At 39.7% G+C, this 72,089-nt stretch overlaps 2 protein-coding genes across 3 annotated transcripts; both read left to right on the forward strand.

The window, feature by feature from the left end:
- Positions 1-4,672: 4,672 nt before the first annotated feature.
- On the forward strand, positions 4,673-34,143 carry LOC111239832 (hippocampus abundant transcript 1 protein-like). 2 transcript variants are annotated; one of them, XM_022769748.1, is made up of 12 exons: positions 4,673-4,971; positions 13,610-13,708; positions 16,032-16,094; positions 16,851-16,978; positions 17,348-17,462; positions 25,312-25,554; positions 25,944-26,057; positions 27,022-27,093; positions 28,171-28,283; positions 28,867-28,964; positions 29,095-29,258; positions 31,655-34,143. In XM_022769748.1, exons 1-12 carry the CDS (start codon positions 4,897-4,899, stop codon positions 31,925-31,927), a joined length of 1,557 nt encoding a protein of 518 aa, XP_022625469.1. In that variant the 5' UTR covers positions 4,673-4,896; the 3' UTR covers positions 31,928-34,143. The 2 variants fall into 2 exon arrangements, with proteins under 2 accessions (XP_022625469.1, XP_022625471.1); XM_022769750.1 differs by having other exon boundaries at positions 25,312-25,530.
- A 1,664-nt stretch (positions 34,144-35,807) lies between these two features.
- LOC111239830 lies at positions 35,808-43,077 on the forward strand. The gene is made up of 7 exons (XM_022769746.1): positions 35,808-35,891; positions 36,823-36,942; positions 37,022-37,393; positions 37,566-37,679; positions 38,844-39,422; positions 40,229-40,345; positions 40,622-43,077. Exons 1-7 carry the CDS (start codon positions 35,810-35,812, stop codon positions 41,233-41,235), a joined length of 1,998 nt encoding a protein of 665 aa, XP_022625467.1. The 5' UTR covers positions 35,808-35,809; the 3' UTR covers positions 41,236-43,077.
- Positions 43,078-72,089: the final 29,012 nt, after the last annotated feature.

A 72,089-nucleotide genomic window follows, 5' to 3' on the forward strand; every position in this document is an offset into this window, starting at 1 on the left:
GCTATTTAATATCCTCACCTATATCAAAGCTGTAGACTCCTGGGAGACACTCAGTGGCGTTGGGGCTGGACACTCCACCAAACAGATACAACTTTCCTTTCACAACACTGAGAAGGAAAAATGACAAAATTAGAACAGTAAAAATGTATTTGAATATTTGTTATAGAGTGTTGTCATTGCTAGTGCTGCTGATGCCATCGAGGATCAACATTTCTGCGCAGCATGCAGCTCACTGATCTGGTTCTAGGCAAAAAATGATGAAAAACAATGATGTGCTGCAATTATCAACCAAAACTGTGGCGTGCCTATCGAACATGCAAAATCCTTTTAGAAACATCTTTAACATTTTCACCATTTCAGTCTTTTATATTTAAAATTTGTTTAAATTATTAAATTTCTAAAAAATATTAAGCTTCATCTGTTTGCAAGGTGCTTTTTAAACTGTTAAATAAAGCTAGCCCAAACAGAACTGACTTTGTTAACTTTGTGTTAGCCCGGGAGCTAAATACTGATGTGGACAATAATGCAAAGCTTACTTGAACTACTGTTAAGACACAAGTGATAAATCATGTAAAACATAATACAATAAAAAAACGTATGTTGTCTCTATTGTCTTGATTCACCATTTTATGCTTATTACTTCCATTGTGTGTATAAATATTGAGTAATAACTGAAGTTAGTCAGTCCTGTAGTTTACCAGAGAGTGTGTCCCTCTCTGGCTGAGGGTACTTCTCCGCTCTGAGGAATCTCCTCCCATGTCACAGCATCAGGAGAAACTACAAACAAAAGCATGCCCAGCAGAAACAATCCGACATTAACTTTAACTGTTTTATTTGCATCTCATGTTCATAACAGATGTTCATCATCAGACAAAAGAGCGAAAAAACTCAAACGTAATGATAATTCATGCACTTATTTACAATATATCTTAAGTCTGACTTTAAATGTGATTATATTTAAACATTGAAATAATATTTTTATTCCAGTTATGTGATCATATTGTTTACATCTCACTTTGTTGAATATCACTTTTGGACGTTGCTATAACCGAACTTACCACTAAGCATCAGCGTTTCTTCTCATATCATATTAAGTAGGCTACTTCATTCATGGTTCTGACGATGTTGCTTATCAACTCCGCCTCTTTCACATGAACGCGCTTGTAACCAGATAGGTAAACCCAGGGTTAACTGAGCCCCTTGATAACCTGCTTTGTAGTGCAGGTTATAAGGACGATCAATGTTAGGTTCAGTCAAGCCAGATAACTAAAAGTTATCCTGGGTATGTTGAACTTGCTTCGTAGTACAGGCCTCTGGTTAACAGCTTTCCTGGGTTTACAGACCGAGACTCTATCAGAGTTTGTCTCATCAGGGAATCTGCGGATGTTACTGTCTGTGTTGCTCCATGTGGAGGACCAAATTGGACTTACTGGGAAATTAATAATGAATGGAAATAAATACATTAAAAAAAAATCAATTTTGAAATATATTAATAAAAATTAATCATAATGGACCTGCTAGCAAAAACACTGCACAATAGTGGTCCACAGGGCACCTTAAATATCTTTTGCACACACAACAAAAAATATCTTTCAGGACTTTGGCAGCTCCATAGCATATGTAGTCATCTTTCATTTTTACCTGTTAACATGTAGAAGTCGCTGAAGTAAACAGGTTTGTCCTCCTAAATAAATGAGAAGAAGTTACCAAAAAATAATGTACCCTCCAGATGTTTTGAGTGTAAACGGGAAGCAGGCAGCTGTTCATCAAATCTACCTGAATAAAAAGGGCTTGAAAAAGGAGAAAAAATTCAAATCACCTCTTGGTTGATGCTGGAGGCTCCTCCAAACAGGAAGGCAACATTTCCTGCCACAGCTAACGTGTGTCCATACCTGTGAAAGAAGACAGGAACACTAAGAGGGGTCAAACACACAAACAATAAGAAAGCAGATGAACCTACTGGTTACACCAGCCCAGTTGATGCTATAGTGTACGATGTATCTCACGGCCTCAGCTTTCAAATGTGTAGAGCTTTTCATCTGTAAGAGTAAGAATGTGACTCACCTTGGTCTTGGGGCCTCTCCCCTCATCTCTATCTCCAGCCAGTGACCACTGGCTAATGCCATCTTCACATCTACTGTCTCTCTCACACACACACACACACACACACACACACACACACACACACACACAGGAATCACATGACATTCCTGAACTGTGACTCAAAGAAACAAAAGTCTGGTGAAAATTTTTATCACACCTGTTTCACATAATCTACCATTACTCTTAAACACTTTGTGCTGGTTCAAGTTAAAGACAGATATCAACTCCTGAGTGTGAGTGAACCTGCAACATTTGATGCCATTTCACCACTAGTTAGTGCTACAGCAACATTATGAACTTAAATTGATATATTTTGATGCAAATGAATAAATTCTCTACATTTTATGTAATAAACATAACGCACTGAGAGAATTGTGTGGCCTTGATGGATATATTTTGATGTTTTCCAGTTATCTTCATAAAACCTACCTGTTGAGGTTTGTGTCTGTCAGAATGTCGCCTTCTTGGTTTTCTGGTTAGATCGTGGTTTTGTTGAAGCTGCTCTGAGCCACAGATGAGTCATCACAGCTCACAGTTCAACTGCTGTCCTCTGCGTCTCAGCTTACAGGTAAGATCCACTTTCCTCTACAGGTACACTGTTACCTAGCAACACCTCCAAACATATTGGTGATCTGCTCTGGTCAGCTGTATGTTATATATCTAACAGGACAGAGTGAGACACTGGGAAAAAAGAAAACTCTGTTGCCATGGTAGCTTTGACATAAGAATTAAAATAATTATTGTAGTATGATTGCTTAACAAAAACAAAAAACTTATCAGCAACAGAAACTCAATATCATCTATCAATCTATCTATCTATCTATCTATCTATCTATCTATCTATCTATCTATCTATCTATCTATCTAAAAGAGTTATTTACCACACAGATATTGAATGACAAATATTGTCCCCTTGTTTTCATTTTCAGAAATTTTTCAAAGGGATTAAGAGGAGGACAATTACATATCCTAACCTTCATAATTCTTAAACAGGATTCATTCAATAATAAAACGGTGTAAACGTGGCGACGAGCTTTAAATCGTCTCCTCTACTGATTGATGATATAAGGCGTCACGTTTCCCACCGTCACTACTCTTTTTTAATCATGTTTTATTCACACACACACACACACACACACACACACACACACACACACAGAGAGAGAGAGAGAGAGAGAGAGAGAGAGAGAGAGAGAGAGCTACTGACACGTGACAAACAGGAATACTGCTTCATTTTCAAAATAAAGAGCACATGTTGACAATTTAAATACTGATGGAAAACTCCCTGATAAGAGATAATAAATCATGTGTTTAAAGTAAAGATAAAAATGAAAACAAAATTAATTCAATTCAATCAAATGCATTGGTATACTGTTCTCTTCAGGCGCTTTGATTGTAAAAGCTAGATCTAATTTCCGGTCTGGTTGTGATTGTTTCTGTCTTGATGTAACAGTCTTTCCCTCGGGCTCCGAGCCGAGAGATGCATTAACAGACTGCGTCGTGTTGTCTGTCCGTTGTGTTACCATTCCTTTTTTAATCACATTTTTAAGGTTTTCAAAAAAAAATGTACCTTGTTTTTTGTTTTCTTTGCCGTTTTGACCAACAGCTGATCAGCGAGGCAAAGACCCGGGCCAGGTCCTTAAGAACCCACAATGAACCACACCGTTCTGCATTGACTATGTCAAGTTTCGCCAGTGACACAAGATGTAGAGTAAGAGAGTAACTCGACTTTCAAAATAAATGTTAAATTAAATGAAAGAGAAAAAACATGTAAAAGTTTATTTAAATGTATCAAATTGCAGTACTGATCCAGGAAGAGTTGTCCGGTCTGTGGGAAACTGAGACACTTTTCCTTTGGTACTTCAAATACTTGGTCAAATGTGAAAAATATTTGGCTCCAGCCAGAAAATATAGCAAAAACCCATTGTTTTTTTAAATCCATTGAAAACATTATACCCAATAACTATTTGATTAAGGTATTGTTCATGGGATTTTAAGAGAATCTTTATTCGAGAACTTGCATAGATTTTAAATGTTAATGTATATTTAACGTCTTACCTAAAAAAAATGTTATTATTTAAGTGATTATGAAATCAAGGTGTTTTTAAGGGGTTAAGTTTTTGCTTTTCAAATTAAGTGATACATTAAGGGACCTCTCAGTGCCAGACACCTGGATTTAGATTATGGTTTGTTTTTGTATTTTAAGCAATCGTTTTTTCGTAGTAGTCTATAGAAGATCGGTCTAGGACCCAAAACCTACTTTGAATTATGAAATGGAATTTACAGTCTAATTAATAATTTTACACAGATTGTAAAAAAAAACTCAAAATCATATTCAGTGAATACATTTTTCCAAAGAAGGCAATGAAGATTGTGGTAAACCAAGCAAATGCACAAGGGTTTCTCTCAGTTTCACAAAGTTCATACTAATACTGTAAATAATGTTTGGTTGGGAAAACCTGCGACCAAAGTCTGAGGCCAGTAAGCGTGGCGTATTAGAAACTATGATTTTGTTCTGAAAAGAAGCTCAGCCCAAACAGGAAGTCCACTAGCTTCCGTCTAGCTTGACAGTGTCAGTGCGGTTACTGTGAGAGCTGCGAACCGTCGACGATCTAACGGAGAATTTGCCGGAAGAAGTTGTGGATAATATCTGTCACGGTTCATATTTTGCTATATCCTTTAAGTCAGTTTAGCCTATTTGGGGCTCAATAAGGAGACATCCTGGAAGCACCTGGAGAACCGCGGATATCTACGCGGCATGGTTGCTTCGTGACCCGCGGCAGGTGTGAAGAGATGGCGGGGGAGCCACCGGCGGGCACCGGCCGAGTGGTGCTGGTCAAGAAGATCATCATGAAGGACGGAGGCGCGGTGAGTGGATGACCCGCCATTTTACTCATATTTTGTTATTACTTGAACAACATGTACGATTGTTTATCCTGCTTTTATCCAGGCGATTTTATATTCATTTCAAAATTCTGTAGGTTGTATATTAAATTCACTTAAATCACCGTACACCTCAGAATTCCTAATCAAGTTAGTATAATATGTTTGTTTTTTTTGTTAAAAAAATATATATATATATATTATTTTATAATAATATGATATATATGTTTCATGTCACAGCAAAATACCCAGAAACATGATCATTGGAAACGTTAAGCTGCTCAGAGCAACTTTGATTTTCTCTACTGATGATTCCTACCGGAGTTTGATGTTTTCGTTAACATCGCTGTGATAAAATAGAATTGATAAAATGTCACAGATGATAAAATGAGTGAATGACTGGAGCGAAAATGCCGATCTGGTCCAAAATGGCTGTTTTTGCTGGCTGGAAATGACTGTGTATTGTAATGGAGACATGGCTGAGCATGTATAATGTGGCCCACAGACAGCTCGGCTTAGTGCGATGATGCTGATGTGTTCAGGATGGATCCATTATCTGTTACGTAATAGCTCTCTGCCTGAGGGCAGGCGCAGACTGCAGCTTCAACCCTCCACAGCCTCCATGGCTCCGTCAGCGTCCATTTTAACATCCTTCATGGAAAATAGTCCGACATTACATTGTTTTAACAACATGTAGAATAACAGTGTAATTTATAATCGACTTTCTAGTACAAATAAAATGTCATAGACAGATACGTGCCACTAAAATGACTTTTGTCTCAAATATGAGAAATTTTGGTGTTACAACATCAGGCAAATGGACAATGGACAATTAATAAAAAAAACTAGAAAATTCCTGGAGAAATTTTTAATGTGCCTGCTGCTTTGTGTGTGTACTTCACTCCTCATGTTTCAATCTGTACAAAGGACATTTGATTTCAGTTTCATTCATGTTATATGACTTATCCTGACACTGACCTGGCCAAAATGACAGTACAGTAATGGTTTTTAGCTAAAATTATCCTCGCAATTATAGAAAGACATGTACACACACGCAACTAACCACACATCAACATGCACACACAAGTACAGGCAAATACACTGTGTTGATTTACCTTGTTCTCATACCTGAGTTAAAAGGCTAAGAATTAATGAGTTCAATTAGCCAATCAGAATCAGCTTTGCCCATTTCTGCCCAGTAACACCTGCTCCTGAATTTGTGTTGCAGTCAGTGGGAGAGGTGGAGGGTACTCCCATAACTTCCTCAAAAACTGTGAAAGATATCAGAATGAGACCAAAACTGGGTGATACAGGACAAAAAAACCTCTACATTTTCTATATAAAAATAGGTTGGAAATTGAGGGATTTAAAAAGAGTTTGACTTTTTTGAGGGAAATTTTCAGGGATGGCAGTTAGAATTGACAGATAGCTCCGGTTAGTGAGTGGAGCTGTACCTAAAGTAAGACAGCAGACATTGCTAAAGATGTAATAAAGATCACAATCCTCTACACTGAAGTTACAACATCACTGCACCGAGCAAGCTAGAGAGAGGGAGAGAAAGAGAAGCTAGTGGTAACTGCTAAGCTAAAGTAACTAGCAGATCTGAACAGCATGTAAACAACTTCTGAGTTAGTGTAAGTTGCTAAAAGTAGCAGAGAGCTCTAAGTGCTGGAGCAGAAATAGTGTAAGTTTAAATGTACAGCAGGTAGTTAGACACTGTGATGAAAAAACAGCAACATTAACTGTGGTCAGAAAGAGCAGTGATAAACTCTACCAGTAACAGAAACTGACTGGAGATGGGACATCACACTGATGTCAGCACATCAACACGTGAACAGTGTCACTACTGTTAGTGAAAAGACATCAGTAGAAGTAAATCACTGTGTATAAATGTTCTCAGATAAAATTACAAAGTCAGTTAAAATTTTACTTTTGAAAATGGGGAGGGAGGGTTAAACATGTTATAGGGTGATAATAATAATATATGATAAATCTAAAAAAAAAAAGAACCTCTTTAGGTTACCAGATATATCAGTTCCCTGGTTAGAACAGCAACAAAATCAACCAATTAATTGTAGTTAGGCACTTTGGAGCCTGAGCATACACCTGATAATTACTAATATACTCAGTTGGCAATTTATTATTAAAATTGTTTTAGACAGTTGTGACTTCAATTTATCACTGTGGAGGATGTAGTGTATTTTAAATTATACAGAGGTGTTTCTGTTATTTAGCCTACCTTCAGTGATAACAATGGGGTGGTGGGGTTTTTGTGTGTGTGTGTGTGTGTGTGTATTGCTATGGCAGAGCTACTACGATGGTTGAACAGTTCCTGTAGCTCAAAGCTCAAAGAAAATTCAATATGCTTGCTGCTGTGTTTAGTGTTGCACTCTCCAGTCTGAACTGTAATCTCTCTCTATGAGCACTAATTTGTAAACAGCTTTCTGTGTGTGCGTGAGTACGTGCGTGCGTGTTTCTGTGTTTGTAAACATCCCAAAGATCAAAGACTCTCTTAACGAGCTGGTTCGAACACCTGTGTCTAGCTGGAAGACAGAGCTGACACAGATCTGGGTGTGATTTGAGCTCGGCGAGCCTCTCAAATGACTTTTTGTGAAAAAACGGTAACTCCTATCAGATCGATCAACAGACCATGATGGGCACAAGACCTTTGTGCACTGTATATCTGGCGTTGGTGTTTCTAGAGCCAAAAATGTGGACAAAGGAGCGAGCTACATAAAAGTCACTTCTGCATTTCTTGGGGAAATCAGCTCCTGAATTTGTATTCATTGAATGTCGATGGGAGAGGTGGTGGGTACTCCCATCTCATTGAGGCTCATGTTCAAATTCTGTAAATCTCTGTGCTAAGATGGACACATTGTAAGAAACAGGACAAATTTCTCTTCTATTGAGGAAGCCGTGATGTGTGTAGATTGAGTAATATGACGCAGCAGTAGAGCTCCAAAGTTGGTCGTTTTGAAGACGTCTCCCCATTCATTCTCTATGGAAATTTTTTCGCCTTTCATTGCCATTTACGTTGCCATGGTTACTCGAATTGCTTTGAAAAGTCATAGCACACCATTCCCGATTGAGCATTGTTATATATATTGTCACGGTTTTCTCAAAGCTGTGGGACTAATTATGCGCCGAAATTTCAATAGGGAAGAGGAATAAGCCAATAAATATGCAGAATAATAATATCATTCAATACTATTGCATTGCAGTCACATAACTAGTATCAGAAATTCCTCCGATATTGCCTAAAATACTGGATTGCGTATCAGCAAGTACACGGTCTATGCACCCATCCGATACCATGTAATTACGTGTTTCTGTTTATTTCATCACAGTGTCTAACTACCTACTGTACAAACTTACACTAGTTCTGCTCCAGAACTTAGAGCTCTCTGCTCCCTTTAGCGACTTCCACTTACTCAGAAGTTTGTGTTTACATGCTGTTCAGATCTGCTAGTTACTTTAGCTTAGTAGTTAGCACTAGCTTCTCTTTCTCTCCCTCTCTCTCGCTCGCTCAGTGCGGTGTTGTTGTAAGCATTGTGATGTTTATTACATCTTCAGCGATGTCTGCTGTCTTACTTTAGGCACAGCTCCACTGGCTAACCGGAGCTAAATGCGAACTCTAACTGCCATCCCTGTTAATTTCTCTCAAAAAAAGTCAGACAAACTCTGTTTAAATCCCACAATTTCCAACCTTCATTGACTATTTTTATGTTGAAAATGTAGAGATTTTTTTGTCCTGTATCACCCAATTTTGGTCTCATTATGATATATTTTACAGTGATGTTGCTAGGTACGCGTCCTGCGTCCCTGATGCATTAAAATCTGAAAGGACGCAGTAAACTCACTATCCATGCATCCCAGGGACGCAACTAATTTTTCCCATGAAAAACGAAACATTGTGAACAACAACTCGTGTTTAAAATCACAGTAACTAGCAAAAGTAACTTCGCTGTCAGCAGACCAGGCAAGCGCTGTTTCAACCCTCTGCGCATCTACTCCGCGCAGACGTGATCCCCCGTGTACAGTATCGCGACATGCTAGTTTAGCCACTACCACAACAATTAGCCAGTCACCGCGGATTTCATTTCAACAATTAAAGATACGAACTTCATAGTAGTAAATAAACTCATGTTTCCACTGCTCGATGCTGTGTTCACTCATGTCGACAATGTTTTAACGTCTTGGGGACGTGCTGTAATGAAATAAATAAAACATACTCCGGAGTTTAATAAGCTGCTTACAATACACCACAAACATATCTGCATCACTTTATTTTTCTCAACAGACTTTCGTTAGTTAAGTTTCATTTGTGTACTAAAAGTTTCACAGTGATTGATTCAGTTCATTTGATTTAGTTGATGTTCAGACAAGAAGATTTTGGTCTTATTTTGGTGAAAATTTATTTGTTGACTCTGTCATGGTGATGAGAATGTTTTGTTTATGTGTTAAAATCAGCACTTTTATTCATAATTTATTTTGGTACTACAGACACCATTTTGTTTTCATTTGAATTTTAGTAATTTATTTTAGTGCTATTTATGTTGCTACAAAAATGCTATTTTATTTGAATTTTGTATGTCATGCCGCTGTGACAGTTGTTTTGCAATAAACTTTTCAGATTTGGATCTTATTTGTTTAATTTCAGATACATTTTGAACATACATGAATATATCCGTTAATTATAACCATATCATACCACCATCAAAGGAGTTTAACACTACAATTTAAGAAATAGAAAAAAGTTATATGGGACCCATTGAATTTCCCAGGGACCCACTCAAATCACCACCTGTGGGTCCCGGGGACTCACTACATTGAAAACCTATCAACATCACTGATTTTATAGTTGTAGCGTACATACCGGGTCTGGCACCAGTCAGGATCCATTAAAGAAGTTCATTGTAAGGACATGCAGAATTATAGACCCAAAATTGACACTTTGTTACTCTTCCCACCATCAAACTATCAAATTGATAGGAAACATAGACAAAGGACCCTTCTCTCACAAACAGACCATGCTTTTAGCATGCCAGAGGAACACAGAATCAGACCAAGGGTCAAAGGGTCAGCTCCAGAGGATCAGCGAATGGACACCATGTAACTGGAGAACATAGGCAAAATCTCCAGTTTGTATCAATAAGACTCCTTCTAATGATATTTGATTGTTTCTTATACAGGACAAGTAACACCAAAAGGACTGATTATCACTAAGGTGTGAATCCTGGCCTCTCTGTGTCATGCATGAACACACGCACACACACACCAGCCTCCCTTCCTCTGTCCCTCTCTAGATAAGAGTCATTAACTACAACCCAGATTCCAATCCTGAGCAGTGGCCAGCAGAACACTCTTCACAGGCACAGATCTGAGGAAGAATAAATAATTAAATATCTAACTGTTCTGTAACTCATGAGATGTTTCTATGTAATAGGTCAATCCCAAACTTCTTATCTTATAGAATGTTTGAAATGTAACATGTAGACTTTAAGACAATGTCCTTCATGTGACCATACTGTCAGCATCCTTCACACAAGGTAACATACACTACATGACATCCAGAATGTCCATATTATTATTATTACAGTCAAAGAACTGCTGTGTAATCCACATTTATAGACTATAAGCTTCAGGAAGTGTTTATTATGTTGTTTGATCAGTCAACCACTTGTAGTATGATTAATTCCAGGTTTGAAGGATGTAATATGAAATCAACACTTGTATTATTCCTGTCTGTCATTATTAGTGCCATTAGGTTTATATGTTATTTAATTCAATGTTTTATGGTCATGGTGGAAGACGGATGTGTGAGTTTATAGGTAAACTCTAGAAACTACTTAAAAGTTCAGTGGAAAATTACTCTCTTCTCCAAGTTGAAACACAGGAGAAGACAGGTAACGCCCCTTAAACGTGTGCCAGCCCCCAGTGGATAAAACAGTTGTGATCAATTCACACTTTGCTAAAAGCTCAAAGTCCAGGCTCAAATCCCAGCTCAATGGCTTTTTGTAGCTCTGTAGCTATGTAGTTCCAAACTCTTGGCCAAGGCGCTTAGCCATTTTTGCACTTTTCGCTTGTCCTCGTCCTTTATTCTTTCTTTGCCATGTGCTCCAAGTAACATTGTTTTTGTCTACACACACGATCTTTTATTTTTATAAGCCAAGTCAAGACCTACTGAACCAAAACAACAGAAGTGCCTCAGAGTAATTTTTGTAAAGTTTTCCTTTTTGAAGATTTTTGACAGTTTAGAGTCATCTGGTCAACCAGTCTCTTCTAAAGTTATCTGGCCAAAGTTAAGTGCATTAGAGTTTATTTCGCATCAACCCGCAAGAGATGCCGGCAGATAACACATCTGCCCACGACAGCCTGCAGAGAAGCCTACCAGAAATCAAGAGTGCCCAAGACAGAAAGTCTCCTGGCAAACTCCACCAGAGCTGAACTGCTGAGACACCGGCAGAATCTGTCTCCGTGAGAATCCACTTAAATCCCGGGTCTACAGGGTTACCACGACAACCACAGCCACCTGGGTTCCAGCCAAGGGTCTCCAGCTATAGCGCAACTCACAGTAGGCCGGTCTTAACAATCTGCTCATGACTGGGTTGATCTCGAAATATAGTAATATTTATTACCAAATCTCATTTGTAGACGTAGTATCATTAGCTGTATAGCCATAGTGTATAGCCATAACATATTCTCTCCCACCATTGCCAACTCATCACACAGCTCATTTCATTATTATTTTCATCTTCTGATTATTACACCTTGCATTTACTCTGTAGATAGTAGTTTAGTTAATAAACTTCTTAACTTACACCCTGTTGTTGTCCTGTTGTGTTCTTTTGAAGTAGAGACTGGAGATCCGTTGAATCCATTGAATTAATTACTTCTTTGTTGTCCTCCCAGAGGACTAGTGCCTCCTTTCAATGAGAGCAAATTTTAAATTATGGCGATAACGCTACACAGTTTTTAAGGAAGTGATGGGAGTACCCTCCACCTCTTCTACTGACTGCAATACGAATTAATGATTAATTCTTAGCCTTTTAATTCAGGTATGAGAACAACTAAATCAACACTGTGTATTTGCGTGTACTTGTGTGTGAGTGTGGGGTTCTTTGTGTGTGTGTACATGTCTCTCTATAATTGTGAGGATAGTTTTAGCTAAAAACCATTATTGTAAGGTCATTTTGGCCCGGTCAGTGACAGGATAAGTCTCTAAGACATGATTGAAACTGAAAGTAATGTCCTTTTTACAGATTGAAACATAAGGAGTGAAGTACATGCACCAAGCAGCAGGCACATTCAAAATTTCTCCAGGAATTTTCTAGTTTACTAATAATTTTCTTAAATTATGTTGAAGGAAAATTCCAGATTATGAATATCTATGTTTGTTTTTTGTAATCTTGGTTAGATTTACTGACAGCATTGAATGTTGATCTCTTGCATGCTTGGTACAAACCTTAATACCTTATTTCTCAGCTGGTCTGCAGTGATGCAGGCTCAGCAGGGATGCTGGTGTTTTGTCTTTCATGCTTCTTGACAAAAGAAAAGTAAGGTTTTGAGTTCACTCAGTCTTGGAGAGGCAAGCAAAGGTTAGGGTGTTTCAGCGATTGGCAGTGTGTTTGAGGAAGGATCACAATGTTTTTATGTTTGCAGGGACAAAAGCTGCAATGTTTTAAGAGTTTCTGTTTCAGTTCCTGTAGTTCACTGTAATCTGGCAGCTTTGTTGTAACTGTGGACTCAACCTGTGGTGATGGCTCAAATAATTTCTTAAATTCAGTGTGTACCAGGTATGTTGACAAGTGATGACAAACTCAAGCTCTCTCGTGTGGTCTCATGACATCATTAAACAGACAAAGATTTCATTGGTAGCTAAATTGTTGACAGGGAAAATTTTGCAAGAAACAACACAACTCACACAACAATTTTTTTTCAATCACATGATACTACAACTCTGAAGTGCAAGAAGCAACAGGAGCACAACAACTGTGCTTGGTTTTGTGCAAATATCTTGGTGTGGAAATACCACAGTGACTTGCAAATCTCAGATGTCAGAGCCCCCAAATGGGGACAATTTTGAAAATAGTTCCTGCTCTTAATGCTGATAATGAAATATTGAAAACAAGTAAGCAGTTTAATGTCTCTGCCAGTAGATTTTTATAGAAATGAACTGAAACCAGTGGCTGCCTGGAAGGAAGGAAATCAATCCAAAACCTGATCGATGATTTAGAAAATGATCAGCTGGGATGAAACGGCCCAGACTTTGAAGTTAAAGGGTACTCCAGCAAAATTCGTATTGCACAAGTAAGAACCTGCAGGAGTCCCTAGAAGCACACAACCTCCAAGAATACAGAATCCTACAATTCTCAGAATTTGATGCCATCTTTAATTTGTTGCATGGAAACACCGATATATAACTGAACATAAGTTATGATGTCATAATGATGTCACCAGAGTTATTTTTGCAAACTTTAAAAACTTCCCACAAGAGTCACAGACGGCATTATACAACTGATTTCACAGACTTGAGTAAATTAGTACCCTTTTAATATAGAGTCATGTTACACTTATAAAATGTGTGTGTGTGTATGTGTGTGTGTGTGTTTGTTTGTTTCAGCTGCAGCAGGGTATCGGCAGGCCCAGTGTGTATCATGCAGTGGTAGTGATCTTCTTGGAGTTCTTCGCCTGGGGTTTACTCACCACACCCATGCTCACTGTGAGTAACACTGCATGGTGGGGGGAAGATAGTGTTAAACATCCAGCCTGCTCACTGGGTTCATACAGAGCAATGCTGGCTAGGCCTCAGCTCCCATGTGGAGAAGGCCTGGTACTAAATATGACAGTCCTATTATAGTCTCAAATTTGACTTTTCAATTCCTTTTGTTTGATGCATTAAGGTTGGCAAAATAAGCAATTCTAGCATCCCTTATCATTTCATTCAGATTATGACAGATCATTCAGAGCTCTTTAAGATAAAGCCGGTGGACTTCAATTTTGGTGATTTTCCATACGACAAATTCATGATTCATTCACTGATTTGTCACATCATCTCAGCAGTGTCATACAGACTCATCAACACCTCACTGTGATGTCCCATTTTATTTAAATCCTGTTCTCTAGATCAGTGTCGAGAAAATTCCATCTACATTTCGCTTAAAAGTAAGTCTGAATATGAACATCAGTAACCTACTTTGTGAATTCTAGGTGAACTACTCCCGTTTTTTAACAAGCAGTGCTCCTCTGTGTTAGACATAAAGAATCCTTTTTAATCTAGAAAAATCTACTCAGTCAAATCCTCACCCTGGATAAATGAGTCAATTTGCATTTTTAGGTGACAATGTAGGAGGACACAGTGTTTATGGGAAGCCACCAAACTTGAAGTCCATTGGCTTTTTCTTAAAGCACTCTAACGCAGTCTCAATGAATGATGACAGATGCTAGGACTGTTTATTTTGCCAACATAATTGCATCAAAAAAAAGGTATTCAAAACTCCTATTTGAGACTATAAACTCCGTTGCTGTTATCAGAGCAAATACCCCCCCCTATTCCAACCGTCATGCCACTGGTGTTCCTTGCTCCACTACTTTAAACTTCTTTTCTCCTTTTTCCTTGAAGGACATAACAGAATTGTTACACAAAATTAAGCCTTCATCTGGTACCCTTGACATTCTTCCCTCATCCCTTTTTTTAAATATTTTTAATTCAATATGCTCCACTATTTTATCTATTGTAAATCTGTCCCTTTCAACTGGCTGTGTTCCGAGCCAGTTTTAACACGCTATAGTTCAGCCTTTGCTGAAAAAAACATATCTTGACCCACCCTTTCCTATGAATTATAGGCCTATATCCAAGCTGCCTCTTGTGTCCAAAAATGTTGGAAATGATTGTTGCCAAGCATCTTACAGCAGTCTTGCAAACACACAGCCTGTATGACTCCTTTCAGTGAGGTTTCCACAAATTACATTCAACAGAAATGGCTTAAAGTCACTTTCGATATAATGATGGCTGCAGACAGGAAATGCTACTGAAAATTAGTGGTTTTACTTGACCTCAGCTTTGCTTTTGATACTGTCGACCACAGCATTTCATTAAATAGGCTAAACCAGCTGGTGGGCATCTCTGGGTCTGCCATGGAGTGATGCCGATGATCTCCAGCTGTACAGCTCTTTTAAACCTGATGAGAGAAACCAATTGTCCATGTTAAAAGAATGTGTAGATGCCATAAAGACTTGGATGACTGTCATCCTGAATTTATATAGCTGTAGTTATGAAGGTAACCTCAGTCTGTGGTTGAAATTAAATAGATCAAGAGTGTGACAGACAATAGCAGGGCTGTAGTTATGTGATAGTCAATTATGAGCTGTTATGGTACCACTGTAGCCAGCTGTACTGATTAAAAGTGAGACAGGGGGTGCTTCAGTGGCTCACCAGGTAGATCGTGTACCATTAAGGCTTAGTTCTAACTGCAGCAGCCCCGGTTCGAAACCGACCCGTGGCCCCTCTCACGCCCCAACTTTCCTGTCTATGTCTGACTGTCACTCTAATAAAGGCATTACAAAAATTGCTTAAAAAAAAAGAGACAGATGACTGAATCACATCCAGTATAGACAATACTGACGCAGTGCGCTATTCACAGAGTAACCAAGGGTTTACCTGCATGTTTGAATAACCGCAGGTGGTGCACTAACATGTAGAAGTTTAGTTTGCTCTGCTAAACATAGAAAAAGTACCGCATTCCAGCTTTAAGAAAAGTATTGGCTTTATTGAAACCAAAATTCAGGTATGTTATTGGTACATGGAAAGAATTCAAATTATGTAGCTTATTTATAGTTAGTAGCGAAATATGCAAATGCCTTTTTTAAGCTTTTTGAATATGAATGCTCCCCCCTGAAAAGAGACTTGAAAGATACGTAATTTGTATCTTGTGGAGCAAGATATATAGTTTGAACATAGTGAAGTGTAGGATAGATAGTTTGTATCTTGCTCCACAAATTACAGTTTTTTGTGTAGGTTTTATAAATGTTTTCTGTTTTTGTAGGTTTTACATGAAACATTTCCACAGCACACATTCCTGATGAATGGACTCATTCAGGGTGTGAAGGTAAGAACTCACACTGTACATAACAACACATTTAGAAAGAGTAATGCAGAGATTTCTGCATTAATTAATGATGTACTAACCATGAGCAGTAAACTGATATTAGGGGGTGTGTCCATATGGTGTTTTTTTTCTGAGTGCCAGTGTTTTTTGTTCCTTATTGGTAAAGAAGGCGCTGCACCCTCTGTTTTTGTGCAGCCGCTCTGAGCGCTTTTAGTTGAAAATCTCTGAACTTTACAGAAAGGTGCTTGTATCGTCACTGCAGCTACTTATCACCCTGGTAACCAAGAAAATGGAGGAGAAGCTTGTTTGGGCTGTTTCTGTCTATGCTGAGATTTTTCTTTACGGCTGTCAGATTGAGTGGTGGTATGCTCATCCAGACAGAGGGCAAACATCTTCCAGTTGTTGCCGATAGTGGAAATCAAAGTCAAACAAATAGTAATAAAAAGCAAAAGGGCAATGCTAGTCTATCACACACCAGTGATATTGATATGTTGTCAAGATATTGTATATTGTATTGCTCAGTTGTCATTTGAGCAAGCCATGTGCAGCGTTTTTTGATGCACTGGGATCTAGCGCCCCCCAGCGTCCTGCCAGCACTTTTCTGCCAGAGAGGAAGGCCAAGTGGACACACTCTTAGTGTTTAAAAGATGAATCCATGTGGAATCTTGTTTAATCCAAGGCAAAACAATAATATGTTTCTATAATGTGTTTATATTGTTGTTTATATTGTGTCTGATTTCATCTCCTCGTGTCAAGGGTCTGCTGTCATTCATGTCTGCTCCTCTGATTGGTGCACTGTCAGACGTGTGGGGCAGGCGCTCCTTCCTGTTGGTCACTGTCTTCTTCACTTGCGCTCCAATCCCACTGATGAGGCTCAGCCCTTGGTAGGACTCTCTGTTAATACCATCCAAAGAAAAGCAGTAATGAAAAACGATGGCAGACCAAAACTTAAGATGTGTGTGGACTGATTAGGAAACAAATATTCCTCAGTTTAATACTGTGAATACATGACATATTTCCATCAGGTTTTACATTGTCTCAGTTTGTGGTGTGTTCAGTTCTACTGTGATTAATATGAGCTAATGGATCAAAAACAAGTCAAGTGCTCAATCTTTATATGAAATACTATCTGGGTCCTTCAACATTCGTCATAAAAATCAATCTACAGTTCACAGCACTGCTGCAGTGGTTCAGGTTCTTTCTAGAGAACTGAAGTTGTTAAAAGTTTTTTTTAACACCTGCTCATCCTCCAGGTGGTACTTCGCCATGATCTCCATGTCTGGAGCTTTCTCTGTAACCTTCTCGGTCATCTTCGCCTACGTTGCTGATGTGACAGCAGAAAGAGAGAGGAGTACCGCCTATGGTCTGGTGAGGCCTCTTGTTTAACGCGTCCCTGAATTTAGAGAAAATGTATAAATCTTTAAATAAAAATATATATAAAACAGAAGCTATCTAAATTTACTGCTCACAATTAAATTTACTAAGGAAAGCTCCTTTACATCAGGCTGATGATCAGACAGTTCTGTTTCTCTTCATTATTTAGTCTGACATTGTGCATGGCAGCTGTTTCCCGTCAGACGTCAGTGAAATATCACTTTCACTTTCAGTCGACTTAGAAGCAGCAGTAGTGGATTCTCAGAGCACATCATTAAGCGTTTTTCACAGCGATTGACCCACCCAATGTCCAATCAATGATAAGAACCTTTATATAATTGTAGGAAATATTCATTACTAACCTCAAAGGAGCAGTGTGCAGGATTGAGTGGCATTTAGCCTTGAGAATGCAGCAACCAACCAACTGAATACCTGTCCCTTCACCCCTTCCTTTCCAAGCGTGTTGGAGAGTTTATGGTGGTCATCAGTTGACAAAGTGGCATCAACTACTGCATCAATTAGTCTTTCAAGTGAACGGGTTCGTTTATATGGCTATATTCAGATATTGGATTATATAGGTAATAGCTGACATGTAAGATAACGAATATTCTAAACACTTGTTCTGCATTGTGGTAGCGTTTTATGGCTCACATTAGCTAGCTGCTTTACATGCTAATACAATAGTAATGAAAGTAATGGTAGTCGTTTAGTGTTATAGTGAGATAGCGTTGGCTGGATACATATTCTCACCATTTGCAGAGTCAAAGTGCCGGTAGCGTTACTGGCACAGATGTTAGAGGGTGAGGGAGGGGGCGGAGAGGCAGAGGTGGCGGAGCAGTCAGGTCTAGGTGTGGGAGAGGAGCCAGAGGAGGTACAAGTGCGGCAGCTCCGGTGGATGATGAAGAGGAAAGAATGGAAGCCCTCAAAAGGCATCAGTGAGAAGAAACAGAGGTATTGTATTTAAAAAAGTATTTTGTTATGTTCCTGTCTGGTCTGTGCGATATGAATAATATATGTTAGTGTATTTACATAGCAGCTCTGTGCTCTATATCTAGCAATGTTACTGAACAAGCCAGTGTCACAGAAGACCTTGTGAAACCTTTGGCGTCACTGGGGCCGGTACAGAAGATTGTGTTCTTTCAATCATTCCAGTGTGTGTCAAGGCACAAAAGGGATCCAAAACTGTGACAATGTACGCATTTCTGGACCCAGGTAGCTCAACTTCTTTTGCCACAGAGTCACTGATAAGCCAACTCAACATGTCAAGTTTTATGAAGAATATATTGCATTCATGGATGACATTGTCAAGAAAGGATATGCAGTGAGGATTGACAGTGCTGAACTTGAACCAACCGAAGGAAGAACATGGTATCTGCCGTACAAGTTCAAGATCAACCTTAAAGAACAAGGAGAGGCTCACGAGGAGATGATTGCTTTCCCTCGTCAGTTCCATCTTTGATCTGCTGGGCTTTCTCGCTACAGTAGTACTGTCTGCCAAAAGACTACTGCAAGATTTATGCCAACAGACGAAAACCTGCCAGACAGCGTCATTAAAAGCTGCAAAAAGTGGATCTCAAGTCTGCAAAAGCTTGACAATTTTGGAGTTGACAGATGCGTTAAGGCAAAGCAGTTTGGTGCACCAGTCTTCGCACAGCTACATCACTTTGCTGACATGAGTGAAGACACTTATGGAACAACAAGCTACCTACTACTGCGCTTTGCAAATGGTGAAGCACAGTCCACCCTGATGATTGCTAAAGCAAGGGTCAAGTCAAGTTAAGTCAAGTTCATTTTTATTTGTATAGCGCCAATTCACAACATAAGTTATCTCAAGGCAATTTCCAAATAGAGCAGGTCTAAACCTTCTCTTTATAATATTATTTAAAGAGACCCAACAATTCCTACCAAGAGCAAGCACAGTGGCAAGGAAAAACTTTCTTTTAAGAGGCAGAAGCCTCGAGCAGAACCAGGCTCAGGGTGGGCAGCCATCTGCCTCGACCGCTTGGGTTGGAGAGAGAGTGAGAGCACAGAGGACAAGATCAACCACGTGCAATGGCAATTGTAGTGCTCCTACTGATAAAAAATAGTAATGACAGCTAATGACATTAATAATTATCATTATTAATTATAGTAAATTTTAGCACGTTTAGCAGCAGGTGTTAAACAGGATCATGGGTAGGTGGTTTGCAGTTGCAGATCCAAACTCTACAGCTGCAGCTCTGGAGGCGGGAGGACCTGTGGAGAGTAACAGGAATGCGATAGAGAAGGAGAAGGGAGAGAGAGAGGCACACAGCCTGGGTGCTCATATGCTTGAATGAAAAAACACGTGATGCAGTGATTTTCAGAAGGTTTACAGTGATCTCGTTGGCAGGACAAACTGGACTATACTATACTGAGTTTACTAGTTTATTGGGACTGAGGCCCACCAGCCGGTGGTAGGATGGCAACAGGTACAGAGCCTGAGTTTGTAAAAGAATAAGAAGCTAACTGAAAGTTAAGGCATAAAAATACTTTTAAGTTTAGATTTGAAAGTCTGAATGGAGTCAGACAGTCTGATATCAGCAGTGCATTACATGTAAGAAATTACACGGACCACCTGGTAAGCAACTCATGGCAGATCAGCCAAAATGCAGGGTCCTGCCTGATGATCCTCCATTCAAGAGTTGGAGTCGACTACTTTGGCCCATTGTTGGTGAAAAGAGGAAGAGAGCAAGTAAAGAAGTAGGGTGTCATCTTTACATGTCTCACCATACGAGCTGTGCACCTAGAAGTTGCATCTTCGCTTGACACTGATGCATGTCTCGATGCAATTAGAAGATTCCTTGCCAGAAGAGGACAAGTCAAAGAGATATACTCAGATAACGGAATCAACTGCCGGTCGGCTGACAGTGAGCAGAGTAAATCAATCTCAGAATGGAACACCAACAAGATCACAAGATACTTGCAACAGAAGGGTACTTCAATCCTCCTGCAGGTTCTCACCACGGAGGAAGCTGGGAGCAGCTTATCTGTTAAGTAAGAAAAATCCTGAACATCACTTTTAAGAAACAACTTTTGAATGAAGAAGGTCTTCATACCTTGTTGTGTGAAGCTGAGGCTATCATAAACAGCAGGCCCATCACAAAGGCATCTTCAGATCTCAACGATTTAGAGGCCTTAACACCAAACGTTAATGATGGTCTACACCTGAAAGAAACTGATGTGTACGTGATGTGCTGGTGATTGTGGACAACACGGAACCAGAAATTCATGGCCACTCGGAAGAATTGCGGAGACTTCTCCCAACAAGAAAGGCCTTGTTTGTCAGGTAAAAGTCAAGACCTAGACCAATGAGCTTTGCTGTCCAATAACAAAGCTTTGTCTTCTTCAAGAATCTGAGGACAATTGATGAACTGTTCTGAAGCTGAGGTCTCGTTTGGATGAAACTAAGAAGAAGAAGAAAACTTCTCTGGACAGTTGGATTTTAATTAAGTTACACAACATGTAGGGTCATTTAAGTTGAGTAATTGTTTCAAGAACATTGATAACAATTAGGGGCGGTGATGTGGGAGCCTAAATGCAGATAATTGATGTTGGACTAGTTAGTTTTATTTCATACGTAAAATAACAATAATAGACAGTAAGGATTATACACATTATTTACAGGTTGAATTATTTACAGTTCATATTTACAATAATTTATGTTTATTGTTTATGTCACTAAAATGGGTGTGTGGATAGTTAAAAATATATAGAATTTAATTTGTTAAATTTGGAATACAAAGGAATAAGGTAATTGCCTTTTTTAATTACTTTGCACCTGTATTGCGTGGATGTTCCCCTAAGCGGAGTGGCAGGAAGTGATATCAGGTTAGTCAGGCAAGCCAAGAATAGAGCCAATCCTTTGTATCTTGTTTTTAATAATAACTTCGGAAATGGACATTGTTCTGTATTATTATTTTCTTCTGTTTTGAAGTAAACAGCTCAATTCGACGGCGTGGTCCTGTGGATTTTCTGATGTGGATTAATATTTTTTTGAATGTGGATTAAGATGTAGGGACTGATTGGAGCATCAAACTAAGGCTTTATTCATTAGAAACCTACAGTTATTATACTCTGTAGTTTTTGTTATCTTAGTGTAAGGTGAGTTACCATTACCTGTGAAACGTCAGCAATGCTACTGAATAATTCTATTAAAATTATATACTGGGGTGTAGTTGGGGTTAAACCCAAATAAACTCAGTTTATCCAGCTCTTTGAAATAAGGGTGAGAGTTTACTCATCTATTTCAACTGTATAAAGCAATGAGGGCAAACAAGGGGGGTACACTGTAGTTTACCTGTAGACTGTAAACTGTAATTTACCGACCTCTGTATTTACCACTCCACCCCAAGGAACAGTATCATGTAGCATATGCAAAACAATGCTATAACCATGCGAACATAATATCATGCAATTTATGAAGCCTTTTCTTTATTTTTCTTGTATGTTATTTCTTTAGAGACTTTTTCAAGAGATGACTCTGGAGGATCACAGGGAGTTCTCCTCCCAACTCCTGGAGAGGCAGCTGGGGCTACTTTTTGATGACCTGATGATGCATCAGTGCAGACATGGTACCCCACCTTCTGCTGGACTGCCAGGGGTACCATGGTGTACTTGTGGTAACTGTAGGGACATGCCTATAGACTGGGAGAGGAAATGCTGTGGCCAGGAGCAATACTGCCTAGAAGAACGTTTTTTACGTCTTTACAGACAGTACCTGTACAATTTGACAGTACAAGGCCAAGTCAGGGAGCCTGTGGATGACACCCGGGAGTACCGTGGCAGCATGGTTCTTTGGGCCAGGGAAACTGACTTATCTTTCCCAGTTGCTGCGTTTGGCGTATCAGGGTCAAGTGCCCTGATCCCCTAGCACATTACACAGGTTTCATACCTGGCATCTGAGTTTCCTTCCTGGCCCTCTGGAATGTCAATACAGTACCATAAGTAGGCTAATCACAAACCTAAACATACATCATCAGTGCATCAAACCATTTTATACTTGTTCTATTTTTATAGTTAATTCATTACTGTTCTTCAAATTACGTTCTATATTTTTATGTTATGCAATTTCTACATTTATTTACATATTGATATTCAGTGTTATCATTATTATTTATTATTCAATGTTCCTTTGAAGTTTGAATGATGATCAGATATACATGCTGTATTTATTGTAATTTAAATACATATAAACACATTACAAATGAAAGGAGAAAATGATACAATGATAAGCTTGCAGCTTTTAGTGTTCAAACTGATGAACATTTCGACAGCTTATTGTGTCTTCAGAGTTGACTTGGATAAAGACAGAAGAAGCAGGGGACACTAAAAGCTGTGAGTTTATGGTTGGGCTCCAACTCTTTTATGGTCGTGAGCAGGGCTTAAAGTGTTCCGGCGTAATGCTTTGTGAAAAAAAAATGAAAAATGAAAAGTCAATACATTTGGGAATTTGTTGTGGATGCGGTTTATCATGTTCAAGGTAATAAAGTTCAACTACCAATGATATGAGAAGAACACAGTTCTCGCTCTGAACCTAACCAGACACTGAACCTAACCAACTTTACTAGCCAATCAGAAGCATAGCGGGATGGGTTTTGGTAAAACTGGCAGTGTAGGATCCAGTGGCTTGAGGCAGTCGGGCGCTCATTTCTTGGTGTGCTCGAGTAAGCTACTATATGCCACCAGTGGTAAAAAATAAAAAAAAAGTTGCTCTCTCGTCATGAATTGGACCCCAGTCATAAAGCTGCTGTCTGCGCACTTCAACATACAACTACGTTACCGGGAGTGACAGTCAGCAATGACTGACCGTGTCTGCGATCAAAAAATACGTGTGAGCACGTTCATTGCTGAACATGATCTGTCCTTCACAATTTCCTTGTTTACAACCCAAAAAGAATGAAGAAATTGTGACTGCCAAGACTTACCCATTCAACATTTGTTGAAGCTCTGGCACCTATGATGTCATCTTCATAGAGGACATGCTGTGGTCCTGGGAAAACTGACTGTGCCTGATCACTGGGAGGAGGCTCATCAGGAGAGTCTTAATGTGCAGGCTGGTCATGCACAGTCTCATCAATTCCAATAACTGGAAATCGAGCAACAGATGGTGCTCTACCCATTCTGTTGAGGTACAACTTGAAGGCATATGTGTAAAGATTTGTTAAAAAGGAAGAAAGAAAGCCATAACACCACACAACAATAGTGTGACCCACACAAAATATGTGGTCACATTTTTGGTAATTTAATGTAATTAGGCGGTAGGGAAGGGGTGGATCTCTTTTGTTTTTGCTCAGGTTTATTATTTTGTGGAATTTGTTAATTTTTGGAGAATGGGCGTGTACATTCATTGGAACTTGGAAACCAAAGCGACTTGAATTGAAGTGCATGATTGAGAAAAATAAGGAAAACATTTGGCAATGTGTTGTATGTAATACAAATAAATTCTGGCAAGACCAACCTGACGTACGGCAGCAAGTTTCCTCTGCTTCATTATTTCTCATGTTTTACTGGCTCTTATTATCTGTGTACATACCCAGTGCAGCAGGGTCTGTTACAATAGCAGAGTAATGACAGATAACACACCTTATACAAAAAACCTATTAATCAGCAACTTTTTGTTGGTAATATAACATGTCAGGACAGCACAATTATTTCAATGCAATGACTTGCCTGTCCACCCTACTAGAAGCACTGATGGTAGACAATGCTGGAGCTGGGGCATGAAAAGGTTTTCCCTTCATAGAAGTTGATTCTGTGGGACCTTTCTCATAGCTGGAGAGATAGATAGAAGGATTGTTTGCCAGCAACCTCTTCTTTCTTCCTCTTTGTCTTCATCTTCTTTGTCTTCTGTATAAAATCTGTGGCGTCAACGTAAAAATGCGAAAGGCCACTGGTTGGTTCAGTTTGTCTGTTCTAGGCTACTGTAAAAACATGGTGGCACAACATGGCGGACTCCGTTAAAGAGCACCTAGATATAAATGGCTCATTCTAAGTGAACGAAAACATACTTGTGATTATTTTAGGTGATTATACACTCATACACTCAATATTCTCATGTTTATTACACTGTTGCTCATAAAGTTGGAATAAAATATTTTTTTACCTCTTTCCATGAAATGATTGAAACAATGTGATTTATTTCATTTCACCTGGGTAATTGGGACACATAATGTAATCATTGCACCTGGTCAAAAGTGATTACTGATGCATTTAAATAGGAGTAAACAGAAGATTGTGTCTGAAAACAAAATTTTTCAACTTTATGGGCAACAGTGTATATTCCATTTCTGCCAATAGATTCCCATAAATATTACACACTGCTCCATTAAGGAATAAACAGGTTTTAAAGATAGAAGATTTCTGCTACCATGCTAGATAGTATACCTAGCTTCAGTAAAGGCTTTTGAGGGGAAGATTCATGAGATAACAGCAAAAAGATGAGCGATCAGGCATTAGCTGAATGACTAGCAGTCTGACTTGAGCATGATAATATTTAGCACACAGTTCCTCCCTTTGGCCAAGCTTTGGTTTGGTACCACCAGACCTTGCAGAGAACCACGGTCTCTTTTCAAGCTACACGGTTTCAACTAACCCAATAATTCTATGACCAAATACCTGGAAAACTAATGACATTCCCAACTTCAAATGGAATTTGTGGTTATTGCTGATTAGCAAATGTTATTATACTGACACCAAAATGGTGAACATATTAAGCATTATACCTGTTAAACATCAGCATATTAGCAAGTATTACAAGTACTGTACCAGAAAATCCCTCTTTCTCTCTCTCTCTCTCTCTCTCCCTCTCCTCTTATCTCTCTAGGTGTCAGCTACTTTTGCAGCCAGCCTGGTGACAAGCCCAGCTATTGGGGCTTATCTGTCAGCCTGGTATGGGGACAACTTGGTGGTTCTGGTGGCCACACTGATCGCTCTGGCAGACATCTGCTTCATCCTGCTGGCCATGCCCGAGTCTCTGCCAGACAAGATGAGGCTCAACACCTGGGGGGCACCCATATCCTGGGAGCAGGCCGACCCCTTTTCTGTCAGTATCAAGTATATAGGATTGGTCAGTTGGTTGAATAATGATTTTGTTGCAGACTGATTTGTTTTGTAGTTGCATGAAGGCTTTTCTCAATGATTAGATGATTTCCTCTGTTTTTGGACACAGTATGTATGTAGAGTGGAGGCAAAGACACCTCAATGTTCCTAAACACAGTTACATTATTTGAATAATTGAATGATGAGATAGGATTATAGTATGTGTCGAAGCCCTTTACTTCTAGGGTAATAATGAAACAAAATTAGGTAGTGGATATGAGTCAGATGCATTTCACAGCCAGTAACATTGACCCTTGAGTCCAAGGCATTCATTGATGACTAACTGCTCGTCTGACAGTGTCGGTGTTGTACTTTCTGTCTCTGTCCCTTTCTCTGTCTGTCTCTCTCTCTCTCCAGTCACTAAGAAAGGTGGGTCAGGACTCTACTGTCTTACTGATCTGTATCACTGTGTTCCTGTCTTACCTCCCGGAGGCTGGACAGTACTCAAGCTTCTTCCTCTACCTGAGACAGGTGAGACACACCAGCAGTGTTTTCCTACAAATGTCAGCATTACTGATGTTACTAACATTACACTACTATCATTAAGGCAACTCATTATGACAACTATTTGAAATGTATGTTCTCAAATCATGCAAATCATGTGCACATTATAGAAACAGAATATAACAGTTGAATTTGAACTTAACGTCTAAAGATGTCAAAGATTTGGTGGAACAGTTATGGTTGAATCTTGCAATAATAATTTCATTGCAGATGCATGTGACCTGTTTGATAACATCATTGTATCCTTCCCCGTCCTCAGTTCAACCATAACAACAAACTTTTGCTCAGACCTGACACATACTGAGAAGTATATGATGCATTGATAAACTTAAATGTAACAAAGCTGACTGGTGAGGACATTGTTGACCTCTGAACACTTCACCTCAGGGGGCCTGTCATGAAATAAGCTGCTTTCCACTGGTTTTGATGATTCTGCTTACAGCTGGTTCAAATCATCTTCTTGGTAGAGTCCCCAGATAGTTGGTAAAATGTCCCACAAGGATCAATATTAGGCTCTCTGCAATTTGCCTGTGATTAAGCTATATTATATTTTAAGTTAAAAACTGACCATGGCATTGTTTTTATGCTGATGATTGCATCTTATATGCACAATTCAAAGATTGTTCTAAATTCCCAAATGACAAAATGTATGCCTTTCACAAGAGCATGGAGCTTTGATGTTCCTGTTGAGCACTGTGATAACTGAAGAACTAACTGGTTCGGCACATGGTCGTACTTTGGATTTTACCCATTACACAACATTGTGTTGTCTATGACATCCCTTAAACATGTGTATGAACAAATGTATGACTGAAATGTAACAAAATGTAAAATGTATAATGAACATTATTATATATTTTTTCTCTTGACACCTGCCAAGCTTCTCAAAAAGTAACACAATAATACTAATAATTTCTGTCTGTCCCTCTAGGTCATAAATTTCTCCTCCACAACCATTGCTGTTTTTATTGGAGTGGTGGGCATTCTGTCCATCGTAGCACAGGTAACACATGCAGAGGATATTTATTTAGACACAGATCATTTCAAGTGCCAGATATCCAGATTAAATGGAGATGTGATTTAAAGGTGTAATGTGTAAGATCGTGCTACTTGCTCCACCTCCGTAGGGGGCAGCATTTCACCTCTTCGCCCCTATCCAGTTAATCATGTTGTTGTTTTCCCCATGTTCCTTATAATTTATGATTTACATGCACATTTATTGTTGATAGTTAAAATTGTTGATAGCACTGAAATAAATTTTGAGTACTTGTGATACAAACAGTATGTTTTTATTTACCTATAAAAATATGAAGGCAAGGGGATACTGCATGACACATGGGTGTCAGGCTACAGCAGCATGAAGAAGGGATGATAACATTATCACAAAGGCAGAATCAGAAATTAAGGTTTATTGCCAGGAAGGTTTTTACTTACAAGATACTTGGCTTGGTGTTTGGTGCAGGATACAATGAACAGGAAATAACAATAAAAAGGTAAAATACTGTCAGTCAAAAAGATAACTATACATAGATACACATATTAAAAAAATAGTGGTTGATGAGGACAGAGGCAGAAGAAAAGGCAGGTGCTTGGCCATCCCTGGGGATGACTGGAATGTAATTCTGGTCCTGATTCATGTGATAGGACAATTTGTTTATATGATACAAGTTCTTTATATTCAAACATGTTAGGTATGTTGTGTGTGTATAGTAAATATTAGGGATAGATATGAATATTCTAAAATAAATACAGTATTAGGCAGTGGATCCTGAACCTGCTGGCTCTGGATCAAACAGTCTCTTTGTCTTGCTTGTAAAAAAAAAGTTACTGATGCATCTAGCTGGACAACAGCTGCAGGACCAGGCTAAATTCAACTTAATCGCTAAAACATTTATGCCACTTTAAGTGTTTGTCAGTACGGTTTGTCATTTGCACTAATGATACCTTTCGATACAGACCAACATTAGTGTAAAACCACAGATAATCAAATATGCTCATACTCATACAACTAACTTTAACTGTTACTTGTAATAATAGTTTTATTCAAATTAGATGTTCTCTTCCCCCCCCCTCTCCTCAGACTCTCTTCCTCACTCTCCTGATGAGAACTCTGGGTAATAAGAACACTGTTCTGTTGGGTTTGGGCTTCCAAATCCTTCAGCTGGCCTGGTACGGCTTTGGATCAGAGCCATGGTGAGATCTGCGTGTGTGTGTGTGTGTGTGTGTGTGTGTGTGTGTGTGGGTGTGTGTGTGTGTGTGTGTGTGTGTGTGTGTGTTGTTGGTTTCTGTGGAAGCCTACATTGATTGTACAGGTGTAAACAGTGAGATGTTACCACAGCCACCAACTGCCTAAGATCCTACCAGCAATCTGTATTATACATTAGAGGTTAAACTATCCCCCGACTCTAATCTCATCATCTAACCAAGTACAACGGGTTATAGTTGAAAATAGAGGAAATATAGCTGCCTAATGTCATAAGAAATGATTAATCAGACTTAGAAATGATTCTACTGATTGATATATTTGTTCACTGCTGGTGGAGCAGAGTATAAAACTAGCAATACTTTTACTGGTACTCGAGTACAAATGATGCAATTGTGTTTTATATAACCCTTTTTACCTGCCTACATACTCGTTTGTATATTCAAAACGAATGTTTATGTATGTGTGTGTGTGTGTGTGTGTGTGTGTGTGTGTGTGTGTGTGTGTGTGTGTGTGTGTGTGTGTGTGTGTGTGTGTGTGTGTGTTTAACCATGTGTGTATGTGTGTTAACAGGATGATGTGGGCGGCTGGTGCTGTAGCAGCGATGTCCTCCATCACCTTCCCAGCTGTTTCTGCTCTGGTGTCACAGTCTGCTGATCGTGATAAACAAGGTGAGAAAGAAAATCTCCTTTCCTCTCCTCTCCTCCTATCTCCTCTCTACTCCTCTCCTCTCCTCTTCTCTCATTCTAAAAATATGTTTACTGTGTCAGCAAAAAGCTGAGCTGTCTCCTTCCCCTTCAGGTGTGGTTCAGGGGATGATCACAGGGATCAGAGGTCTCTGTAATGGTCTGGGCCCAGCTCTCTATGGATTCATCTTCTTCCTATTCAATGTTGAGCTCAACACCATGGACCCCATACAGGGAGACTACAGCATCGACCCCCTGCCTCTGCATAGTCCCACTGAGGTACTTGTAACAACGATCTGTTTCACCTGCACAGTATTTTGGACAGTAATAGATGTAGTGTGTGAGGTTTGGGATTGTCGGACAGCCCGATGGCCAGAGAAAACGTCTTGGATGCGCTGGCAACAAGTGGCAGTAAGTCTGCGTAGCTTGTATTGTTTTTGCAATATATTTGTATATATTACTCCTGGCTTTAAAGTGTACCAGATTTTGAGTTAAACATCCCATACCGGCTGAGCTGAAGAAGCTGTACCATGGATGCAGAGCCGGGGCTAAGCTAAAGGCTAGGATATGGAGATATAGGCCTTTTCTACCATCAATCCTCATGGGTAATGTCAACTCCCTGGCTAACAAGTATGATGAACTGGACGTACTTGTGAATAACCAGCGAGCATATCGTGAGTATAGTCTAATGTGTTGCATGGAGACCTGATTAAAGTGGACAGAGACGCCAGAGCAAATGGAAAGAATAAAGGTGGAGGACTGGTTCTACTTGTAAACAATAGATGGTACAACCGCAGTCATATCACAGAAGATCTGCTGTTGGGATATTGAACTGTTGGCAGTTGGTCTTAGACCGTACTATGTATTGAAGGAATTCTCTCACATCGTTGCCATTGTTGTTTACATTCAACCACCAGCAGAGCTTGTAGTTGCGTGTGACATCATCCACGAGACTGTTGCTAGAGTGCAGACCCAGCACCCTGATGCATTCATTGCAATATCGGGGGATTTTAACCATGTTACTGTCACACCTCACCTGACTGGCTTCACTCAGTATATTGACTGTCCCACAAGACACTTGATCTGTTGTATGCAAATGTCAAGGAGGCCTCCACTGCTTCAGCTCTACCACCACTTGGCAGATCAGATCATCATCTGGTTTTCCTTCAGCCTTCCTACAAACCCTGTGTACTGAGGCAGGCTGCAACCACCCGCTCATTTGGGCACTGGACCCCAGAGACCAAGCTCAGGTATGTGCAACATGAGCTGAAGAGGAGATTAAAGCAGGCGAAGGAAGACTATAAAAGTAAAGTAGAGAGAAACTGCAGCACAACAGCACCAGAGAGGTGTGGAAGGGGATGAGGACCATCACTGGCTATAAAGAGAAGAACAGCCAGTGGATGATGCCGTCTTTTACATGCCCATTCTTACTTGCATGAGCCAGGTAGTTACATGAGGACTATGTTCTTTGATTTCTCAAGTGCATTTAACACCATCGAACCCCACATTCTTAAAGACAAGAAGGGAAGGGATGGGGGTGGATCCCTGCTTCACGTCCTGGATTGTGGATTACCTGACAAGACAACCACAGTACATCAGGCTGTGTCTCAGGGTCAGTGATCAGCAGCACTGGGGCTCCACAGGGGACTGTTCTGGCTCCATTCCTGTTCACCCTGTATACGGCAGACTTAAAATACCATTATGAGTCTTGCCACATCCAGAAATACTTGGATGACACAACTATTGTGGCGCATATCAGGAACAGGCAGGAAGAGGAGTACAGGGATCTGACGATAGCCTTCAGTAAATGGAGCGACAAGAACTGCCTCCTTCTGAACACCTCCAAAGACCAAGGAGATGGTCATGGACTTTCGGAGGTCTAAGCCCACCCTTCAGCCAGTCAACATTCGAGGGAAGGACATTGAGGTGGTGCACACTTATAAATATCTAGGTGTGCACCTGGACAGTAGGACTGGTCCCTGATGCCATCTGCCTGAAGGGGCAGAGCCGGTTCTTTTTCCTCAGGAAGCTCAGGTCCTTTGATGTCTGTAGTGAAATGCTGCACATGTTTTATCAGTCACTGGTGGCCAGTGTACTCCTTTATGCCACAAGAGACTGGACAAGCTGGTAAAAAAGACTGGATCTGTGCTTGGCAGGAGTGTGGACTCACTCAGGACTGTTGTGGAGAGACGCATGCAATGTAAGATGGAGGCCATCTTACATTGCATGCAAACCCCTAGGTCTTCTGTCCTCCCTACAGCATGCTGTATATATCTGATCTATACTTCACTGTGCTCGCTATCTGGAAAAGTGAGAAACTAAATGGGAGCAATGTAATTTAATATTTTTTAAACTATTAAAAATAAATTTAAAAACCCTTTGCAAAAAACTACAAAAATTATGTAATAAATAAATATGATTTCATTTGTTCCTTAGGGCCACATTTATAAACTTATCTTAGTTCCTCATGACTAGGTTGATGCATAAAGAATATTTTGCACTCAGGTCAGTGCAGTTTCAGTTGAGTACAATTAAATGTGTTAAATGAAAATGAAAATCAAATTTGAAAAAAGCAGCAATATTAGACATACTTCAAGTCAGTTCTGCTCCAGATGAAAGATAAAAAATGAAAAAAAGAAAGGAAAAAATGATCTCTCTTTTTCTGTTTTTCTCAGCGAGCGCTCATCCCTGGCCCGCCTTTCTTGTTGGGAGCGTGTACTGTGGTCGTCGCGTTCCTTGTTGCTCTCTTCATCCCTGAGAAACCCTCCTGCTCCTCCTCTTCATCCCAGCTGTCCCTCAGCGACAAGCCCCACCCAGACAGCAAAGAGTCAATGTCCTCGCTGGCTGGCATCCACATCAACACGCCCCTTCCAGGCAGTGATGAGGAGACCCCTCCCACTGCCAGTGATGAGGACTTCGAGCCACTGCTGCAGGACAGTATTGTTTGACGGACAGGTTGAAGAACCACAGAGGGTCAGATAACATCATTGTTTTATTGATTGACATTTTGCAAAAAAAGACAAAGAACCAGTAACTCGTTTGCCACAGGGCGGGACTACGCATACTTTAGAAGTCTTTGCCAGCAGGAGGAACTAACATATTGCTTCACTGACCAGGAGCAGAGGAAGTAACATCTTGTGTGCAACCAATAAGGATGGTTCTTAAATGAGGGGGCGGGAGCAAAGAGCTGCCAATAAGATGTCATAAGATGTCATGGTTTGATTGGACAGAGGAAATGATTATTTGATTGGGGCCAACAGGAAGACCACAGTTTCAACAGAAGCCATTATTTGATTGACAAGAGGAGGGACCAACTGTCTTTTTTAATGGGATGGTTGCGGTTTTAGGATAAACCCACATAAAATTATCTGAAGTTAGAGAGAAATATCTTTAAGATTTACATGGGAGGATTATTGTTCATCTTAAAGCTTGAAGTTGTTGATTGTTTTTGTGATAAACAAGAAAAGGTGTTTTTACCTTCAGCTGTATCATTTTGAAGCTGTATTTTAATGTTGTGTTTCATTTCTTACTGGTATTTGTACAAAGGAAACATATCTGCAACATATTTACAGCAGCCAAAACATCAGTGTTGACTTATACACTATTTTGTTGAATAACACTTTTTTGTTACAGTTTTTTCTTTTAGCCAGGGTTAGGGGATTTTTATTGTTTTTGTACAGTATCTAACCTTGTATTAGCTATCGATGCTAAAGTATGAATGTGAAGACCTGAGAGATGAGTCAACCACCTGAAATCCAACAGGTCAAAATATCAATTTTAATCAGTATTTTCATCTCACGGTCATTTGCTTAGCCAAGTTTCGTCTTTAATTGTAATTATGAGAAATAAAAGAAATCCTGAATGATACAGAAGTTACATTAAACACATCACTGGATAGTTTTTACTTTTAATTTGACCAGTTGTTTGTCACTCTACCTCAGATAAGCGTTTTTAAATCACACTCAACCTGGCTTTACTCATATTCAGTCACTCATTTTTATATCAGAGTCACTTTATGAAAGTGCTGCTGGCTGTTGGCAGAGGGAAAGCCTCAGTGTTTAACTTTTTAGCAGTCCAAGTACCAGCAGTGTTTGCTCATACTTGTTTTTAATTTCAGTGAAAGGTGGTTCTGCAGCTCAAACTGTTGAAGGTATATATGTGAACTTTGCAAGTAAAATACTAGAAAAATACTTACCTCACAATAGATTGTCTGATTTGGTGCAAGTCCAACAATAACTGGCATTGTAACACACTTTGTCTTTTATCTCAGGATTACATTCTTAAAATGTCACCAGTTTTGGTGTGTATATCCAATTGGTGCTAACTGGATTGCAGGTGGCACTGTCATACATTTTTGAACAATGATAATGATTTAGCTCCAGGTCACCAATGGATTTTCAATGACACCAGATTTGGTGTGCACATCCTGTGAGTACTCCAGATGTTCCATACCAAACTTGGTGGCACTATGACACAATGTTGCTGTTAGCTCAGCAGTACATTGTTTAAATCTCACCAAATGCGGTTTGCACATATAGAAAATCTGACTTTTATAATATATAAAATTAATTTATAACATAACTTGGCTTCCCATAGTGTCATGCTCTCATCTACTGCCTCTCCAGAATGTAGGTTTAGAAATACAACTAGTTGGCAGCATGACACCATGGAGTTCTGATTGCCTAGGGTCAGTGTGCCTTTGATTCCAAGTTGCGCCGGGTGCTTGGACCCTTGTGTTACAAGTCTAGTGTTTCCTTTAAACTGTGAGATCAGTTGGGCATTTGTGTGCTAAGGGTTTCTCGTAACCGACAGTCCTTCATTGTATGATTAGAAAAACATTGAGGTCAGCTGGACAGTTATTTGTGAGGTTTTTCCCTGACAGCAGTGATATTCCTGTGAATGAACATATACTTGAAGCATCAGACAGAGATTTTACAAAAGCTTTAGAGAAGATTAGGAACAAATGCTGAAGAGTTTAACAGTACATAAATGGCACAGAGTGTACATAGTTATTTGCTTTATGACCTTAAAATGTAAGGCTACACGTGAATATTATGGTTTGTATGTTATGTAGGTGAAGTGTGGGACTGGCTGGTTTGTTGGGGCTTATAAGAAGGTTTTCCATCATTGTTTTGTCCTGTGAAGCTCAATGACACAATCACAGTCTGGCTGGGTGGGTGGGGGGGGTTCAGTTTCCCTTGTGGAGCTAAACCGTTATAAAAGACCAACAATCATTCTACTTTTGTTGTTCGTGTTCGTTCAGATTACTCTTTGAAACAGATACCTTCACCTGAGTGTTTACATGAACACTTTTCTGTCTGTGGTCATATTTGGTTTGTGATTTTTTAAATAATGTTTGAATGGTGCTGAACCAGATTAATTTATTTGCCATTCTACAGATTTAAACATATCTGTATTTCAATGAGTTCTGCCATCTAATTTATTGTCTTTGCTCTTTCATTAATGAAAAAAAAAGTTTTATTTCATTTCCATAACGACAAAGGCACCCGTTTTTTCTACCATTATCATTTGAGGTATTTTGCTTCTTCTAGTCTTCTAGTATTTTTTAGTATACCAGTTTCTTTTGAAATAACCCAAATCACATTTAGACCTATGAAAACCAAGATGATAATCCTGGTTTCTTTAGCCATGATATGATGTTTGTACGAGCAAATACTCAAAAACCCAGATCATAAGTAGGATATTAACGTGCATTTGAATACTGTTATGTTATTTACTTGACGGCACTTGCTCAGTTGGTTCAGCAGCAGTAAAACTGACTCATCAGTGTAAATATTGTACATGGATTGGATGTCTGTACATGTGATGCAATTAAATAGATGTGGGGATTCACTGTAAATACACTTTGTCTAGTGTCTTGTCTGGAGTTGTACCACCAATTTGTTGGTTATTGGAAATTAAAACAGAGCAACACTTGCATGATGTGCTTTATATTTTTCTCTTTTTTCCAAATTACAGCTGGTTGTTGTTTTTCACATCCTTACATCCCCCTGAGTTCCTTGAATTCCTGCTGAAAGAGCTCTGAATACATTAACAATGTCTAGATTTTAATAAATTCTACTTAACGATTTACTGTTACTATTATTAACAATATTGTGTTTATTTTTTATTAAAAGAAATTTGAAATTGAAAGTCCCAACCTTTGGCAGACCAGATGACAAAACAATGTCACCACAGGGCCCATTAGTTTAAATTGTATTACATGATCTTCCTCAGAAGATAAAGAGGTCTATTTGTCATGGACATGTTCGAATTTGCATTTTTTTGAGCATGTTAAGGACTTCCCCTCCATCCTGTTTTAAAATCTTGATTGATGGGATTAGGATTGATGTGATTTATGAGATTGAAGGTTCATTCTTAAAATGAAAAAAAGATCCAGAACAGCTGCTAAATGGACTTTGCATGGAGACAGTCAACTGCTGTTTCCAAGGTCAAGGATTCATTCAATAATGAACTTTAAATCTGGACATTTATTCTATTCACATTATTAATTATTAATATTTTTAAATACATATATTTTGTTTTGTCTTAATGTTATTGAAATAATTTAGAATATTTACATTTAAATCATCTTTAATTAAATCATCAACTGCGTAGTATTTAACTTATTTGAAGAAAAAAAAGGACATTAAATGTAGAAGAAGATAGAAGTGCCTCTGTGTGTTGTGATGTTGTCATACGGTTAGTGACCTCTACTGGGCAATGTGGGTTATTGTTCGGGAATATCCAGAAATCGTCCAATCCTAGACTGGATTTTGGGTCATGTGACCTAGCAGCCGGGTGAAGACGACCAAATGGCAACAACAACTATGGAGGTGTCACCGTTCAGCTTCACACTAGAGAGATACTGGACGGAGGAGAAAGAGAGGGCGCTCATAGCGTTTTTCTCCAGTAAGTCAGCTTTACAACAGCAGCTTTTTGTGGTTCAGTACATGAAAAGTTTATGGTTTCCTCGATGTTTTGTGGGAAGCTTCAACATTTTGTGGCAACCGTTGCTAGATGAGACCGATGGCTGTTAGCGATGAGCGATACGGACAGACAATAGCAATGGCGACCAGCAACTGAAGTCAAGTTAGCAGGTTACTCCTCTGAAATACGTCAACAACGGCTTATTGATCTTTGTTTATGGTTTCTGAACTTGTCGTATGTAGGTCTTAATATAAATATAAGAAATCAACGAAGTTTGAAATCTTTCTAATTTAATTTAATTCTTTGGAAATAGAGTGAATGAGTAAAAATCCACATAATTTCAGATCTATATTATTGTTATTACTCTGTACCGAACGTCTAAGTTACAGTGAATACATACGTTTTTGTTACATCTAATTAACTTCATTTGTAGCCATACCTTTAATTGATAATTATTCTAGACATTTTACTCTCAAGTATAGCGCACATTATACAATAATTGTTCAGAATCTATGGTGAGTGAAACTCCACATTTAATGACTAAAGACTCATGTATGACAACATACACGTTACTTTGTACTTGTATACAATGTGTGTTACTACAAAGAAAACAAAAAAATCATTACCAGAATTGGCATATTTCAAATGTACATAATATTTGTCACTATTTGTAGGCTGGTAACATTGTATATCGACTGGCTTACAACAGACTAACTTTGGTCACTTTAAGTTTAACTTTAAGCGATTTTTTAAACTACTTAAATATTTTTTAAGGTGTTCCAGACAAATGTCTTGTTGAACTTGATGTATGACACTGTCAAGCATTTTGTATGATGCAACATTAGCCAAGAACAAACAGATGTGTTCAGCAATGTTGCAGTGGTCAAGGATTTGGTTTGTTTTCATTTCCCAGAGCACAGTTGTCTGTGGAACCACAAGTCTGAGAGCTACAAGAACAGACAGCTGCGATGGAAAACTCTGGAACACCTGAGGATCCTTCTGTCAGCCCACCCCCCACCTGTTCCCTTCACAGGTAAGGCTGCAGGTAGATTTTCTCACTCTCAAAGCTGCATTCTGGAGGAAATTAAATCTAATCTTAAACTTCTTTCCAGTGGAAGACATTAAGAATAAGTTCAAGAACCTTCGTACCACCTTTCAGCGTCAGTACAAAATGGTAAAGGCAAGCAAGGTGTGCAAGGGAGAAGATGTGTTTGTGCCACAGTGGAAACACTACCAGCAGCTGATGTTCCTGCAGGGCTGCTGGGACCAGGATGACTGTGTTGATGAGCAGCCACTGTCGCCGCTGACTCTTCCACAGGCGGAGACACAGTCTGTCCTTACATCACCAGGACTGATCATCTCCTTCCTTCCCACCCCATCCACCTCCTTCCCCTCCACCTCATCTTCCTGCGTTCCCTCCAACATGATGGTTAAATGTTACTGGACTGAAGAGAGGGAGCGTGCCCTGATAGCCTTTTATTCCGGTAAACAAAGCACTGATTACAGCTTCAAAAACATTACTTATTATTACTTACTTACTTACTTTAGTAAGTACACAGGTATTGATATAGAAAAAAACCTAATGACAAGTTGGATTCTTACAGTGACAGTATTTGATAGCTGATTGAAGTTATTGTTGTGTGTTGTTGTGCACAGAGCACAACTGTTTGTGGAACAAGAAGTCTGAAAACCACAACAACCGTCAGCTCAGACTGAGTCTACTGGAGGCTCTGAGAGGCCAGCTGTCTGATCACTCAGTGTCTTTCACAGGTAAATGTTACATGGTCCTGTTTCTTTTAATGGTTACATCCCATCACATCATCATAAGGGTTAGTGGTTTAACTCCTATTGGAGCTTACAGTAAAAGAGTTGGCAGTATTTGCACATTCAGGTACTCTTTGCCAGAGGGTTACATGTTATTTGGTAAAGGAACCATTACTTTTACATTCATTTATACATTTTGGCTGAATAATAGCCAGGCGCAGTGATTATGTGCAGTTTCGTAATTTCTTGTCATCCCAGTGACAATGATACCATCTCATGGTTGTAAAGAGATCAAAACTAAAACCTGTGACTGTAACCTGCCAGCAACCTGTACTGTAGCCGGAGATCCTGCACAGAATTACAGGGCAGATGGATAAGCTTTATAATGTGCAGATACAGTGGGGTCAAAAAGTCTGACACCACTTTCCCATTCAAGTGAATGGGATGTCCCAAACATCATTTTAAAACCAGTAGAATTATAGATTTATAGTGATAGCAAAAAGGGTGCGGGATCTATGTACGTAAGAATCTGAGATGGTCTCATCAAATGAGGAATGAAAGCTTGATTTTTCTTTTTTTTTTTTTTACAGCAGTTAAACTACATAAGAAGATTTCAGATTATCAGACAGCTGTTTTAATGGCAAACATGTTTGCAAACAGCTGTCAATGTCCACATTCTATAGACTAAGAGCAACATCTCTACCAACTCCTGAGAAAAATAAGTCTCCTTAACTGCTTAAATGTTCCACTTTCTTCACCAGCCAATCTCTAACTGTGTCTATCTGCTGTGGTGCAGGGCAGGAAGTGTACAGTGGGTTTATTAGAGCTTCTTTGGTGAAAACAGCCGCCTGCTGCTGCTGGAAACAGGTTTGATTTGAGTACTGTGACTGAACCACATTCTAATATTCTGTGAAACTGAAACTACAAGCTAAAAGAGTCCAAAAAGCACTTTATAACTGCAGAGTTTGCCACTGAGACACTTTCACATTTTACACTGATATAAAGAAAACACTCCTTAATTAAGGTTGAGTTAAGTTAATGGCGCAACAAAGAACAACTAACTCAAATCTAACAGGAAAAAAACATTCATATGAGAAACAAGTTTAGGTAGAAGATGTGAGTATTAATTCGTGGACTCATGTAATGTGACTCCTTGTTGGTGTTTTGCAGTCGAAGACATAAAGTGCAAATTCAAGAACCTTCGGACAGTTTTTAACCGTGAATATAAGGCGGTCCAGGCGAGCGGGGTGTCTAACAAACTCTACGTGTCCAAATGGAAACACTACCAGCAGCTGTTCTTCCTCTGTGAGTCCTGCGATGAAGACAACAGCACAGACAACCTACAGATACTAATGCCACAGGAAGACGAGGACCTAGACAATGGAAACCAAACACCATCTTCCACCCTAAGCAGCCTGTCTTCCAGTTCCACCCAAACCAATAGCATCAAGGTCAATAAAAACTCTGCTCTCTCCAACTCCAGTCAGAGCAACGACAAAACCCATACCGCTGCATACCAAATCCTAATCTCTGCATCTCCAGACAGTCTCAATCTAGCAAGTCAAACAGCTCCTTCCACACTCCCAGTCTCTCTATCTACTTCATCACTAGACACCAAACCTTGTACAAAGCCCTCTCCTCTAAATTTCTCTGTATCCGGTCCAGTTCAGTCAGACAGCAGACTGAGCACAGACCCCCGCTGCCACTGGAGTGAGGACAAAGTTCAGCAACTCATATCATTTTACTCTGGTAGGTGGTATCATTGTGCCTTTTAAATTGCCCCTGGGGACAAATAAAGTTTATTGAATTGAATTGAATTGAATCGAATAGAATCAATCGAATTGTTGAGGTTCAAGTGATTGAAGTTGTTGGTGAATTTGTTAAATGTAAGACTGTGACGGTCAGTACTGACCAGGCCTGATTGACATTTACTTCACTCTCTTGTTTCACTTGTTCAAATGGGAAGAATTGTAAATTTAGTGAAAGTTGTTCAACAATAACTGAAAAAAACAAATACAATCATAAACTAATTGTAATAATATAATTTCTTTTGCTGTTCATATGCATAATGTAAAAACATAAAATACGTCAACATGTAATACTGTGATGTGAACATTTTTTTGTCACATTAAGATTTACTCTGGTATCATCATGAACATTATGATATGATCCTATGCTACGCAACGACAGCAGTTGATTGATTGTAAGTAGGTTTTAGTGACTTGAAGTGCATGGACCACCTCTTATTACAGGAGCTTGGTTTATTGCATATTATAAATGTCTTGTGAAATACACTTAGAGTAAAAGCTTAGGACGTTAGGACTGACACAGCCCTTATTTTTAGGAGCTACTTTTGGTGTGAGGAAGTTTAATGAATACTGCCCACAATAAGGTAAGGATGGGATAAGTGAGTATCTGGGAGCTGGTTTCAGGAGTCGCTGGTGTCATGTAAACAATCTTACATGACATGAGAGACTAATACAGGAGGGACATGTCACAGAAAGTGTTTTTATTTTGTGTTAATCTGAGAATTGAAGGTGTCTCCCTTCTTCCAGAGCAAAGCTGTCTGTGGAACCACAAGTCAGAGAGCTACAGAAACCGTCTACTCAGACAGAGTCTGTTGGAGACTCTGAGCCGCCTCCTGTCTGAAAATGAGCCGGTCCCATTCACAGGTAAAGATGATGGAGTTGGTGTTATTGTTTTGTTGAGAAACCTTTGGGAGACAAGACAACTTTGATCATGAGAAACATTCAAAGTTCAAATCAAGCTATGATCTCAACTAAATAATTCTTTACACCATTTGCCAAAAGGGATTTTATCAGCAGAGACTAACAAGTTCAGGCTGTTTGTCTCAGTTGTTTAAAGTTAAATGACAAAAACAATTGATCAAGTATAAATACTGTGTATGTTAAAATCTGTACTCTCTGCCATTATTCATTATTCTTCAGTGGAAGACATCAAGACAAAGTTCAGGAACTTGCGAACCATTTTCCAACGTGAGCACAAGGTGGTGAGCTCAAACAAAACATGTGGATCAGAGGACTTTTACCTTCCAAAGTGGAAACACTACCGGGAGCTGATGTTCCTCTGTGACTCCTGTGATGAGGATGAGCGACCTGAAGGCCTCCACTGCCACCAACCGGAGGAATCCGGCCTCCTCCATCTGGACAGCCAAGCCCCACCCTCCTCCCTACACTACCATACTGCCACTCAAACTGCTACCAAAGGGAACATCACACCACGAAGCCTTAAAGCCCCACCCTCACCTACTCCCCCAGACTCTCAGCACTCGTCCCCCTCTTCCTCCCCATCCCCCTCCACATCCTCCTCTCATACTAACAGCCGATTGTCGGGCCGCAAACGAGCAAGCCGCCTGGCGTCACCCAACATGAACGAAATGCTGGATTTCATGAGGATGTTCTGTCAAAGTCGAGCGGTGTCACCGCACGCCGGGTTCATGAAATACGTTGAGGAGTGTCTGAATGAGATGCCGCCAGAAAAAGTGAAAAAACTGAAGAAGAAGATCATTGAGACGATCCACAGCGTGTCAGAGGAAGTTTAGTGTTTCCTGTTTGAGGAGCTTAAGTCGGAATCAGTGAAGTGATTTTTTTCTAATTGAGTCTTATTCTTGTTGCTTTAGCCATCATAATTCACCAACTGTCATCTCATTCTAAGTTACAGGCCGCTGACAGTCCAATAAGTTGTTGCTGTCATTTTGCTTAAAGGATTAAATTGATAGCTACCGAGACATCAGCATACTACTAGCGACTACTACTTACTTCTAAACTGAACTTTGTCACCTTTGCTGGACTTTCAGCCCAATGTAACTAACATGTTAGCATATTTTAGCTTTTAAATACACATTGATCATGCAGTGACATGCTGACAATATACTAATGTATCTGCTTGCATGTTAACATGCCATTACTAATGCTTGCATGTGGAACTTTGCCACTTAGAATTGGTTCTCAAATTTAATGTTCAGATTTCAACAGACATGAACAATTAGCATTTCATTTTCGCTAATAAAAACAAGTTACATGCTTTACTACACACCAGCATATTAACTTGTCAAAGGTAGCATTTTAAAATGCAAAAGGTTTGCATCTCAGTATTAGACCTAGGGACATTCTGTCATGAAAGTGTTTGGCAAGTGGACATTTTTATTGACATGAGAAACATCAGGGGATCACCAAAGTCATATGACATACTGGACCATGTTGGGTTGATTTACAACTCCGTCTGGATGTCACTAGTGTGGATAAAACCACAACAGAAAGAAGTATTTTGAAAGCACTATAGTATTTTCAAATTTGTTGTGACTAGCTTTGTTGCCAAAACTTGATCCAGAGAGCATTCACAAAAGACAAAATTGCATGAAATCATTCCCTGTGCTCAATGTACACTTTTACTAAAGGTAATGTTCAGACCTTTCCAAGAAATCTACCAGTGTCTAATGCTTTGTGTTGTTCAAGAGAAATGTTTTTGTTCAGCTGAATGTTCAGTTCATTCAGTTGAACATGACATTTTTACAGCTATCTTCAGTCTTCATCGAAAGATGCCAACCTCTAGTTTCCTGGTGAATTTGAGACATGATTTTGATGCTTACAGAACAATTCAGACATTAAAAACTCACTTTTGTCACTTTAGTTTTCTGAAGAACTAAAATTCAGAAAGGCAATTCAAACAAACTTCTTCGACATGTAATGTACCTCTTTATTTATTTTAGTGTAAGCACTTATGGGGGAAATCGACATTATTACCAAAGAAGTTTTTTGAAATGTTGAAAGAGTTTGAAGACTGTCAGTCATTAGTCAACTAATTTTGTCAAAATGTAACCACAGTTCACTTTTAAATGTGCTTCATTCTTGGACATGTTATCATGAAAATGTGAAATTCGACCATTTAAGCACTGTACTTTTAAATATGACATCACTCTGAGATGTTATATTTAGCTTTTCTTTTTTAATCAACAAAGTTTTATTCCAATGTCAAGCTTACTATCAGTTGTAAAAATATTTAAAGTTTATAGATCTGTAAGTTGTCTTTTTTTTTTTTTAATCTATGCATGTAAAAGGTTTTTAAAAATTCTATTCCTGTTCAGTTTTAAATATTTAGGTTATGGTTGAATCTAAATTTCTTGAAGCAATTATGGTTATTTTGTAGTACTGGCTGTGAAACATTTGTGATTTTTTTTTCTTGTATTGCACATTTATATAAGAATAATTTTATATCCTTTCTCTGTTGTTTGCACATTTGTTAAAATTTGACTTAGTGCCTTATCAGAATCACAATAACTGCATTTCCAATCACAAACATAAAACAGGTGCTCTGTTCTGTTCTGGTCTGCCGAGGGGAAAATGCAATGGTGCATCACATTAAATGTTGCTGTGGCAAGGAATTGTGGGATGGCATTTCTCCGTTCCTTTCATAAAAGAAGGTCCCAGTGTTTCCTATGCTAAAGGAGATAAGATAGGAAGCACTGAAGCTCCTTTCCTTATCATTTAGAGAATTCGACCAGCTCTTATCGCCTAGATGCTTCATTTCATTTAGATACATCATTTCACTTAGTTAGGAACCTTCCTAAACAAAAAAGACTTTTCAACTGCAGCCCTTGTGTTTCCATTTGGGAAGATAAAATGTATCATCTGCAATAACATGTTCAACAGTTGATTGTGATTCTCTGATCTTCCTCTAGGTGGTGATCTGTGATCACCAGCCACGTACACTGTTGCCTCTTCCTCAGCACTCAAAGGAAAAACTAAAAATGAAACTTTACAAAGTAATCAGATATCTCTATTTCCCATTCAGAGACAAAAGCTCAACTCAGGGTCCACTTACTAGCTTGGTCTGGAGTTTTTGATAGTATGACAGAATAATTCTTGACTATAAGCTCTCCTAAGTCCTCAGTTGATGAAAATAAGATGCTGTTGAATTTACCTTTAAGCCCTAAAATTTCATTTCATTTCAAGTTTCAATTCATCTTGTCGTGTCAGTAAGGCTTATTTGACTGTGAGACAGAGAGCCACAGACACAGAAGACAGACAGACAGGCTCATCTGTCTTCTGTTTAACTTACATCCATCAGACTGAGCTTCAGGCGAAAAACATCACTGTACCTTAAGACTCCTGACATTTAATGAAATACCTTGTGTTACCTGAACCTTTTTTATTCAGAAACCGGACTCTTCTGGCTTCTTTATAAAGCCCCTGCCACCTGTGACTCCTGTTAGCTGATACCTTTGATTTCACTTGAATCAAACCACATTCCCTAGTACCAACACACCCAGCTCTAAAGGATGACTGCTTTACTAGAATTTTATTTTCGTATCAACGGTGTTGAATGACTGTGATTGTGTAACTATCACAGCTGTCATAGCGAAACTAAACTCTGCATGAAATGCATAAAACACCCTAGTGCCCTTTACCGGTACTGCCTACGCCAGCAGCCAGGTTTGGGCCAGTTAGATTACAGGTTACTTACTTGACTGTAAGTGATTCAGAGATACTTCATACTTGTAAAAGGGTGGCTACTGATTTGTAAAACCTGTCCCATGCAGGACACCTACATCCTCAGTGGGACTTGCAGCTGGCAACTGAAGTTAGCAACAGTGCAGTTGCAACAGCAGCTGCATTTAAAGAAGTTGTATCTTTATATGCTTGTTTCTGTATAATTTTCACATTACAAACTTTACAGAATACAGGGTCAGAGTAGGGTTCATACAACCTTCTAATTGGCTAAAAAGTGTTCATCATTGAGTCCAAGTGGACATTTGTGCAAAATCTAAAGGGATTCCCTTGAGGAGTTCTCAAGATATTGCATTCACAAGGCCAAAATCATGTTGACCTTTGACCACCAAAATGTAATTAGAATGTCCTTTAGTCCAAGTGAATGTTTGTGCCAAATTTGAAGTTCTGTCAAGGCGTTACTGAGATATCATGTCCATGAAAATGGAACCGACAGCTGTTGGCGGCGCAGACACATAAAAATGTCAGCCATCAGGCCGTGGTGGCAAAAAGTTATATAAGGTAACCTCGACATCCTTCTTCCCATCCTCCAGCTCTTCACCCTAAAACATTCTCAGGCCTGATCAGATGTATAATTGATCCCCATCCTGATTTTTCCTTTAGCTCCTCCATGAGGCTGGTATTTGTTGTTTTTTAAGTGAAATGTCTAACAAAAACTGGATGGATTGCATAGAAATTTGGTACAGACATTCCCCCCCATCCATTAATCTTGGTCAAAATGTCAAATTGTCCAATAATATACTGTAACTATAAATTGTTTGATGCTGGTTGACGAGCTAAGCTGATGATGGTTGGAGAAAGTAGATAATTTGAAACATACTGAGGCCTAAATATATGTTTGCTGATGAGAAATTTACTGACCTGACCCTCATCATCAAACAGTTGATGTAAACTCTGGTTGTCAGTTTATTGTGAATCATGTTTATCCACTAGTCTGACTCAGCCTACTAATCTGGTTCAAGTGTGAATGGAAACAGTGCCAGACCTACAGCTGCAGAGTTCAGCTCTGCTGTGGAGGATTGGATTACAACACACAGAGGAAACACTGCTTTCAGTCCTGTCCCTCTTTTATTCGCAGCTCTCGTCTTTTCTTTCTTTCTTTCTTTCTTTCTTTCTTTCTTTCTTTCTTTCTTTCCTACCCTCCTCTGTTTCTTCTTTCTAACTTCTTTCTCTCTTCTCTCCTGTCCCGCTGTCTCTTCCTCTCTCTCTGTGTCACTCTACCTCACTCCACCTCTGTGTGTGTGTGTGTGTGTGTGTCTTTTCTCTTCGCTCAGTGAGTCGCAGTAAATCCCATTGTGATGCTAAACTGATTTTCGAGAGAGGGAGAGAGAGAGAGAGAGAGAGAGAGAGAGAGAGAGGGAGAGAGGGAGAGAGAGAGTTGAGGGGGGTGTATTTCTGTTTGAACAAATCTGATGTGACCTTCGTTCATCTTAGAGTTTTACCACTCTCTCCTCTCAGTAAACTTTGAAACCTGCGGCTAGTTTCGTTCTGTTGCGGAAAGCCTGTCCGTCGGAGGACCAGTCGCAGTCTGCGCTTCAGAAATGCACTTTGCAGGAAGCATAGCTTGTTGCTCGGACACCTCCTGTTTCACTTTTCTTAACGAGGAGTTATAAATGAATGAAGGAAATGCGATCGTGAAGAACAGATCGTTTTCTTCAGTACGCCCCCCCACCCCCCCCTCAGTCCGCCGGGCCGCAACCGGGCTGAGGACAGAGGAACCCGGAGTGAGCGCTCCCTCGCCGGGCATGGAGAGCGACTATGGCGGCGCCCGGGCGGGGATCCAGCAGGCGGCGGGCGGAAGAGGAGGAGGAGGCGGTGGCGGCTGGGTGCTGGTGGAGGCCCGGCTGCAGGGAGGAGCGCCCTGGGGCTTCACCCTGCAGGGTGGCCTGGAGCACGGAGAGCCACTCATCGTCTCCAAGGTACGAGAGAGGAAGAATTACTGTGTTTTGCACTGTGTCACCATCTTCTTATTTGAGTTACTCATAACATGCATCATATATTCTTCCCTACACTGTGGAACTGGAAATGCTATGATAGCCTACTTAAAATAACGATGGTTTAGTGTCAATTATTGTTTGATTAATCGAGGAATGTTAGAATATAATTTCTCGGCTAATGTCAGTGGTGAAAGTAGTCTATTCAGACTTGAAATGGAAGAATAAAACACAATTTAAAAACACACTATCACAAGAAGATTCCATTTAAATGTTTTGATATTCTCCTTCTCACCCATGAGACTGCAATTAAAAGGGCCAATCCGACAATTTGAATACCGGTCTTCCATAAAAATTGATGCCTCTCACAAGACAGTAAAGATATCCTGACTTTTTAGGTCAAACTCCAAAAACACTGGATCCTACATTTCTGATGAGTCTCAGCCTGATAAACCCCAATCCCTCAATTATAACACAGGCTTTTCTGTTACATATTTTAGTTCAAAAGCTCTAAAATATGAAATGTAAATAATAAGCATTAAAATATAACAAATTCCAGACCTGTATTTTGGTCAGTTTAGTATTTAATAAAACTTCAAATTATAATCACAACATACTCATACAACATACAACATATTCAAATTCTATTTATTGTTCACCACTGCATGGTAACAATGATAAACCAACAATCCAGTGTTTAAATATTTGACTGATGGCCCAGTCTGATACAATTCAGGTGACAGCTCTTCACTATATCTGCTGAGCTAGCATTAACTTGACAGACTGCCAGCTTCACTGCCTGAATCCTGGGGGAGCCTAAAAGCTCCCTGATTCAGGGATTTTATGGTGATAAGGTTAACACTGATATGATGTTTTAACTAGAAGATTCCTACTACTGTTTACTATTCAGCATCTGTCGGTTATTCACAGAATCAGCTACTGAAAATGACATTATGCAGCCAGCTAGTGTATGATTTATCTCAGACATATAGTCCAGAAACATAGTGTTATCTTTTCGAACCTCGGTATGATACAGATAATGATTTTCCTTCACAAAACTGTCTTTATCCAAGTATAAATAGCACAGACACCAGTGTCCCCTATCAATAAGTATTTCCCATTATCTTAACCTACTCTCAACCTTGTCCCTATCCCTGGGACCATTCGTGACCAAAGCACTTAATACTCCAAATGCTGCATAGTACATCCGTATATCATCTGCAACAGCACAAAATACCTTTGAAAATGTGACCTGCTGATGATAAGAGTTGAAAACTAATGATTATTTCCACTAAGGTTTGCACAAGGAACAATATTTGACCAACTATATTATTGAGAATCATGGGGCTACTCTAACCCCAACGAGTCAACTTTGTGACACCTAATCTTAACCTAACTTTAAACCTAACCCCAATTTACAGAGGCAGCACTATGGAAGCACATGGTGAAACATGATTTGACATTATTTCAGCTCATTTAGCTTGTTATTGTTACTAATGTATTAGCCTAATAAAAATCTGTGGCTCTTGCAGTTTGTACTTCTTGTAGTGATTGAGATTAAAAAACTTGCAACGTGGCGCTGGACATGATTGTAGGGACTAGTACAGTGAGTATGACAGTCAATAGTATTTTATTGATAGGCTTATTTGGTTTGTTATTCTATCTTAGCTAACTGAGCTACTGTACTAAGGAAAGTTACCACTAATGATTCCCCCTTTGTCATTACAGCCATTGTGGCCTCATTTTATTAACATGCATTCAGCAAGCTGGTGTGTGTGTTTGTGTGTGAAGGTTATTCTGGGACGGAGGCCAAACGGCTGTAAAATAGGTCAAGAATGTGAATTATGTGTTTTGCTGGGTGCTTTTCGAACACACTCATGCTATTATTTTGTACTGTATTTAGATGAGTTCTCCATGTTTGACCTAACAACTGCTCGATGTCTGGCTGGCTGTCAGTTTGACAGTGCCTTTGTCTGTCAGTTTGTGTGTATTTCACAATATGCCTTCATTTTTCAGCCATTCTCTTTAATTCCTCTCCCCTCCAGTCTGTCTCTTGCCACATATCTAACTATTATCTCTCTGTCTTATCTGTCTCTTGCTCTCTGTCCAACACTGCTCTCCATCATCACATATGCTGTGTTTAAATACTGATTTTTATGTAGAAGAATAAAAAGAAGAATAAACCTGAGTGAGAAACCTGCAGAACTAGAGTAGACCATCTTTCTCTTTTATCATCAGTGCAGTACAGTTCTTGAGGTTCTGAGGAGGGGTCAGAGGTCACAGTGAAGATTTCTGTTAATCCAGGCAGCTCAGACCAGGTTAAAAAGTCTTAATGAGTTAATCTGAAGGTATGTGTGCATTAACACTGCTGTGGTTATATTTTCAAAATAAAGGTGAACAGTAAAGGAGTAACTCAAACTCCCCTCTGTAAACATCTACTGCCCCTAGTTCAACTTTGATCTACTCTTCATATCGTAATCAAATGTAAGCACAGTCCAGAGACCTGGAGCAGGCCTGGAACTGAGGTGCACTAGAGGAAAGAATGTACCTGAGACTTGGTTCTGGTCAGTTCCTCAGGTTTTCAGAGGATTCAGAGGATACCCTGATGTGTGGCAGTGAAACTACTGAGTAAAATGTCGTCATAACTGAGATGAATGATGCTTGACGTTCCTGTGTCTTTGATTGTTGGACTTTTTCAAGGTTTTACTCTTGTTGTGGAGAAATATTCACCTCTAAATATCCTTCAGATGAAATAATGTAATAAGGAAGCTATCACTTTTCTACTCTAAAGAAATTTAGTAACTTTTTTATCAGCAAAGCCCCCTGCTGCTGTCTGAGGATATTTTCTCAAATCACACAGTCTTTATTGATTAGAGGAGGTATGTTGTTTCAGTCATGGTATGAAGTCGCTCTGTTTGGATATCTCCGTCTGCAGGATAATGAATTTCAGCTGGAATACCAAAGTCACTGACACACACACACACACACACACACACACACACACAGTTACTGAGTGATTCTGTGGGCCTTATTTGGGTATATTTATTCCTGAAAAAGGCAAACAGTGCAGGCATGTGATCATCCTACAGAGCTGAGGAATTGTTTATATTTTAAGAGTTTTTCTTTCACAGCTCTGAGAGGATGTTTCAATTCGCTCACAGCTCATTAGAAACAACTCACATTTAAGTTACTTTTTTGTTTTGTGTTATTATAACATGTCAACATTAATGGAGATACATTTGAAAACTCATCTTTTTCAAGTCATTCAGCACATAAAATAAATGAACATGAACAGTTTTTGCTTGTGAAGACCTGTCAGATTTTGGGGCTGCAGTGTGAGGACCAAAACATGATGCTTTTGCTGAAAAGTAACACATGTTGTAATTTAGAAGAGAGTTAGACACACCCTGCGAGAAATTCTTGGCAGTTGTTTTAACATCCAAGAGTCCCAGGTGGGGAGCGGGGTTTAATATTTCAGAACAGCGCTAGATACTTTTGTTGATCACAGTAAAGTATCTGAAAAAAAAAATTAAATAAAGGCATTTTGGTTGTAGTATTTCACGACTCATGGTGAACCTGACCTTTCCCAGGTTATGTGACTTGTTCTGTGTCGTTATCTGCAGGCTTATGAAAAGATGTTGCTAGTAAGATTCATCTTTACCTGTTCCTAGAACCAGCAAATCTGAATTTGGACAAATACAAAGTGAACAATAGTAGGACCTGTAAAATCAAGATAAAACACACCCGTTATACTGGCCATAGCAGAAACTACATTTTATTGCTCTTACATGCTGAATTCTCAGCATGTAATGACTTGATGACTCAATCGCATTCTGATTGCAGTGTGTTCTGTATTCATTTACATCTGCATGAACATTGCTTTCCTGATCGCTTCATTTCAGCATCCAACAAACACAGTATGAACGACATCCAGGAAACCAGTCTGAGCTGGTGATATTTGTGCAGAAACATTTTGACAACCAACTCAGTATTTGATTGAGCTTATCTCATAGACAGCAAGACAATTTGACCTTAAAAAGGGTGAACACACACAGTGTGATAAATGGACAGACGTAGAAACACACTGCACTGACAGACTACGAAGAGGCATCATTGTCAGCACTGATAAAGCCATGCAGTCATGCAGATACAGTATGTGTATGTGTGTTCATGTGAGTTTCAGTTGAATCATCACTTCATCATCAACATGTGTTATTAGGATTTTTACTTTTAACATTTACACTTCACTATCACAAAATAAATGACAAACATGCAATTGACTCTCTGCTAAGTTACTCTCACTGTGCCAGTCAAGCTTTACAGTCTAGCTCTGCATGTATGCAGTTAACAATGATAACTGAAATTCTTAGTCATTTTTGAAACTGTGGATCCTTCCTTTCAAATAGAAGTAGATAAAAGCAGCTTTTCAATTCTAGGCAGTGACTGTCTACTTTGACAGCTGAAATGACAACAACAACTGTAGCTGATAGATTTCATTAGTTGAAAGCAACCCAGCAAATTCATGTCAGCTCCATGAGTTGGTTGGAAACTGTCTCCAGCTGACATGTCATAAAACAAAAACATTTCAGAAGGGTTTCAAATATGTATTTGATATCTACAAACATGATATTCTAAAAGGCTGTGCTTGCATCCACAAGCTGTTGATCCTCTCAACTGAACTGAACTCGCCATTACTAACCTCAATTCTGTAGGTAAAAAGCTAGTTAGCTGGGTATGTTAACATTATATGAAAGCTCAGGGTTTTATGATAAAAAAAAACATACTGTTAAATCCATTTCTTGCATTTTTGTAATAAATGGATTTTGGTTTCAGAAAGGAGCATACCACTCTGAGCATGTGGAGTAATTATGGGAAAAATAGAATAAGATGGACAGGTACTGGAAAAGAGGGTCTGGTCGATAGTTGAACCTCAGATCGAGGAGGAGCAATGTGGTTTTCGTCCTGGGCGTGGAACTGTGGACCAGCTCTTTACCCTCGCTAGGGTGCTGGAGGGAGCATGGGAGTTTGCCAATCCAGTCCACATGTGTTTTGTGGATTTGGAGAAGGTTTACGACCGTGTTCCCAAGGGGCTCCCTGTGGGGGGCACTCCGGGAGTATGGGATGGATGGCCCCTTGTTAGTGGCCATTAAGTCCCTGTACCAAAGGAGTGTGAGTCTGGTTTGCGTAGCCGGCAGTAAGTCAGACCTGTTCCCGGTGGGGGTTGGACTCCGCCAGGGCTGCCCTTTGTCACCAGTTCTGTTCATAACTTTTATGGACAGAATTTCTAGGCGCAGCTGGGTGGTGGACGGGTTTGGGTTCGGTGGCGGGAGGATCTCGTCTCTGCTTTTTGCGGATGATGTGGTCCTCCTAGCTTCATCGAGCGCCAACCTTCAGCTCTCGCTTGGGCGGTTCGCGGCTGAGTGTGAAACAGCTGGGATGAAGATCAGCACCTCCAAGTCTGAGGCCATGGTTCTCAGCCGGAAACGGGTGGATTGCCAGGTCGGGGGGGAGGCTTTGCCTCAGGTGCAGGAGTTTAAGTATCTCGGGATCTTGTTCACGAGTGAGGGTAGGATGGAGCGGGAGATCGACAGGCGGATTGGGGCAGCGTCAGCAGTGATGCGGGCGCTGAATCGGTCCGTTGTGGGGAAGAGGGAGCTAAGCCGGAAGGCGAAGCTCTCAATTTTCCGGTCGATCTACGTTCCAATCCTCACCTATGGTCATGAGCTTTGGGTAATGACCGAAAGAACGAGATCGCGAATACAAGCGGGCATGTCCCACCGGGGGGAGGCCTCGAGGCCGACCAAGGACACGCTGGAGGGATTATATCTCGCGGCTGGCCTTGGAACGCCTCGGGATTCTCCCGGAGGAACTGGTGGAAGTGGCTGGGGAGAGGGCCGTCTGGACCTCTTTGCTGAGGCTGCTGCCCCCGCGACCCGGATCCGGATAAGTGGGAGACGACGAGACGAGGTATTGAAATTACAAAGCTACCAAGATCAAACAGCCAAGACTTCTTTCCCCTACAGTGACTCTCTAAGTACACACACACCCACACACTTACACACACACACACACACACACACACACACACACACACACACACACACACACACACACTACTAGTATTTCCAACCTCTAGAAGGTCACAGCAAGTGTGACTCAACAAGTTTCATCACTGTGTCCCGAACAGAGATATGTCCAGAACGTGTTTAGCCCAGCTTACAGTACCAGGGAAATTCCAGCAGCTGATTGTGTAATGAACTGCTGCCTTAGTAGATCAGAAGCTAAATACATGCATTGTGGCTGTAAAATCATTGACATGTGTGCTGCACATTTACACTGTGACATTTTTTCAGTAAATCTGACCTTAAGTGTTTGTGTTTATGCGTCTGTGCAGGTAGAGGAGGGCGGTAAGGCAGACAGTTTGGAGCAGCCTCTGCTGGTGGGAGATGAAATTATCATCATTAATGACGTGGAGCTGACTGGATACAGACAGGAGGCCATTGCTCTGGTCAAAGGATCGTACAAGACTCTGAAGCTCACAGTCCGCAGGTAAAGACGTAAAGACACTGTGTGTGTGCGTGCGTGTGTGTCTAATGTTTGACTAGGAAATCTCTCTGGTTGATGGGTAATGATGAGCAGGAAATTTAGCAGCAAGGGGAAAACACCTACAGAGAAAACATTTAGATTTTTTGGTTTTTAGTAAATCATTAGAGGCTTAAGAATCTCTCTATCACACACACTTACACAAGCACACAAACAAATGTAATTTAATTATTTTATCTCTTGGGATGTGTGCACAAACCAATACTAGAGGCATCTAGACATGAAAACGAAATGAAATGAGGCATATGATAAATGTCAGCTGCAGAAATATATAAATGTTAAATAACAAATTGGGCTCAAGATGCACAAAATGCAGTGGATGAAGACAGTAGATATTGTGAGGTGGTAACTGTGGCAACCTTGGCTGACTCTGTTTAGACAGTTTTCTGATCTGATATTGACATCTCAGTCACAAACACACAACAAGACACTGTAATTAATTTTCTGACCGTAACAAACACACACACACACACACGCACACACAAAGACACAAACTGTTAATAAATTAGGAACACCTGCTTATTCCTGCAATCCCCCATAGTGGGGGGAAGCACTCAGTTAGGAACCTAAGACACTCACCTCTTTCTTTTCATTATAGTTAAGCAATAAACAGAAAGCTAGCTGAAGTAGGTTGTGTGTGTCTGTTCAGTAACATTCTTCATCAACTCTTGTTTTTAGGTCTGATTTCTACTCCAAAACACTGGAGCTCTCTTGGCTCAGTTAGGTAGTTATGTAATTAGCCATCAACCTCATTTAACAAACACTTACAGCGGGGAAAATAAGTATTGAACGCGTCAACATTTTTCTCAGTAAATATATTTCTAATGGGGCTATTGACATGAAATTATCACCAGATGTCGGTAACATCCCGAGTAATCCACACATATAAAGAAATCGAAACATATATGTCCATAAATTAAGTTATGTGTAATAGAGTGGAATGACACAGGGAAAAGTATTGAACATGCTTACTGAAATTTATTTAATACTTAGTAAAAAAACCTTTGTTGGTAATGACAGCTTCAAGACGTCTCCTGTATAGAGAAACTAGCATGCATTGCTCAGGTGTGATTTTGGCCCATTCTTCCACACAAACTGTCTTCAAATCTTGAAGATTCCCGGGGCCTCTTCTATGAACTCTGATCTTCAGTTTTTCCCATAGATTTTCACTTGGATTCAAGTCACGTGATTGACTGGGCCAGTCTAGCAGCTTTATTTTCTTTCTCTGAAACCAATTGAGTGTTTCCTTGGTTGTGTGTTTGGGATCATTGTCTTGCTGAAATGTCCACCCTCGTTTCATCTTCAGCATCCTGGTAGATGGCAGCAGGTTCTTATCAAGACTATCTCGGTACATTTCTCCATTCATCCTTCCTTCAATTATATGAAGTCTGCCAGTACCATATGCTGAAAAACAGCCCCACACCATGATGTTCCCACCTCCAAACTTCACTGTTGGTATAGTGTTTTTGGGGTGATGTGCAGTGCCATTTTTCCTCCAAACATGGTGTGTGCTATGACATCCAAAGAGTTCAATTTTGGTCACATCTGACCAGGCTATATTCTCCCAGTATTTCATAGGCTTGTCCAAATGTTGTGCAGGAAACTTTAAACGAGCTTCAACATGCTTTTTCTTCAACAATGGAGTCTTGCGTGGTAAGCGTGCATAGAGGCCATGGCGGTTGAGTGCATTACTTATTGTATTCTTTGAAACAACTGTACCTTCTAATTCCAGGTCTTACTGAAGCTCTCCGCAAGTGGTCCTTGGCTCTTGGACAGCTCTTCTGATTATTGTTTTGACTCCTCTGTCAGAAATCTTGCGAGGAACACCTGGTTGTGGCCGGTTTATGGTGAAATGATGTTCTTTCCACTTCCAGATAATGGCCCCAATGGTGCTCACTGGAACATTCAGAAGTTTAGAAATACATCTGTAACCAATGCCATCAGTATGTTTTGCAACAATAAGGTTGCGAAGGTCTTGAGAGAGCTCTTTACTTTTACCCATCATGAGATGCCCATTGTGTGACACTTTACAAATAATGAGAGAATGCTAAAATATGTAATTTTTCACTGTTTGTTAATAATTGCCACCTACTTTAATTGATAGACAGATCGTCTCTTCTGGCAAAGTTTTAGTTATTATTCTACTTGTGAGTTGTGAGTGCAGTAGAGTTTATTAAATAGAAAAAAATGGTACTAGGACGGAACAATGTTGATTTTACAGTAGACACACTAATCATAGTAGATTCCACATGTGGCATCTTCACATGCTGTGCAAAAGTTTTAGCACTTTATGTTTAGATTCTTATCTGATATCACAGATAACACCATGGGAGGTGTCTGATTGGTACCTAATTAAATCTGCAGTCATTTGTTATAATTATGTCTTTTAATTTATTATTGTAATAATTATTATTATTATAAGTAATAATTAATGTATATTATATTATACAAACTACTAAATATAAGTAGGTAAAATAGTATATGTATATGCACACTAAATCTAGTTTCCCTCAGCCATTTTACTTAACATTCTTATCAGGTGTGAACAACAGCACAGTGATGGTTAGCAATACAATATAGTGAGCTAAAAAGTGGATACCAAACTATTAAATCAGAGACGCATATGTTTGGAAACCAATACAGCAGTTTAAGAGTGAGTGGGAGACCTCCAATATGTCTGCCAGAGGGTGTGTAATGTCATTTAGCATCTTTGTCAGTATTCACATTGATGCCTTGCCAGGTACAAAGGGTGTTTGGGTTTGGGGTGTGACTGCTAGCAAAGCTACTGTTGCTACTGCAGCTTTTATTTACCGGAGGACACATGAGAGGCATGACACAATACAGGACTTTCGACTCTCGACACTAATTGACACACACAGTAGAACAAGTGTAGAAGCAAACATGGCCTTGTTTGAAGGTGTGGCGAGGAAGGAAGGCGTGAGAATTTATGCTACAGATGAGCAGAAAGCAGTTGTGTGTATTTTGGTCTGATCGGTTTCCTGTAGAGATCTTACGGGAACCATGAAAATCAACTGTTCTCAGGTTCAAAGTGAATGTAGTAGGAGATGAGGAGAGACCAGTGTGTATTTTATGTCAGAAAACTCTGGCAGCTGACAGTATGAGACCCAACAAATTAAAATGACACTTTACACTTACACCCCAGTCACATCAATAAGCCACTGGAGTTTTTTGAGAGAAAGCTTATTGAATATCATCTACAGGAACAAAGCTTTGTAAAAGCTGCATCAGTTAACAACAAAGCTTAGCAAACAAAGTCATGGCATCATTCAAAGTCGCAAACAGAATTGCCCAGTGCAAGAAACCACACACGATAGCAGAGGATCTCATACTCCCCGCAACTTTAAATATGGTGTTAACTATGCTTGATGAGAACAGCGCCTCAAAACTGAAGGTTGTTCTCCTGGCCAATGACACAGTTGCAAGATGATAGACAAGGCTACTGACAGCAGTAAAGACCACTTATCTATTGCTTATATTCACTTCGTCACATCAGAGTCACTGTGGATGGTGCACAGACCATGAAAAAAGGAGGGGATTGTAGTCACTAATGAAGTGGGTCTCCCCAAATGCGCAATGGACCCACTGTGTTATACACAGAGAAGTACTAACATTAAAGCAGCTCAGCCCTGAACTAAACAAGGTTTTGACCGATGTTGTTAACGTGGTCAGTTTAATCAAAAAAAGACCCCTGAAAGCACAGCTGTTTTCTGCATTTTGTGAAGAGATGGGAGCTAAACATTCAGCAGTGTTGTTTCACAGCAAAGTGATTGAGTCTTTGAGCTCAGAGAGGAAATTTGGGTGTTTTTGTTGGAGGTGAGGATGCATGAACTTGCAAGCAAGTTTAGTGATGAACTGTTTCTGATTAAACTGGCCTACATAGTGATGTTTTTGGAAAGCTTAATGAATTAAATCTTCAGCTTCAGGGCAGAGATAAGCACCTTCCATACCTGGCTGATGAGATTAGTGCATTCACCCGAAAGCTTGAGATGTGGGGCAGGCTACTTGATCAAGGAAATACTGATTCCTTTGAGAATCTGAGTGAGTTTGCTGAATCCAGTGGTACTGGAGCCACCACAGTGATTCCATGTCTTAAGGACATCTCTTCCTTGAGAGGATTCTTTCAAAAGTACTTCCCAAACAACAGTGCTCGGTATGATTGGGTGAGAGATTCATTCAGTGCAGCAACACCTGCTGATTTCAGCTCTACTGAAGAGGACCATTTCATCGAGATGACATCTGACTCCACCCTGAGGCTGAGGTTTACAGAACAGACACTGAGTGAATTCATAGGTGAGGCATGAAAAGTTTTCTTCCTCCAAAGTGGGACATGAACCACAGCATTAGACACTGTGTCCAAAACTTAAATCTTACAATTATTGGGAAAACACTTATTTTTCAAACTGCAAAACACACCTGAAATTTGAACCACACATATAGACACCTAAAAGCACTTATGCAGAATAGACTAGAGTAGTAGAGTAATAGAGTAATGGCAGCATATTGTGTTGTGTTGTCAATGTAATCATTCAGACAAAACAGTATATGACCTGCACAAGTGCCCCTATTTTGGGGGTGGTGTCTGTGAGGGTATCTGCCTATCTGTCCTAAGCTACCCCCAGCCCCCTCCCTGTATGAGAATGGAGACATTGTAATCCTGTGTTTTTTTACACCAGAGGTACTTTACGTTATATTCACAGTTCAGTGTAAACATGTTCTGTCAAAGAGTCCTGTACTTTGATGCAGCTGCATTAGCTGTGGTTGATGGTTACTGGTGGAGCTGTCTTCTTACACTGTGCAGATCCTCTGTCATGAATCTGAAAGAAGACCGACAGACGGCATCTGGAGGTTTTACAGTGAGTGTTTGTTCTGTCAGTGTCTTCAGTGTGAACAGACTCTGTAGCCAGTATTCTGTTGAGCAGGTTTGGCTACCATGTCCACCTGCTCTGTGCTGGTCTCAGTATTTGCACATGCTTTGTTTTGTTTTGTTTGTATGACTCAGACAGAATGCAAAACTGACCACAGAAACAACACCTGTCCCTCCTTCTTCAGTCCTTCTGTTTTGGAAAAGATTTGGCTAGAAACACAGAGATGAATCACAACACAAGTTTTATTTCCAGCTTGTTATATTTTCTATCTTTATTATTATTTAAGTATTGCATTTAAGCTGTTTGATAGGGTTTTTTTGGTTTGATTAAATATGTGTTTAATTAGGCTATATGAATACTTGAACATTACCAACATAAACCATGGCCATTCATTTGTTTCTATAACAGTCTCTGCTTATCTATGAAGGCTTTCCACCTTGAACCTGCCACAGGCCAGTCAAGTTCTTCCATACCAAACTTGGAAAACCATTTCTTAATGGACCTGGATTTACCTTGATTTACCAACATTAAATGAGTAAACTGAATTAGTGTCGTGGCACCCTGTCTCTTGTATACTTGTCTGAGGAGCTCAGACTCACCAAGTCACTATCTTTTTTGAATCAGCAACTAGTTTTATGTTTTATCCCTAATGCTTTGTTATGTTATCTAATTTCTGTTTTAGTGGTATTTTGCAATGCAGGTTTATACCTGTATTGTGGTTTTTAATTTTGTGCAAAGCACTTTGAGAGTAATTCACAAATATTATTATTAAGTATTTAAATATATTTTCAAATATAACTCAAAACTATGAATCAGACAGCAGGGAGGTGAGAGAGTTAAAGAGCTGAGCAGAGATTGAAGCAGGAAATGAGTCATGATGTCAAAATGCTGTGAAGAGTGGGTCTGTGTCAGTGCATGTATCATGAGGTCATGCATGCATGCATATAGTGTGTGTGTGTGTGATGATGATTGTTGGGTATAATCACAGTGATCTGTATGATAGCAGAAATATTTGTTCTAGCCATTATCAAGGTGCCATGACCTGTGACTTCCTTAGATTTAATTGTGATGTTGTTGATCTGAAGACTGAAGCTCACTCTGCTGACTATAACTGTAGGTTACAATAATTATGCTTCCATTCCAAGCTTTCTGTTATTTGAATTGAATTTGTTTGATTCTCCAGTGGACCTAACACAATGACTGCCAGAAACCAATCATTTGAAATTTTGCATTTGTTATCAGAATTAGCCTTCGTTCATGTTTATGTTGGTATTTATTGCATTTTTATCCATTCAGGCTTTTTAAATGAACAAATTAAAAATGTAAATGAAAGCAGGTGAGTTAAAACCAGAGCTGTGCTTAGTGATGAATAAGGGCCAAGAGGAATTTGAACACTGTCTTCTTTCAAGTTTTGATCACAGTTGTGTAGTCCTCCTTGTCTTCTTCCATTCATCTTCAGTGACTCTCTGTTTTTGTGCTCTTTTGTTGTTGGTTGACGTAATCGAGCTGAATGAATATTTGAATTTCTCTGCTCAAAAAAGAAGAGTAAGAAGTCATTACAGGGACAGACCGCCACAATACTGTTTCCCAGGCAACTGCTCCGTGTGTGTATCTGTGTGTGTTCTTATGTTTAAACATTGTGAGGACTGAGATCCATTGGCACAGTGACTTTGTGATGACTCATTTGGCAACCTTTTCACTAGAAAACAATTTCTATAACCATATGTTGAAAATTCTTGCTTCCTACAATCTCAGTGCATGGCAAATTGTTTATTGTGAAGAGTAATGCTCTCATGTCACATCTTTTAATATACTTTCACCTTTGGACCACTCTCTATAACTATGCCCCATAATAATCCAAACCAGGCACCTTGTTTCAATCCTGTTTGTCCTTGTCATTAGTAATGACATATGAGATCCAGTTGCAGTCTTGACTATTACTACTCATAATCAGTTTGTCTTTGTAATCTCTTTGTGACACCAAAGAACATAAGCTCAGATATCAGGTTTATTAAAGGCTTGTTGTTTGTGAGCAAAATTTGTGCAACGTGTGGAACAGAATTCTGTCTATCTCTGATGAAATGTGTTGAAAGCACACATCAGGCTGTATTTCTTCTGAAAATGAGTTGAGCAAAAAGTTTGACTTTTTTTTTTTACAATTGTTTTGGGCATTTTGTGCCTATGTTGAAAAGCCAATAGTAGAAACATGACAGGAAATGCGGAGAGACAGAAATTAGGAAGGACTTGTAACTAATGTCGCCAATCCTGAGATGTTGTTTTTGGTCGGTACCTTAACCCCTAGGTCACCAGGGTGCCCCACTATTTACTTATTTGATTTTCAGTTATACATACACCCACATTCTTAAACTTAGACAAAACTTGTAGCTTTTACCCTGATTTACCCTGATATTACTATTTGTATCAGTTTTAGTTACATTTAACTTGAGACATGATTGGTTTAGCCACACTGTTATATGACTCATGGCATAAGTAAGTTTGGAAGCAGCTTGCTGTTTTGTGCAACCATGTGCAGAGATCACTGTGTCATCAGCATATAGCTGGATCTCTTCATCAGGACTATTAGCTCCGGTACCCACTGTTGCTGTGGATACAGCAGTCAGAGTGCTAATAGACCTATAGTAACTGATAGAATTAAACAGAATCTTGGTACATCTAATGTTACAGATGGTGCTTTTTTTATGTAACCACGATTCCATCCAACCAACCACCTAAATGTAAGTCACATAAGAGATGCTTAACTTGTTCAGTTTTTGAGGTTTATACTTTGAATATTCAAATGTCCCCCTAAAAGTCCCCTGGATTTTGTGTGGGGATCCCAGATAACTCAAAAGCATTTACAGTTTTAGAAAAGTTTGCAATGTTTTATGAAGAGGTCTACAGGTGCAGTAGCACAGCCTTGGGTGTCAGGTGTGATACAGGTGTGAGCTCTTTGTTTTAGCAATTTTAAGCTTAATGTTTTCAGTTTATTGACTAATACTCACTCTTAGCTTAGCCAGGGTGTGGCTGTAGAGTTGACTTCTGGTTTGAACACCTTGTATTGTCATTATGTCATGATGATAGCTATATCTACAAAAATAAATTTTGCTATTCTTTTTCTATTGAGTTATCTATTCCTTTTATATCTGTGTTCATGTGAAGCCATTGCAGACACTGTTGTAAATCAATGAGTAGGAATGATTTTTTGTTTGTCAATGTATATTTATTGAACTTTTTTTTTTTTATTTACACAGAAAACAAACCCTCAAAGCAGGACATAATACATGGAAAGAAAAAGAGAGAAAGAGAGAAAACAAAAAACAACAACAACAACAACAACAACAACAACAACAACAAAACAAACAAACAATCAAAAAAAAAAAAAAAAAAGTCCACAGTGGTTATCCAGAAAGACAAATGTAAAACATCTTATTCAGAGTCAGAATGCATAGTTAGCTGTTCTACATGGGAAATAAAAGGACGCCATGTCAAATCAAACTTGGTCACAGATCCATTTAGTGTATATCTCATTTTTTCAATTTTAAAAAAAAACATGACATCACAGATCCATCTGCCAAAAGAATTGGAGCGGTCACTTTTCCAATTTAAAAGAATAAGCCGACGTGCTAGAAGGGAGGAGTAGGCTATACAGTTCAATTGCGGCTTTCTGAGGGAAATATCATTTATTGATACACCAAAGAGTCCAATGAAGGGACATGGGTGAATGGTAGCTACACAAACTGCTGAATAAACTTCAAAAATTGAAGACCAGAATACCATTAGTCTAAGACATGAACAAAACATGTGGTAGGGAGTGGCAGGTGCTTGTTTACACCTATCACAAATGGGATTAACATCAGGAAAGATTTTTGACAGTTTAACCTTGGACATATGGAGCCTATGTACAATCTTAAATTGAATGAGCCTATGCCTTGCACAGATGGAGGAAGATTGAATTCTTTGAAGTATGTCAGACCGTTGTTCTTCAGTTATATTTGTACCCATATCTTTTTCCCAGTGATCTTTTATTATCGATAATGAGGAACCCTCCATTTCAAATATTATAGTGTACAGCCGTCATACTGTACCTTTCACCTCAGGTGGAGTTTCAAGAATAGAATCAAGTGGTGACTTTGGTGGTATTGAGGGAAACCGAGCAAAATGATTCTTTATGAAATGTCTGACTTATAAATATCTGAAAAAATTATGTGCAGGTAAAGAGAATTTTTCTCTGACCTGATCGAAAGACATGAAAATGCCATCCCTGTATAGCATCTTAATATTCAGAACCCCATTCTTCTGCCACAGACTAAATGCATCATCTAGAAGAGAGGCCGGAAACAAGTGGTTGGCTGTGACAGGGGAATAAACTGACATGGAGGCTAGCCCATAATGTTTTCGGAACTGAGACCAGATTCTCAGGGAATGGCATACTACTGGATTCTGACAGGCCTGAGGTGAAGGTAGGGGAATAGAGGAGCACAAAAGAGCTGAGAGTGAGACAGGACGGCAGGAGCTAGACTCAATTTGTAACCAGCCTGAAAGGTCTTTGGAGGATGTGTCCCATTGCCAGTACAATAGGCTTTTTATGTTGGCAGCCCAATAATTAATTTGAAAATTTGGTAAGGCCATCCTACCATCTATTTTAGGTCTTTGCAAAAACAATTTCCTGATCCTAGGTGCCTTATTGTTCCAAATAAAAGATGAAATAAGATTATCAAGCTTAGTAAAAAATGTTTTTATAAGGAAAAAGGGAATGCACTGAAACAAAAATAGAAACTTGGGAAGGATATTCATTTTGATTATGCTGATTCGCCCGGCTAAAGATGAAGGCAGTGTAGACCAGCGGGTGAGATCCTGCTGGGTACTCTCAACAAGCGGAGTGAAGTTGGCCTTAAAAAGTTGGGAATGAAGCTTTGTGATGCAAACACCAAGATAATTAAATTTATTATTCATCCCTTTGAGAGGCAGAGAATTAAGTGGGAGCTGACCGGCAACCTTAGTGATGGGCAAGAGCTCACTCTTGCCAAGATTCAGTTTGTACCCTGAAAAACTACCAAAAACTTTAAGGATATTAAGGATATGTGGAATAGATGTGAGAGGGTCTGATACATACAAGAGGACATCGTCTGCATAGAAAGACATTTTGTGTTCCTGGTTGTCTCTGAAGATCCCTTTGATATCAGTACACTGTCTCATAGTAGCCGCTAAAGGCTCCATTACCAGGGCAAAAAGCAACGGGGACAGGGGACAGCCCTGTGTGGTCCCACGTTGGAGGGGAAAATATGGTGAATAAGTGTCATTGGTTCTGACAGAAGCCAAAGGGGAAGTATATAACAATTTCACCCAGGAAATAAAGGTATCCCCAAACCCAAACCGCTTAAGAACATAAAACACATAATTCTATTCAACACGATCAAACGCTTTCTCAGCGTCCAAGGCCAGAAGTGCCTCTGGACACAGAGGAAGATGATGTGTAAAGTATATTGATACACGCCTGATGTTGAAGAATAAATGTCTGTTTTTTATTAATCCAGTTTGATCAGATGAGATAATGGTAGGCAAGACAGATTCAAGACGGAGAGCTAGCACCTTAGCCAATATCTTCACACCAACATTAAGGCCAATTGGGCGGTAGGAAGAACAGCGACGAGGATCTTTGCCTTTTTTTAGAAGAAGGGATATAGATGCCTGGAGCAGTGTTTGTGGGAGACACTGGGAATTTAAGCTGTCATTGAACACATCTTTAAGCAAGAGGCCTAATTTTCCAGAGAACTTCTTATAAAACTCAGTAGGAAAGCCGTCTGGGCCTGGACATTTCCCACTTTGCATACACGAAATGGCGTGATTCATTTCCTGCAAAGAAATGGGGCTATCTAAGGATTCCCTAAACTTATCCTCCACAGTAGGAATATCCAGACCATCAAAAAAAGTGTCCATTAACCTCAGATCAGTGGGAGGTTCAAAAGTATATAAATTAGAGTAAAACTCACAAAACTGTCCGTATTCATATAACCTATGTTTAGATTTCAGCATAGCTCGCTCAGCCTGACCAGTTGAAAGCATGTCAAATTCAGCCTGATGCATAACACGTTGTTTATACAATTCTGAGGTTGGGGCATTTGCATAGGCCTTGTCTACTTCAGAGATGAGATCAATTAATTCTGTTTGTCTGGCCGTTCGCAATTTATGGATAGATGCATTAAGGGAAATAATCTGCCCCCTCAAGTAGTCTCCCAAAGCAGGGATGGGGAAGTTTCATTATTTGAATTAGTTTGTAAAAATATATCTATGTGGGTAGTAATAGAGGCAACAAAACATTCATCTGCCAAAAGAAGAGAGTTGAGCTGCCATCTGGATCTGTTTGGTTTATGGTTGGGGAGGTTTAAAACCAGCGTCACAGGAGCGTGGTCAGATAAAACCATACTAGTGTAATCACAAGACTTTACAAAAGACAATGATGTTTTATGTATGAAGAAGTAATCAATACACGAATAGGTGTGATGTACAGGTGAAAAAAAAGAATATTCTTTCTTTGTGGGATTAAGAAATCTCCATGGGTCAATCAAAGCACAGGACTGCAAAAAGCTTTCTATGCATTCTGCTGTATTGGATTTAGTGACGATGCAAGTGGAAGATCTATCTAAAAGGGGATTAATTAAACAATTACAGTCACCTGCTAATATTAGCTGATGAGTATCTAGGTATGGAATAGTTGACAGAAAATTATTCATAAATTTAATTTAGAGTCATCCCAGTTAGGGGCGTAGTCACAGGCTAATGTTACAGGCAGATATGGTTTCAGATGGAATAAATTGTACTGACTTGCTCATTAAAATGCCAGCCCCTCTTGCCTTTCGAATTGAATTGAGTTGAATGATATACCTGCCCCACCTCTCTTCAGAGCAATACACCCAGACCCCCGTATATGTGTTTCGGTAAGGAAAGCGATATCGGTTTTTAAGAATTTAAGGTGAGCCAGGACCTTGGAGCACTTGATGGGATGGTTTAGACCTTTCACATTCCAATCAGTAAACTTAATTGACTGCCCTCCCCCACTAGGCATATCTAAAGTAGCCATGCATGGCGATGTAGATGATATTGAAGCATGGCGTTCCGTCTCGAAGCATACTGGCGAAGACCAAGAATGAAATAAAATACAACCATGGGACCAACCCCTTTTAACAACAATCGAGATGTTACACATAACATTAAGTCTGGCCTAACTGTGAACCAGAGACATTCTAAACTTAAATAGTAGGATGTATCATAGAACAGAGAGTAACATATCCATTCATCCTATTATCTTTTCAAACAAAGACAGGCAACGAAATGCTCTCATTCAATCTTAACACTTCAATGTTCATTAATGAGTACCTGATCATCATGGTGGTAGATTGTGCTCCTTTATGTAGGATACGACCAGTTTAGGGTCAGTGAAGGATTTCTCCTCTTCCCTTAAGGTGATGCAGAATGTAGCTGGAAAGCGAAGTCCAAACTTGACATCCTTAGCGTTTTTAAGGAGCTGCCTCGCCTCCGTGAAAGCTGCGCGCTTCTTCGCCACTTCTGGAGCGAAGTCGGGAAAGATGTGTACACGCTTTTTCCTTGTAAAACAGCTTCTTCTTCTGGCTCAAAATGCGGAGGATGCGATCCTTCACGTCCCCGTGATGTACGCGGATTATGAAGGGTCTGGGCCTCTCTCCTTCACAGGGTTTTGGTGCCAGTGAATGATGACCGCGGTCCGGACGTGGAGTGTCCTCTAAATCCAATATCTCCTTCAACACATCGGCGCAGAACTCTTGTGGGTTTTTCCCTTCTTCGCCCTCCTCTATTCCAATTAGATGGATATTCTGGCAACAGCTGTGACCCTCCAAGTCCAAGCACTTCTCTGTCAAGTTGCACACTTTTGATTGCAGACGCTTCACTATAGTTTCAAGAGTCACCACTGTTGAGGTCCACTCGGTGGTAGCTTGTTCGAGGTCATCGATGCGCCTAGCACACTGTGCATTAGCGGACCGTAGAGAGCTGACAGTCGTGTGCAACTGACGAATGGAGACTATTTCTTGTCGGAGGGCAGAGAATCCATTTTCGTGCCTAACAGTTCAATTGCCGTCATAATCTTATCGACACAGTCCGGAGAAAATGACATTGCATCAGCATCAGTGGGAGAGCTAGCTACTTTCTTGCTAGCAGCTGAATTAGCAGCTGAATTAGCAGCTTTCGCGCGGCTACTGCTAGACATCTTTTAAACAAGAACAACTCCGTGTAGACGTAATATTTTTCCGCCCAACAAAACCGACTGACGTTATATAACGTTGAGACAAAGTTCTGGTATATTTATCGGAATTAAGCACTCTTAAGAACACTTGAATTAAAAGTTGCATGCAGAGCTCCAGGACCTCACAGCCTCACATGTCGAACGCCATCTTCCCTCGTAGGAATGATTTATGGTAACACTGACGGAAGATCTTTCCACAGTGTGTTGATGTACTTTGATTTGTCAGGTATTTAGAGAACCCCAGAACTCTAGTGACCCTAAAAGCTCCAGGCTTGTGTGTTTTTGGGAGTATGATCCACTTAAATGCAATATCAGCTGGCATGACAATAACCTTGAGGTTGGTCTTGCTTTATCTCTACTTGAGGCCATGTCTGGAAGAGGGCCTCTTCCAGAGGTTTAATCAAATTACATAGCAAATCTGGGGCAAGGTCGTACTCTAGAGCAGGAAGACTGTACACACTAGATAATGAGAGCGTAAGGATCATGTGGTTAATAGGAGCCTGGCAGGTCAATTTTTCCAGAGGGTGATAAACTAGATTAGCCAAATCAGACATCCCTGTCTCAATGTTTTATATATAAACATTGGGCTTGAAGGTTCATTCTTGATCTTGAAAACAGCAGAAAAAAACTCAACACCAGAAATAAGATACTGGTTATATGCAGAGTTTTCTGCAGTTGAGAAGGGTCTTCTCAATGGATGGAGTTGCTCAGTTGTCACAGAGATGGATGAGATGGATGGATGTAATATTGTTCACATGAAAGCAGGTGGTCAACCTAGACATTAAGTTTAGGTGTAACTCTAATTACCACCTTCAGCATAAAAGGTTAGTGGCTGTGAGAAGCCTCCTACACAGAGCACAGCATGTTATCAGTTTGAGGAGTGGAGAATAACAAGAGAGAGGAAGCAGGCCCTGGGAAGTCTCATGGCCAATAAGAATCTCTAATCTCACCCAAAGTCTTCATGCCACAAGGAGTCAGCCCTTACTACAAACTATTCAATACATTAAGATAGATCTTACAGATGTCCACTTGAATTTTCAGAGTATTTCAGCATCATTTCAGATCAAATGAAATGAATCGTGTCATTTTCAAGGTGGGCACTTAACATGACATTGGGTGCTCTCCCAAGGGAAAGTGAACTTTAGCTGTGTAAAGCAGTCACAGCATCCTGAAGTCATGATAAAACTAGACCCGTCTCTATGAGTCAAATCTGATTTAGCAGCTCCATCCAGCTCCAGTTGAAGAAGCTCACAGTGTAGTGAAAGCTTGAAACAACCAAGTTTGACATTTCAGCTTCATGGAAATTTCAAGAAGATTTACTATTTATTGATATAAATTGTTATTGTGATTTAAAACTATATTTATTTTAAAAGAATATTTTAGCTGTAATTTCCCTATCCTTTTCTGTCCGATTAAAATATTCTTGTCATGTGGCTTTTTTTTTAGATAAAGTTCCCAAAAATTTGCTTCATTTTGAAACTTTTGTGAACTGTGAACAGCATGAGGTTCAAGTTAGAAGGGGATTTATTCAGACTTGCCTCTGGCTGAATGCTACTGTGAAGTACCTGAAAACTATTGCTCAGGTAAGCTCAGTGCTAGGTAAAAGCTACATAGAGAGCAGTGTGTGTGTGTGTGTGTGTGTGTGTGTGTGGTGAGATGAAAAGTAACAACACCGTTCCTCCTGTTCTGGCGATTTCAGGGTGTTCTGGCAGCCTTGCATTCCTCTGACCAGCTCGACAGGTTTCACTTTAATGAGCCTTTATCTGTGCACGTGTGTGTGTGTGTGTGTGTGTGTGTGTGTGTGTGTGTGTGTGTTTCACATTAGTGTTTAGATGTCTGCTGTATGAAAAATTGTTCTGAATACACACCAGTGGAATGTCCTCAATGAATAATATAAGTCTGGGTGTGTTTCTGTTTTTCATCTCTGTGTTTAAAAGGATTATAGATTTAAATGGCTCTGCAGGGTGGAGGTGTTATCTGATGACAGCAGTATCATATACTGTATAAATTCTGATATGAAATGTTTCTTTTCAGCAGTGACTTCATAGTTTTCCTGGATCATTGAACTATAGTAACGCTGTGCATGTCTCAATCAATAAAAGCAGTTTGCCAAGTTAAGCATGCCTAGCTGTACTTTTGTGTTGCTGGATAAACCAAGTGGTTCAGGAAGTGAACTCTGGCGTCTGCCTTATCCGTCGACATTACAGTATGTTTTCATATACTACCCGAAATACATACAATCTCCAATCTTCAACAAGACAGTGTGGTGGTTTGACTTGAGGAACAAGAGAGAAAGAGGAAAAAGTGTTGAATAGTTAGAGCAGCTGCAGTATGAACACACAGGTTTTCTGCACCGCAGGAGAAAGAAGGTGTATTTCTTCTGTTCCTGTTTGAATTGTCTATTGTCATGATCAGCTTTTATTTTCTTTCTTGTGATTGGACAGGATTGAATGCCAACATAAAAAACTAAAGACAGAAAGTCTTGCACACACAGACAGTAGCTACTGTATGTGTTGCTGTATTGCAAGCCACTTGGCCAAAAATATGTATTTTCTCGTTAGTGCCGTCATGTGAGATCCCTATGTCTTTAAAGGGCAAGTTATTGTATCTTAACAGATTAAAATATGTTCACACCACACATCTGTGATCTGGCCAGTAGAGACACATACTTTAAGAGGCTATGTGTAAATGAAAGTGTCTAGAGTCTCAACTTGATTTTATCAAGATATGTGATACTTGAAATGACAAGTGTAAATCAAGTTGTACATTGTTCCTGCTGGCTCATTGTCACACTGTCAGGGCTTACTGGGACACGGGAATACAACAGTCATAATTAATGTTATTAACAACTAACACCTGTGCTTTACCTGCTATGACAAGTCAAAATGCTGTGAAAAGGTTCTATTAAAATATACAAACCCATGAAATGTAAAATAGACTGTGGGGATTTAGTAGATTAGCAGGGAATTTTATTATTCCAATTAACCAATTTACGTGAAATAGATTTTATGTGAATGTAGAGTACGTACATCATTGATAATTGGTGTCTAAGCTATGACTTCATCACTCCCCACAAAGAAACACCAACAGAGGGCAGAAATAAGCTGTTAGAATCACTGATGTATGTGTGAGTCACTGGCCCATGTACAGAATGACTGAAAGTTATTTTCTTCTCTCTTTGTCCAAATAACCAAAGGAGTATTTCTCCTCTGACCTCTAAACTTTGACCTCCTCTCTGGTTGATACTACCACAGGTGACCTTTGAACTGTAGTTTACTGAGCACACACAACCACTGTGGTGAAGAGAATTTGATAAATGACTAATATGTGAATGTGATGTTTTAGGATCAGAGACCAGATATGTAGCCAGTCCTGTTTGAACTGGTTGGACTTTTGACGCAGCACACCTGGTTTATTTTGGCAGCCGTGTGATGATTCTGTATATAAGTCAATCTGCTGTCAAGCAGAAAATCGGGTCTGGATGATTTGTTTTTTTTTTTTTTCAAGATAGGAAAAGAACATATTGATAGCAGCAAGATACATTTTAAAAATCTGTCTTTAGGCTGACTATCTGTTACACTACCATCAGTGAAACTCAACACTTTGAGTGTTGAGCAGGTGCCCCATATGTAGAGGCTACAGTCCTCGCTGCAGTTGGCCCTGGTTTGACGGCCCTAACCCTTTACTGCATGTCATTCCCCCTCTCTCTGCCTCCCCATTTCCTGTCTCTCTCTACTGTGCTATCAATAAAGGCATAAAAAAAAAGTGCTATGGCCACTTGTAAATTGAGGAAGTGTTAGTGTTTTAATGTTTCATTGACAGTAGCTTAACAGTGATCGAAAACTAGCAAAGTTGAATTGAGTTATTGAATGAAAATGTGACAGTATTTTGCACTAAAAAGTAGGGGTGGGCGATCTGGCAAAAACATCATATGAAACTCTTTTTGGGTATAATCACAATCAACGATCTTAATCACGACCTGCGTTCCATTTAAGTTCTGATTTTATTGTGAAAGTTCTGACCGGAAATTGTGATTTGTGTCAACCTGTTGATTTGATGCTTTTTTTGGATGTTTGTCCCCTCCCCACTACTCTGCTGTCTTCTGTTTACAAATTGTGTGACAACCAGTCACACTTTTTGCTTAGTTCATATGTCTGTTCTCGTCCCCCCTCCTCCCTGCAGCTGGTGACGGTGGTTCTTGGTCTGCTCAGGTGGAGAACTGGTACATGTGTCGCTTCATTTAGCGTGCTGAGGCTGCAAAGCAGAACAAGAAACAACCATCGCCAGCTGCAGTTAGCAGGCTAGGTTAACAATGGGCTGGTTAGCAGCGATTGAACATTTGAAATTAAATATCTAAATATAGAAACTTTTAATGATTTGATGTGTACAATTCATCTGAAAAGTAGATCTGTCAAAGAAAGGTCATCCACCCCTACTAAAAATAGAAAGAGTTATGAATATGACTCATGTTGTTGGTAATTCCACTTGTTTTTGACTTGGCCACCATTGGGGATTGGCCTTTATTTGTTGTCTGAGAATCATTTGGATACTGGCTTCTATTTGAGAATTTATGTTGTTAGTATATGGAAGATATTCTCTACATTTATTATGATATAAGTCAGTGTATAAAATACAAAACATCATGCATGACAAGGAGAATAATTTTCATTTTCTGTGCTTCTCAGGGAGTTTGATCCAGGATACATCAAGGAGTTTGGTAATTCACCTCCCTCACTCCCTGCTCTTCATCCTCTTCCTCTTCGCCCCCCCCCTCATTCTTCTTCATCACCACCACAACAACAACAACAAATACCATTGCCATCCCACCAAAGCAGACCATGTTCAGCAGGAGGAGTTCAACTGCGCATCAAGAACAGGTAGGAGAACTATGAGAAGCCATCTAGGCCAAAACTGAATACTTAACATGCATATACATATATACTGGTACTAAGCATGCATACACATATATGTATATATACTGTATATTCAGTATGTATGTATGTGTGATCTTGAGTTTGTATTTATCCAGAAGGCACCAAACTTTAACCAGACGTTGCTACCACAAGGTGGCACAAGTAAGAGACATCCTCTTTCTATAAAACGTTGGATGGTGATTTACATTTTTTACTTTCTCCAAAGTCAAAACAAAAAAGGAAAACTGTTTGGGCCTCAGCTACATTTGTTAGCAAACTCAGATGACTAGATTACAAGTAATGCAGAGTTGTTTCCAAGGACAAGGAGTATTTCATAATACATTGTTTTGTGGGGTTACAGTCTGGGATGCTGTCAGAGAGTAGGCTGACATTAGCAGCTCTGTGGTTCTCTTTATTGGATTTGGGGAAGTTTACACTCCAGCAACCCCAGCAAGCATGACCCAAGATAGAGTTGCATTCAGCATACACATTGGTTAGGCCTCATCGTAACTCTAATCTCCGCGTTGTCATCCAAGTCTGCAATCGAAGCAGCTATAGGGTTATGTGGAATGAAAAATAGTCTGTTCTGTTCTCAACAGACTTCTCATCTGAGTCTGGGTCTGACTGAGGCTCAAACATGTGACTCTAACCACCTTGATACTCTTTGCTCTTTCATCTGTCAACCTGGAGCAAGCTGGTGGTGGGTGGGGCACAAAGCCTGATCCAGATTTCTAAATCAGGAAGTAAGAGTAGATGAGCTTCAGACCGAATTTTCCCTCTTTTTTTAAACATTTTATGTAGGAAAACCATGTTAAAAGAATAGTAATCATAGCAGAGTTTCACAGAGTTTAAAACATCTCTGGAGAGTAGGGATGCCCCAATTGATCGGCTGCTGATCATGATTTGATGATTTTCATTAAAAATACATGATCAGTAGATCGGAATCAATGCTCCTAGTCACCAATCACCTTAAAACCAAAGACCTGTGGTGTCTGTGTTCTTCCGTACTATTGTCTTTCTCTCCCTCCCTCTCTCTCTTTTTGATACACACACACACACACACACACACACACACAAACACACACACACACACACACACGCACACACACACACACACACAGTGTAATGTGTATAAACACTGTCTGTTCAGACAAACAGTCTAGAAATACTGACACTGTTTCATCCTAATATGGAGGTCTGCTCCTCGAAATACTCTGTGTGTGTGTGTGTGTGTGTGTGTGTGTGTGTGTGTGTGTGTGTGTGTATGTGTGTCTGTAA

Source organism: Seriola dumerili, unplaced genomic scaffold (genome assembly GCF_002260705.1).
Source record: "Seriola dumerili isolate Sdu_G_001 unplaced genomic scaffold, Sdu_1.0 BDQW01004927.1, whole genome shotgun sequence".
In the NCBI taxonomy this organism is placed as follows: Eukaryota; Metazoa; Chordata; class Actinopteri; order Carangiformes; family Carangidae; genus Seriola; species Seriola dumerili.

What these genes read in the sequence shown, in the direction of transcription:
- LOC111239832 (XM_022769748.1), top strand. Translation starts at nt 4,897, where the DNA reads ATGGCGGGGGAGCCACCGGCGGGCACCGGCCGAGTGGTGCTGGTCAAG. An exon ending in GGCTTTGGATCAGAGCCATG is followed by an intron (nt 28,284 to 28,866) that starts GTGAGATCTGCG and finishes GTGTGTTAACAG; the next exon opens with GATGATGTGGGCGGCTGGTG. An exon ending in CTCTGCATAGTCCCACTGAG is followed by an intron (nt 29,259 to 31,654) that starts GTACTTGTAACA and finishes TGTTTTTCTCAG; the next exon opens with CGAGCGCTCATCCCTGGCCC.
- LOC111239830 (XM_022769746.1), top strand. Translation starts at nt 35,810, where the DNA reads ATGGAGGTGTCACCGTTCAGCTTCACACTAGAGAGATACTGGACGGAG. An exon ending in CCTGATAGCCTTTTATTCCG is followed by an intron (nt 37,394 to 37,565) that starts GTAAACAAAGCA and finishes TGTTGTGCACAG; the next exon opens with AGCACAACTGTTTGTGGAAC. An exon ending in TCACTCAGTGTCTTTCACAG is followed by an intron (nt 37,680 to 38,843) that starts GTAAATGTTACA and finishes GGTGTTTTGCAG; the next exon opens with TCGAAGACATAAAGTGCAAA.